This window comes from Vanellus vanellus (assembly GCF_965231255.1).
Source record: "Vanellus vanellus genome assembly, contig: HAP1_SCAFFOLD_908, whole genome shotgun sequence".
In the NCBI taxonomy this organism is placed as follows: Eukaryota; Metazoa; Chordata; class Aves; order Charadriiformes; family Charadriidae; genus Vanellus; species Vanellus vanellus.
The window spans coordinates 1-61898 of NW_028127712.1; the positions used below are offsets into that span (position 1 = coordinate 1).

General features: G+C 66.6%; 12 protein-coding genes and 1 long non-coding RNA gene across 21 annotated transcripts; 9 read left to right on the forward strand and 4 right to left on the reverse strand.

The window, feature by feature from the left end:
- The first annotated feature begins 6 nt into the window (after positions 1-6).
- Positions 7-5122, forward strand: CCDC106 (coiled-coil domain containing 106). The gene is given in 7 exon segments (XM_082500890.1): positions 7-160; positions 799-874; positions 1158-1238; positions 1241-1264; positions 2207-2349; positions 2780-2981; positions 3802-5122. Coding segments are annotated over 7 exon segments (855 nt in total). The 5' UTR covers positions 7-148; the 3' UTR covers positions 4119-5122.
- A 686-nt stretch (positions 5123-5808) lies between these two features.
- U2AF2 (U2 small nuclear RNA auxiliary factor 2) lies at positions 5809-12714 on the forward strand. 3 transcript variants are annotated; one of them, XM_082500896.1, is made up of 13 exons: positions 5809-5984; positions 6568-6703; positions 6835-6864; positions 6955-7058; positions 7144-7295; positions 7918-8034; positions 8115-8253; positions 8704-8783; positions 9072-9194; positions 9644-9730; positions 11018-11146; positions 12398-12532; positions 12572-12714. In XM_082500896.1, exons 1-12 carry the CDS (start codon positions 5936-5938, stop codon positions 12530-12532), a joined length of 1281 nt encoding a protein of 426 aa, XP_082357022.1. In that variant the 5' UTR covers positions 5809-5935; the 3' UTR covers positions 12572-12714. The 3 variants fall into 3 exon arrangements, with proteins under 3 accessions (XP_082357022.1, XP_082357020.1, XP_082357021.1); XM_082500894.1 differs by having other exon boundaries at positions 10898-11146; positions 12572-12711; XM_082500895.1 differs by having other exon boundaries at positions 10931-11146; positions 12572-12711.
- Positions 12715-12921: 207 nt separating this feature from the next.
- On the reverse strand, positions 12922-15784 carry LOC309685097 (platelet glycoprotein VI-like). Of its 3 annotated transcripts, none has more exons than XM_082500907.1 (5): positions 15539-15784; positions 15403-15435; positions 14881-15150; positions 13780-13874; positions 12922-13222 (listed from the first exon to the last, which is right to left on the reverse strand). In XM_082500907.1, exons 1-5 carry the CDS (start codon positions 15744-15746, stop codon positions 13055-13057), a joined length of 774 nt encoding a protein of 257 aa, XP_082357033.1. In that variant the 5' UTR covers positions 15747-15784; the 3' UTR covers positions 12922-13054. The 3 variants fall into 3 exon arrangements, with proteins under 3 accessions (XP_082357033.1, XP_082357034.1, XP_082357032.1); XM_082500908.1 differs by having other exon boundaries at positions 13780-13835; positions 15539-15763; XM_082500906.1 differs by having other exon boundaries at positions 13151-13222; positions 13780-14067; positions 15539-15737.
- A 582-nt stretch (positions 15785-16366) lies between these two features.
- Positions 16367-25201, forward strand: LOC309685095 (leukocyte receptor cluster member 8-like). Of its 3 annotated transcripts, none has more exons than XM_082500902.1 (15): positions 16367-16510; positions 16613-16778; positions 17427-17528; positions 17633-17749; positions 17990-18278; positions 18903-19059; positions 19697-19873; positions 19955-20275; positions 20828-20986; positions 21114-21402; positions 21498-21599; positions 21926-21994; positions 22086-22215; positions 22963-23170; positions 24337-25201. In XM_082500902.1, exons 1-15 carry the CDS (start codon positions 16473-16475, stop codon positions 24497-24499), a joined length of 2487 nt encoding a protein of 828 aa, XP_082357028.1. In that variant the 5' UTR covers positions 16367-16472; the 3' UTR covers positions 24500-25201. The 3 variants fall into 3 exon arrangements, with proteins under 3 accessions (XP_082357028.1, XP_082357029.1, XP_082357030.1); XM_082500903.1 differs by having other exon boundaries at positions 20852-20986; XM_082500904.1 differs by having other exon boundaries at positions 19697-19747; positions 20243-20275; positions 20852-20986.
- A 710-nt stretch (positions 25202-25911) lies between these two features.
- On the reverse strand, positions 25912-27024 carry LOC309685085 (uncharacterized protein). The gene is made up of 3 exons (XM_082500891.1): positions 26898-27024; positions 26293-26648; positions 25912-26115 (listed from the first exon to the last, which is right to left on the reverse strand). The coding sequence occupies exon 2, from the start codon at positions 26643-26645 to the stop codon at positions 26328-26330; it is 318 nt and encodes a 105-aa protein (XP_082357017.1). The 5' UTR covers positions 26646-26648; positions 26898-27024; the 3' UTR covers positions 25912-26115; positions 26293-26327.
- A 137-nt stretch (positions 27025-27161) lies between these two features.
- Positions 27162-33530, forward strand: LOC309685090 (aldehyde dehydrogenase family 16 member A1-like; the record flags this gene model as incomplete). The annotated part of the gene is made up of 15 exons (XM_082500897.1): positions 27162-27248; positions 28147-28273; positions 29177-29254; positions 29457-29644; positions 29837-29992; positions 30081-30272; positions 30731-30829; positions 30947-31083; positions 31166-31259; positions 31681-31754; positions 31845-31934; positions 32042-32231; positions 32487-32669; positions 33004-33126; positions 33300-33530. The coding sequence occupies 15 exons, from the start codon at positions 27162-27164 to the stop codon at positions 33456-33458; spliced, it is 1977 nt and encodes a 658-aa protein (XP_082357023.1). The 3' UTR covers positions 33459-33530.
- Positions 33531-33985: 455 nt separating this feature from the next.
- Positions 33986-36292, forward strand: LOC309685091 (fms-related tyrosine kinase 3 ligand-like; the record flags this gene model as incomplete). Its single annotated transcript, XM_082500898.1, is given in 9 exon segments — positions 33986-34015; positions 34256-34283; positions 34286-34356; positions 34667-34720; positions 34874-35017; positions 35303-35435; positions 35656-35822; positions 35992-36065; positions 36160-36292. Coding segments are annotated over 8 exon segments (666 nt in total). The 3' UTR covers positions 36031-36065; positions 36160-36292.
- A 218-nt stretch (positions 36293-36510) lies between these two features.
- On the reverse strand, positions 36511-38686 carry LOC309685096 (uncharacterized protein). The gene is made up of 9 exons (XM_082500905.1): positions 38657-38686; positions 38512-38562; positions 38341-38418; positions 38068-38124; positions 37877-37936; positions 37644-37708; positions 37029-37104; positions 36842-36954; positions 36511-36729 (listed from the first exon to the last, which is right to left on the reverse strand). The coding sequence occupies exons 3-9, from the start codon at positions 38386-38388 to the stop codon at positions 36537-36539; spliced, it is 612 nt and encodes a 203-aa protein (XP_082357031.1). The 5' UTR covers positions 38389-38418; positions 38512-38562; positions 38657-38686; the 3' UTR covers positions 36511-36536.
- A 2010-nt stretch (positions 38687-40696) lies between these two features.
- LOC309685092 (leukocyte antigen CD37-like) lies at positions 40697-43641 on the reverse strand (the record flags this gene model as incomplete). Its single annotated transcript, XM_082500899.1, has 9 exons — positions 40697-40806; positions 41559-41642; positions 41793-41984; positions 42079-42183; positions 42308-42382; positions 42652-42776; positions 42869-43058; positions 43298-43365; positions 43485-43641. 9 exons carry the CDS (start codon positions 43639-43641, stop codon positions 40729-40731), a joined length of 1074 nt encoding a protein of 357 aa, XP_082357025.1. The 3' UTR covers positions 40697-40728.
- Positions 43642-45769: 2128 nt separating this feature from the next.
- Positions 45770-48297, forward strand: LOC309685093 (apoptosis regulator BAX-like; the record flags this gene model as incomplete). Its single annotated transcript, XM_082500900.1, is given in 8 exon segments — positions 45770-45855; positions 45988-46316; positions 46455-46503; positions 46830-46891; positions 46894-46990; positions 47078-47213; positions 47292-47396; positions 47761-48297. Coding segments are annotated over 8 exon segments (966 nt in total). The 3' UTR covers positions 47863-48297.
- Positions 48298-48864: 567 nt separating this feature from the next.
- Positions 48865-50387, forward strand: LOC309685087 (uncharacterized protein). 2 transcript variants are annotated; one of them, XM_082500893.1, is made up of 6 exons: positions 48865-49051; positions 49248-49299; positions 49383-49541; positions 49632-49763; positions 49889-49987; positions 50071-50387. In XM_082500893.1, exons 1-6 carry the CDS (start codon positions 48940-48942, stop codon positions 50141-50143), a joined length of 627 nt encoding a protein of 208 aa, XP_082357019.1. In that variant the 5' UTR covers positions 48865-48939; the 3' UTR covers positions 50144-50387. The 2 variants fall into 2 exon arrangements, with proteins under 2 accessions (XP_082357019.1, XP_082357018.1); XM_082500892.1 differs by having other exon boundaries at positions 48865-49299.
- A 552-nt stretch (positions 50388-50939) lies between these two features.
- LOC309685094 (ferritin, higher subunit-like) lies at positions 50940-52581 on the forward strand. The gene is made up of 4 exons (XM_082500901.1): positions 50940-51183; positions 51377-51523; positions 51832-51957; positions 52255-52581. Exons 1-4 carry the CDS (start codon positions 51082-51084, stop codon positions 52429-52431), a joined length of 552 nt encoding a protein of 183 aa, XP_082357027.1. The 5' UTR covers positions 50940-51081; the 3' UTR covers positions 52432-52581.
- Positions 52582-54372: 1791 nt separating this feature from the next.
- LOC309685086 lies at positions 54373-58736 on the forward strand. 2 transcript variants are annotated; one of them, XR_014270401.1, is made up of 6 exons: positions 54373-54497; positions 56575-56669; positions 57034-57172; positions 57278-57444; positions 58078-58116; positions 58544-58736. It is a non-coding gene; the product is annotated as an uncharacterized lncRNA (long non-coding RNA). The 2 variants fall into 2 exon arrangements; XR_014270402.1 differs by lacking the exon at positions 58078-58116.
- The last annotated feature ends 3162 nt before the right edge of the window (positions 58737-61898 follow it).

Genomic DNA, 61898 nt, shown 5'->3' on the forward strand with positions numbered 1-61898 from the left:
GGGGAGGAGCGGGTTGGGGGGGGGGGACGACGGAGGACCGGGCCCCCCACCCCCCTGTAGTCGTCCCCGTCCCCCGCGTCGCCCTTCGTCGCCGCTCCCCGGCGGCTCTTTGCAGACGGTCCCTGCCCGGGCGGCGGCAGCCGGGCGGATGCGGAGCGGGGTGAGCGCGGGGGCTCGGCCGGGACACCCCCCCCCCCGCCGGGACCACCCCTCCCGCCGGGACCCCCCCACAGGGACCCCCGACCCGCCCCCGGCACGGCTCCCCCGCCCCCGGTTTGGGGGGGACCCCCCGTGTAGGGGTCCCTGTTTTTGGGGGGAGGAGGGCGCCGGTTTTTGGGGGGGGGGGGGTGTCTTGTTTTTTGGGGGGCGGGAGTCCCGGTTTGGGGGGGGGCGGTGCAGGAGGTCGCGGTCTGGGGGGGGTGTCTCGGTCTGGGGGTCGGGGGGGGGTGCTGGGTTTTGGGGGTCCCCGGAGCGGAGGGGTCCTGGGGGTGGTGTCCAGATGGGGGGGGGGGGGGGTGTCCCCGTTTGGGGGTTCCCGTGGGGGAGGGTCTCGGTTTGGGGGGTTCTGAAGGGGGTGTCCCGGTTTGGGGGGGTCCCGGGAGGGTGTCCAGATTGGGGGGGGCTCAGAGGGGGTGTCCCGGGGTGTCCTGAGGGGGTGTCATGGTGTGTGTGGGGGTCCCACTGGGGAGGGTCCCTTCGTGGGGGGGAACCCTGCGGGGGTCCCAGGGGTCTGGGGGGTGCTGGGGGGGGGTCCCGGTGACACTGCACCCCGGTGACACCCCTCCCCCTCCCCCGCAGCGTCCCGCCGAGGTGCCCGGAGGCAGCGGGGGGGCCGGGGGGGTCCCCGCCATGGCCGAGCGCCGACGACGACCCGGTACTGGGGGGCTGGGGGGGGGCTTTGAGGGGGCCCGGGGCGGGGGGGGGGGTGTCAGGGAACTGGGGACACGAGGAGGGATTTGGGGGGGGGGGGCAGGAGCCTGTTGGGGGGGGTCAGGGCACCCCCTGGGGGGGCAGAAGCCTCATTTGGAGGATGTCAGTGCCCCCGGGGGGGGACACGACCCCCTTGGGGTGTGCTGGGGGGGTCAGGGTGCCCTGGGGGACGGGGGGGCGATGGTGACTCCCTCTATCTTCCACCCCCCACCCCCCACCCCCCCCAGTGAAGAAGGACGAAGAGGCCTTTGAGATCTCCATCCCCTTTGAGGAGCCCCCCCACGTTGAGCCCCCCATCTTCTACAGCCTCAGCCCCCCCAGAGCAGCTTCGAAGGTGGGGGGGGGGGGTCGCCCGGACACCTGCATCCCTTTGGGGGGGGTCCCCAGGGGGTTGGGTCTGGGGCGGGGGGGAGGGGGGAGTCCCCAGAGCCCCCTGAGGTGGGGGGGGTCCCTACAGGGTGTGGGGTTGGGGGTCCCCAAGCTGGGGGGTGCCCTGGATGTAGGGCTGGGGGGGACAGCAACCCCAGAGCCCCCCCATGCCCTGGGGACACCCCCCCAGACCCATGACCCCCAGGACCCCCCAACTTGGGGACTCCTGGTGCCTTTAGGGGGAAGGGGGGGTGTCTTTAGGGGTGGTCTTGGGGGGGGCATATCTTTAGGGTAAAGAGAAGCTCTGTAGGGGAAGGGGGGGGGGTCTTTGGGGGGGTCTTTAGGGTAAAAGGGGGTCCTTAGAGGGAAGGGGGAGGCTTTTGGGGGTGTCTTTAGAGGAAAGGGGGGGTCTTTAGGGGAAGGGGGATCTTTTGGGGAAATGGGGGTCTCTGTGGGGGCGTCTCTAGGGGAAGGGGGTCCTTTGGTGGGGTCTTTAGAGGGTAAGAGGGGGTGTGAGGAAAGGGGGTGTCTTGGGGGGGCTTTAGGGGGAATGAGGGGATCTTTAGGGGAAGATGGGGGGTCTTTGGGGGAGTCTTTAGGGCATATCGAGGGTCAAGGGGGGGCTTCGGGGGACAGATCTTTGGGGGGTCTTTAGGGGAAGGGGGGGGGCGAAGCGGGAGGCCTTTGGGGGGGTCTTTAGAGGGAAGAGGGGTCTTTAAGGAGAGGGGGGTCCCCCACAGGGACATGGGGATCCCCAGAGCTTCCTGGGGCGCTGGGGGGGGGGTCTCTATGGATGTGGGGCTGGGGGTGCCCCAGTCGGGGGGGTCCCTGGGGATGTGGGTCCCCGAGGGAAGGAGGGGTCTCCAGGGACGCGGGCCTGAGGGTGGGGGTCCCCGGGGGTCCCCAGAGCCCCCCGGGGCGCGGGCGCAGCTGCACTTGGCCCTGGAGCGCAACGCGTGGCTGCAGAAGCGCATCGAGGACCTGGAGGAGGAGAGGGACTTCCTGCGCTGCCAACTCGACAAGTTCATCTCGGGGGCCCGCGGGGGGACGGTGAGGGGGACGCGTCGGGGGGACGTGGGGGGGACACGGGGGATGCTCCGGGCGGGGGGCATGGGGGGGCAGGGGGATGTGGGGGGGCTCAGGGCGGGGGGATGTGGGGTCTGGGGGGGACGTGGGGACACAGGGACGGGGTTTGGGGGGCACACGGTGTCTGGGGGGGATGGGGGGGACGGGACATGGGGTCTGGGGGGGTGTGGGGACACAGGGACAGGGTTTGGGGGACACGGCTCCTGGGGGGATTTGGGGACAAGGGGATGTGGGGTTATGGGGATCTGGGGGGACAAGGGGACACAGGGATGTGGGGACAGGGGGTCTTGGGGGGGACGCAGGGGCACATGGGGGGGGGACATGGGGACGTTGCGGGGGGGGGTGTGGGGCACGGACGCCTGTGTCCCTCTGGCGCTGAGCGCTGCCCGCAGAGGAGCACGGCCGCGGGAAGGCGGCGCCGCGGCGGGGGGACGCGGGGGACCCCCGCAACGGGGAGGTGACAGACAACGACAGCGTCGCCTCCTCCCTCGGCCCCTCGGAGGACGGCGGCACCGGTGACCGGCGGCGGCAGAAACCCAAAAGCGGTGTCACCCGGCGCCGCGTCGGCAAAGCCCGGACCCGCGAGCGGCAGCGGGGTGAGACCCTGGGGACACTGGGGACCCTCTGGGGACACTGGGACCCCTCCGAGCCTCCCTTGACCTGTGGGGACACCCTGGGGACACCTGTCCCCCTCCCCCAACCCTGCAGGGTGACCCGCTCCCCTCCAGGACCCCACAGGCCACCACGTCCCCGAGGTCCCCCCATGCTGGTGGCTGTGGCTGGAGGTGACAGTGTCTCTTCTCTGCCCTGTCCCCCACCGGTGCTGGCCCATGTCCCCCCATCTGTCCCTGTTGTCCCCATGTGCCTCCATCTCTGTGTCCCTGTCCCCCCATCCTTGTCCCTCGCACGTCCCTCTCCCCATCCTCATGTTCTTGTCCCCCTGTTCCCATGTCTGCCACCCCCGTGTCCCCATCCCTGTGTCCCTGTCCCTCCCATCCCTGTGTCCCTTGTCCCCATCCCATCCCCATGTCCCCATCCCTCCCATCCCCATGTCCCTGTGTCCCTTGTCCCCATTCCGTCCCCGTGTCCCTGTGTCCCTTGTCCCCATCCCATTCCTGCATCCCTGTCCCTGTGTCATTTGTCCCCATCCTGTCACCATGTCCCCATCCTTCCCATCCCTGTGTCCCTTGTCCCCGTATTGTTCCCATGTCCCCATCCCTCCCATCCCCGTGTCCCTGTGTCCCTTGTCCCCATCCCATCCCTGTGTCCCCATCCCATCCCTGTGTCCCCATCCCATCCCCTTGTCCCCATCCCATCCCCATGTCCCCATCCCACCCCGTGTCCCCATCCCATCCCCGTGTCCCCATCCCACCCCGTGTCCCCATCCCATCCTTGTGTCCCCCCGTCCCCCCGCAGTGAAGGACGCCGATGGGGTCCTCTCCCGCTACAAGAAGATCCTGACCACCTTCCAGAAGCTGAAGAGCATGAGCCGCGCCTTCGAGCACCACCGGGTGGACCGCAACACGGTGGCGCTGACCACCCCCATCGCCGAGCTGCTGCTGGTGGCCCCCGAGAAGCTGGCGGAGGTGGGGGAGTTCGACCCCTCCAAGGAGCGGCTGCTGGAGTACTCGCGGCGCTGCTTCCTCGCCCTCGACCCCGACACCCTCCAGAAGGTCCAGGCCCTCAAGAAGAGCAAACTCCTCCTGCCCATCACCTACCGCTTCAAGCGGTGAGGGGGGGGGGGCACCCCCACGCGGGAGCACCACCACCCACCCCGCCACGGACCCCCCCCACGCGCTCCCCCAGCAAGGTGGGACCCCCACTCGCTCCCGCACTGGGATGGACACCCCCCCCCCCCACTCGCCCAGGGGGCTGGGACCCCCCCCCATCGGACCCCCAAACCCTCCAGTGGGTTGGGACACCCCCAGACCCTCCCAAGCCCCCCCAAATCCTCCACTCCATCCTGTACCAGGATGGGACCCCCCCCCCAACCAGCCTGACCCCCCCACGCACTACTCCAGCAAGGTGGGACGCCCCCCACTCACGCCTGCACCGGGATGGGACCCCCCCCACGCCCCCAGTGGGCTGGGACACCCCCCGAACCCCCCCCCCCCAACACCCCACTCGCTCCTGCATCGGGATGGGACCACCCCCCGAACCAGCCTGACCCCCCCGTTTTCCCCCAGGGGCTGGGACCCCCGCAGACCCCCCCACTACCCCCAGTGGGACAAGACACCCCCCCCAAGACCCCCACACACTCCCCCAGTGGGCTGGGACCCCCCCGGACCCCCCCAAATCCCCCACTCGCTGCTGTACTGGGATGGGGACCCCCCCAAGAACCAGCCTGACACCCCCCCCCCGCATCCCCCCTCCCCCTGCAGTGGGCTGGGACACCCCAGGTGCCCACGGGACCCCCCCCAGGCACCCCCCAACAGGACGGGGCCCCCACAAAATCAGCCTGGGACCCCCCCGTGCCCCCCCAGGGGGGTGAGGCCCCCCAGCTCCCCCTCCGCGCCCCTCCCCCACCCCAGGGCTCGGGCTGGGGGGGGGGGGGGGCTGGTGGGTGTGTGTGTCCCCTGCTATGTATGTTCCCCCCCCCAGCCAGGGAAAAAACAGGAAAAGAAGAGAAAAAATGGAAAAATGGGGAAAAAAACCCACCAAAAAAAAAAAAAAAAGAAGGCAACTGGGCAGGAAATAGTGAATAAATGGGGAAAAACGGTCAAGATTTGGGCAAAGTGGTCTGGCTCCTCGGGGGGGAGGTCGGGGGGTCATGGGGTTGGGGGTCTGGGGGGGTCGGGAGGGCATTGGGGTCATGGAGGGGTCAGGGGCGGGGTCAGGGGGTCGCAGGGACCAATCAGGGCGTCGGGTTGGGGGTCGCAGGGGTCAGGGGTTGGGGTCAGTTATGGGGTCAGGGGCAGAGTCAGGAGGTCGCGGATGGGGGGGGGGGTGGGGGTTGTTCCTCGCGGCGCACGTGCGGCCCCCGCTTCCTCGTGACGACACTTCCGCTCCCTTCCCGGCGGGAAGCGGGAAGGAGCCACACGGCGGGGGAGGAGACGGCCAGCCGGAAGTCGCCCCCGACCGGAAGCGGAAGCGTTGGCCGAGGCGGCGGCCGGGCGGTACCGAGCCGCGGACCGGGGCTCTCCCAGCGCAGAGGGGCAGCACCCCACCGGGGGAGAGTGGCCGAGCGCAGCTCTTCCGGTCCAGGCCGGAAGTCGGTGAGGCCTGCGACCGGAAGTGGCGTAACAGCGCGGCGGAAGAAGCCTGGGGAGCGCCGAGCTCTTCCGGAAAGGGCCGAACAGTGCCGGAAAGGGCCGAGCTGTGACGGAAAGGGCCGAGCAGTGACGGAAAGGGCCGAACGTGCGCCGAGGAGCGCCGAGCGGCGGCCGGAAGTTGCCGAGCGCGGGGCCGGAAGCGGCCGAGCGTTGCCGAGCGGGGGGACGGTGCCGCCGCGGCCTGCGCGGGGTCGGAGCCGGGGCCGAGGCCGAAGCTGGTGAGCGGGGCCGGGGCCGGAGCCGAGGCCGCCGCCGCCGCCATCGCCGTCGCCATCATCATGTCGGACTTCGACGAGTTCGAGCGGCAGCTCAACGAGAACAAACAAGGTACCGGCGGGGGCGGCGCCCCGCCCCCACCGCGCCGCCGCCGCCGCCGCCCCTCCCCCAACCGCCACCGGGACCGCCCCGCCCCCACCCGGGTGCCTGCCCGCCCCCGTGGGGTGCTCCCGGGGGGAGGCTGCCCCGATCCCCTGCACACCCCCTCGCCCCCGTTGGGGGGCTCTGCTTCCCCCACCACGTTCCCCCTTTGAGGGGGGGCCTTCCCCTCCCCACAAAAGTGGGGGGTCCCTGCTCCCTCCCCCACGTTGTGTTCAATTTGAGAGGGCCTTACCCCCACTTGAACACCCCCTGTGCTTCACCCCACCCCCAGATTATGCCCCCCCTTAATTTGGGGCGTTCTGGGAGGGAGCAGCATCCCCGGAGGGGGTAGCCCCCACAGCCCCTCCGCCATGTGTTGCCCCCCCCCCGCGCCACGTTCTGCCCCCACGAGGGCCCCGTACTCCTCCATGAAAGGATGGAGACCCCCCCCTTCTGGGGTTATGGGGGATCTCAGGGCTGCGGGGGGTGGGGTGCTGTCCCCAGGGGGTGTTGGGGGGATGCTGACACCCCCCGTAACGCCCCCCCCCGGCAGAGCGTGACAAGGAGAACCGGCACCGGAAGCGCAGCCACAGCCGCTCACGCAGCCGGGATCGGAAACGTCGGAGCCGCAGCCGGGACCGGAGGAACCGGGATCAACGCAGCGTCTCCCGCGACCGCCGGCGGCGCCGGTAATGCCCAGACACCTGGGTCACCTTTTGGGTGGGGGGACGATGTCAGCGGGTCTGGGACCCCCCCCCCCTAATTAAAAAGAAGAGCCAGCTCCGGCACTCATTGTAATGGAGTCTCTTTTCTGTTGCAGGTCGCCCCTGAGCCTTTCGGGACCCCTGAGGTGAGTCTGGGGGGGTCTGTTAATGGTGGGAGGGGGGCGCAGGGGGTGCTCAGCCCCCCCCCCCCCTCACTCTGCTGTGCCCCCCACCAGCCGTTCCCCCCGCCACGAGAAGAAGAAGAAGATTCGCAAGTACTGGGATGTGCCCCCCCCGGGCTTCGAGCACATCACCCCCATGCAGTACAAAGCCATGCAAGGTGGGTGCCCCAACCCAGGGACCCCCCAGGCTCCCCCTGAGTCCCCCCAGCCTCTGACGGTGCCCCCTCCCTCCCCGTTTTCCAGCTGCCGGGCAGATCCCGGCCACAGCGCTGCTGCCCACCATGACCCCCGACGGTTTGGCCGTCACCCCCACGCCGGTGCCGGTGGTGGGCAGCCAGATGACGCGGCAGGCCCGGCGCCTCTACGTCGGCAACATCCCCTTCGGCATCACTGAGGTACTTTTGGGGGGAAGGGACAAGGGGTGGGGGGGTACAGGGTTCGGGGAGGGCAGGATTCGGAATACGGCACCGCTTTGGGTCTGGGGGTTTGGGAACGCTGAGGGAAGAGCCTCCTGCCTCAAGCGAGGCCTTGAGGACGGACCTGTCCACCCTTCCTCCCCAAAACCCCTTCCTGGTCTTTCACCACCCCTCATCCCCCCAAACCCTCTCCTGTATTCCAAATGCCCCCCATTTCCCCTACTCCACACAACCCCCCTGTTTCCCCCCCAAAAAACACCTGTTCGCCAAAAGAACGCTTTATTTTTGCACCTCAAACCCTTCTTATTTTCTCATTGGGGGGGCTCAGTCTCTGCCCCCCACCACTTCCAGACCTCCTGGACATTCCCAGTGGGCATGGCGCTGAGCCCCCCCCCCTCCAAACCACCCCCCTTTCCCCCCAAACCCCCCATTTTCCCCAATACAAGGGGCTCAGTCCCACTTTCCCCCCTGCTTTTTCTCGCAGATGCAGCCCCTCTCCCCAATCGATCCCGCCCCCCAGGAGATGGGAACAATTCAGCCTCACTATTTTCTCTGCTCCCCTTTTCATTGCTTTTTTGTGCCCCCCCCCCCCCCATTTTAGGAAGCCATGATGGATTTCTTCAACGCCCAGATGCGGCTGGGGGGGCTGACCCAGGCGCCCGGGAACCCCGTCCTGGCTGTGCAGATCAACCAGGACAAGAATTTCGCCTTTTTGGAGGTGAAAAGGGGGTGGGGGAGGGAGGAGGGGGTTGTGGTGCCTGTGGGGGGGTCGCTAATGTGTCTGTCCCCCCCCCGCAGTTTCGCTCGGTGGATGAGACCACGCAGGCGATGGCCTTCGACGGGATCATCTTCCAAGGGCAGTCGCTGAAGATCCGTCGCCCCCATGACTACCAGCCGCTGCCCGGCATGTCGGAGAACCCCTCTGTCTACGTGCCGGGTGAGTGGGGGGGATCCAAACCCCCCCCCAGGCCCCCCCTACAGCCTCACAGGGCAGCTGGGGGGGGGGGGGGGGCAGGGGTGCACGCAGCACTGGAAACGCTGCATGGGGGTCTCGTCCTTATTGCAGTGGGTCCTTTTTCCTCTCGGGGGGGACAAAATGGCCGTGGCCCCCCCACTGGGTCTTCTCCGTTTTCGGGTGAGCTGTGCCCCCCCAAAAGGGGATTTGGAAGCGGGGGGGGGGGGGCACTCCAGGGTGCTCTTTGCTTTCTTTGGGGTGCATTATTCTCCCTTTGAAAGGGATTTGGAGGGGAGGAGGCAGTTCTGGGGTGCTCTTTTTCCACCCCCCAGAGATCTCGGCCATTTTGGAGCTCCCCCTGGTGCCAGTTTGGTCCTGGGGGCCCCCGCCGTGCCCCCCCCCAGCTCATAGCCATGTTTCCCTCCCCTCCAGGTGTTGTTTCCACGGTGGTGCCCGACTCCGCTCACAAACTCTTCATCGGGGGTCTCCCCAACTACCTGAATGATGACCAGGTGAGGGGGGGGACACCCCCAGAGCCCCCCCAAACCTTGAGGGGGTGGAAATCCCAGCGTGGGGAGACAGCAGCCAAACTTTCAGCCCCCCCCCCCCAAGGCTGAGACCTCCATCAACGGGGACAAGAATTGGGAGGAGGGAAGCGGCTGGGACCCCTGGGGTGTTTGGGGGTGGGGGTCCCAGTTCTGGGGAGGGGTTCCTGGTGCCGTGGAGGGGTCCCAGAACCACCATTCCCCCCCCCTTCCTCCCCCAATTTTGCTTGTCATCCACCCCCACCCTCCCCCCAGGTGAAGGAGCTGCTGACGTCTTTCGGGCCCCTGAAAGCCTTCAACCTGGTGAAGGACAGCGCCACCGGCCTCTCCAAGGGCTACGCCTTCTGCGAGTATGTCGACATCAACGTCACTGACCAGGTACCCCCAACCCCCCCCCCGCCCCTCCCCCACCCCCCCTGGGCACTTGCAGGACTTTTTGTGCCCCAAATCCACCCCAAAATGCCTCAAAACGTGCCCCAAAACTCATTGGGGAGAGGTTGCTGGGCTCTGAAGACACCCCTGAACGGACCCGGGGACTCCCCTGGATGGGTTTGGGAACCCCCCAGCCCCTCGGGGTGCCCCGGGGGGGTGCAGGTATCGCCCCCCTCCCCAAATCACGCTGCTTTTGAGGGGAGGATCAGAACCAAACCCTCCCAAATTCCCCTCTGGGAGGAGAGAGGGGAACGCCTCACTTCGAGCCCCCCACCTGCTGCTGCGGGTTTGGGATCTCTGAGTGCCCTAAATTTGGGTGAGGGTCACCCAAACCCCTCGGTGACCCCCTTAAACCCCTGGTGACACCCCCTCCCCATCTCCCCCCCGGTCTTCAGGCCATCGCTGGGCTGAACGGGATGCAGTTGGGTGACAAGAAGCTGCTGGTGCAGAGGGCCAGCGTGGGGGCCAAGAACGCCACCCTGGTGAGTGGGCGCCGGACATCAGGGTCCCCCCGGGGTGGGGGAGGGATGGACGGACACTGGGGTGTCCCCCCCACTTTGGGGGAGGGGCCTGGGTCCTCTGAGGGTGTTTGGGGGGGGGGGCTCCAGGGTGCCTGCCATCTTTTAGGGGAGTATGGGGGCGTCAGGACGCCTTGTCCCCATCCCCAGCGAGGCGGGGGGGGTTGTGGGACTGTCAGGATGTCTGGGTCCTCTTTTGGGGGGCGGGTGCCAGAAGTCCTCAGTCTTTTGGGGGGGGCAGGGGGTCCCAGATGCTTCGGTCTTTTCCTGGGGGAAGGGGGGTTTAGGGGCACCGGAATACCTGGGTCATCTCCTGGGGACGCTATTGGGGTGGCAGATCCTCTTTTTGAGGGGGGTTGGGGGCACCAGGGCCCCTTGTCCCTGTCCCCAGGGAGCTGGGGGGGTGTCCCTGGGGGAACTAGGGGACAGTTAGGACGCCTGGGTTCTGTGTTGGGGGTATGGGGGCACCAGGACCCCTAGTCTGTGTCCCCAGGGAACTGGGGGGGTCCGTGGGGGTGGGGCAGACAGGATGCTTGGGTTCTCTCCTGGGGGGGGTGTCAGCCGGGACCCCTGGGTTTTCTTTTGGGGTGTCTGGAGGGTACCAGGACACCTTTTCTTCATCTGTAGGGAGCTCAGGGGGGTCGCTGGGGGTGACGTAGGGGTACCAGGACCCCCTTGTCTGTATTCCCAGGGATCTGCCGGGTACCCAGGGGGGTCTGCGGGGTGCCAGGATGCCTGGCTTCCCTCCTGGGGGGCTGGGGGGCAGCCAGGACCCCTCGTTATTGTCCCCAGGGAGCTGGGGGGGGGCCTGGGGGGGTGGGGGGTGCCAGGACATCTGAGTTCCCTCTTGTGCCGGGGGCGGGGGGGGGGTAGCCAGGACCCCTCGTTGCTGTCCCCGGGCAGCTGGGGGGGGTCTGTGCCAGGGGGTGGGGGGGTGCCAGGACCCCCAGGTCTTTTCCTGGGGACGGGGAGGGGGGGGGACGGGGACGATGTGGGGAGGAGCTGGGGTTCCCCATGGCGGGGGGGGTCTGGGGGACACCCCCACCCCCGCGTCGGGGCGGGCACAGCGGGGTCCCGTCACCCCCCCTAACCCCCCCGCTGTCGCCCCCCCCCTCCACCCCCCCCCACCAGAGCACGATAAACCAGACCCCGGTGACGCTGCAGGTGCCCGGGCTGATGAGCTCGCAGGTGCAGATGGGCGGCCACCCCACCGAGGTGCTGTGCCTGATGAACATGGTGCTGCCCGAGGAGCTGCTGGACGACGAGGAGTACGAGGAGATCGTGGAGGACGTCCGGGACGAGTGCGGCAAGTACGGCCTCGTCAAATCCATCGAGATCCCCCGGCCCGTCGACGGCGTCGAGGTGCCCGGCTGCGGAAAGGTGGGAGAGGAGGAGAGGGGGACGGGGGGGACGGCGTTTGGGGTGGGGGACGGGGACGGGGCAGGGGGACGGGGATGGTACCCAGACACCCCAGTACTCGTGAGGACGGGGACGGGGGAGAGGGATGGCAACTGGACACCCCAGTACTTGTGGGGACACAGCGGGGGCACAGGGACGGCACCCAGACATGTCAGTTCTCGTGGGGACAGGGACAGTGCCCCTGCACCCCATGAGGATGTGGTAATGGGGACAAGGACAGTGACTGGGCACCTCAGTACGCCGTGGGGACGCAACAGTGGGACAAGGACAGCGCCCAGACGCCCCAGTACCCTGTGGGGACAGGGCAGGGGGACGAGGGTGGCCCCCAGACACCCCAATACCCTGTGGGGATGTGGGAATGGGGACAGGGACAGCGTCTGGACTGGGGGACACCCCGTGGGGACAGACACAGCGCCCGGCCACTGGGTTCCCCTGTGGGGTGGGATGTGGGGGCAGCTGGACACGTGGGTCCCCCCATCCTCCTGTGACATGTCCCCGTGACGCGTGTCCCCTTGTCATGCCTGCCCCGTGTCACGTCCCCCCCATGATGTGTGTCCCCGTGATGTGTGTCCCCACGTGTCCTGTGTCATATCCCCTGTGACTTGTGTCCCCCATCCTGTGTTGTGTGTCCCCCTGGGACATGTCCTTCCTGACGTGTGTCCCCCATCGTGTCCCCCCACGACGTGTGTCCCCCGTCGTGTCCCCCCACGACGTGTGTCCCTGTGATGCGTTTCCCTGCGTCATGTCCCCTATAACGTGTCCCCCTGTCCCCCATGTTGCATGTCCTGTGTCGTGCCCCATGATGTGTGTCACCCTGTCCCCCGTGTTGCTGTGATGTGTCCCCTCGTGTCCCCCCCACGTTGTGTCACCTGCGATGTGTCCTGTCGTGTGTGTCCCCATGTCGCATCCTGCCATGTTGTATGTCCCCGTGTTGTCTCCCCCGTGATGTGTCCTCTGTGACATGTGCTTCCCTGTCCCGTGTTGTGTCTCCCGTGTTGTGTGTCACTGTGTCCCTGTGCCATCCCCCCATGACACGTCCCCCCTGTGCCGTGTCCCGTGACATGTGCCTCCTGTCCTGTGTTGTGTCCCACGTTGTGTGTCACTGTGTCCCCCGTGACGTCCCCCATCCCGTGTCGTGTCTCCCCGTGCTGTGCGTCCCCCCGCGTCGCGCCACGTGTGTCCCCCTCCCCGTGACGTGTCGCGTGTCCCCAGATCTTCGTGGAGTTCACCTCCGTCTTCGACTGCCAGAAGGCCATGCAGGGCCTGACCGGCCGCAAGTTCGCCAACAGAGTGGTGGTCACCAAATACTGCGACCCCGACTCCTACCACCGCCGCGACTTCTGGTAGCCCCCGGCGGGGGGGGGGGGGGCCGGCCGGGAGGGCCCCCCCCCCCCACCCCCACCGCCCTCCACCCCCCCACCCCCCTCCCCCCTTTATTTTCGGAGGGGTTTTGTTTATTTTTTGTTGGTTTTCTTTTTTTTTTTTTTTTTTTTTTTTTTTCTTTTTGGGGTTTTTCTCCCCTCTCCCCCAGTGCTGGTTTCTCGTCGTAGCGCTCCTCCCCCCCCCCCCTTCCCCCTCCTCAATGTGGCGTTTCGTATTGGCAAAAATTGGGGGGGGGGGCCTCCCCCTGGCCCCCCCCCCCGTGTCAAACAGAGTCGGGGGACCCCCCCCCTCCCCCTGCCAGACCCCCTCCTTCCCCCCTCCCCCTCTAATTAAACGATTTTTCCAATTCTCCGGGGTCTGTGTCTCACTGGTGGGAGCGGGGAGAGGACCCCCCCCCCCCCCATTATGGGGGTTTGCCCCCCCCCCTTTTGCGTTTGGGGGTTGGGGGGGCACTGACATGGATGCAGGCGTGCGGCTAATGCTGCTTTATTGTGCTGAAGCGGGGGGGGGGGGGCGTCTGGGGGGGGGCAGCTGGGAGGGGGACCCCAATGTCTGGGGGCAGCGGTGGGTTTGGGGGGGGGGGTGGAGGTCAGTTCCACCCCCTCCAATGTTCGCAGCCAGGCCAGTCGGGGCTCCTGGGGGTGGCATCCCGCCCTGTGGGGAGAGGGGGTTTTAGGTGGCCCCCCCCCTCAAATCCATGGGAGCACCCCAAAAACCTGCCCCCCCCTCCCCTTATCCTGCCCTGGGGGGGTCCACAGCTGCCCCCAGGGGGGGTTTGAGGGATCCCCAGGATGGGTTTGGTGACCCCCCCCCCCCCTCCAGCTCCCCCCTTTTGGGACCCCCCCTTCTCTGGGGATGCAGCCTCAGCCCCCCTCAAACCCGCCCTCCCTCAAACCCGCCCCCCCTCAGGTTTGGGGGTTCCCACCCAACTCCCCTGGATTTAGGGGCTACTCTGACCCCCCCTTATTTTGCGGGGGGGGGGGTACCAAAAAGTCCCCCTGGATTCGGGGGTTGTCCCCGGGACAAACTCTCCCCCCAAATCCCTCCCCATCTTCAGGACACCCCCCCCCAAACCCCTGACTTTGGGGACACCCCCTGAATTTTGAGACTCTCCCCATCCCTTTAATAGCGCCCCCTTCCCCCCCCAGCCTCCCTTGATTTGGGACTCCCCCCGCCTTTGCCCCCCAAATTTGGGGGTGCCCCCCCCTCACCTTCCACCAGGAGCAGCAGGGGGGAGCTGGGCTGTGAGAAGCCCCCACTTTTGGGGCTGTAGGCGCAGAAATAGGTGTTGCTGCTGTCCAGGGGACTGAGGGTGAAGGTGACGTTGCCCCCCGCCACCACCCACTGCTCCCCCACACGCTCCCCGGGCCCCCCCCGGTAGAGGCGGAAGGTTCCGGGCTGGGGGGGCCCTTTACAGACCACTGAGACTTTTTTCCCCACTGGCACTGGCAGTGGCTGCATCGGCCCCAGCCACAGTGTGGGGGCGTCCAGATGTGGGTCTGGGGGGGTCGGGAGGGTCATGGGGGGGTTCCCAGCCCCCCAGTTTCCCTGCTCAATGGTGCCCACTGCCTCCACGGGGTTGCTCTCATCCCGAAATGCCCCCCAAACCCCAAATTCTCCCCAACCCCCCCAATTTCCCACCCCCAAATCACACTACGCATACCCCTCCTCACACCAAAACCCCAAATTGCCCCCTAAAGCGCACCCCCTTACCCCAAACCCCTAAGATGCCCCCCCAAATCAGTCTACACACCCCTCCTCACCCCAAAATTCCCCCCCAAAACCCACCCTGTGCCCCCCTGCTTGAGAACTCTCCCTCGAATAACCCCCAAAAGACACCCCCCCCAAAAACTAAGATCCCCCCCCAAAATCACACTCTACACACGTAACCCCTCACTCCAAATTTCCCAAAACCTCCCTAAATTCCCCCAAGACCCCAAATTCCCCCCCAACCCCCATGTTTTCGCCCCAAATCACACTACACTCATTCCTCTTCACCCTGAAATCCGTCCAAGCCGCCCCAAACCCCAAATTCCCTCCAAAAACACCCCCCTCACCCCAAGATCCCCCCCCCCCCCCGAATCAGGCTATACATCCCCCCCTCCTCACTCCCAAATTCTCCCCAAACCCCTTATACCCCCCAAAACACACCCTCTCACCCCAAAATTCCCCCAAGCTCCTGCAAAACCCCAATTCTCCCCCCCCCCCCCCCGGTTCCCCCCAAAATCAAACACTACACGACCTGTCCTCACCCCGCAATTCCCCCAAAACCCCCCAAATTCCCCCCCAACTGCCCAGTGTCCCCCGCTCACCGAAGACGACCACCTCCACGGTGTTGCTGGGGGGTCCGGGGGGGTTGGGGGGGTCCTGGCAGCGGCAGGTGTAGGTCCCAGAGTGGGCGCTGCTGATGTTGGTGAGGTTGTTGCTCCCAAAGGTGACGAAGTGTCGGGAGGTGATGGTCTCCAGCGGCCCCGGTCCAGGTCCCATCAGCAGGAAACGGGGTCCCGGACCCTCGCACTTGAGGCGCAGCGTGGTACCGGCCGGCAGCCACTGCCCCATCGCGGGGGACAGCTTGGGCTTGGCTGGGGACAGGGACACAGTGGGGACCCCCGAGATGGGGACAGGGGGACATTGGGGACACCCAAGATGGGGATGGGGACAGCGGGGATATTGGGGACCACAGGGATGGGGGCAGATTAGGGACACCCAAGATGGGGATTGGGGGACACGGGGGTGTCAGAGGGGTTGATGGTGGCCTTCATCCCCCCCAGCCCCACAGCATCCCCCAGCCCCATGGCGTGTCCCCCCAGTCCCCGTGACCCCGGGGTACTCACAGTTTGAGGCCCCATTCTCCAGCACGCAGCACCCTGTGGGAGACAGACCCAGGGGGACGCGGTGACACCCACATCCCCCCAATGTCCCCCCGCAGTGTGTGTCCCCCCGCAGTGTGTGTCCCCCCGCTGCACCCACCGAGGAGGAGGAGGAACAGGGGCAGGGGACCAGGGCTCCCCATGACGCCGCCGCCCCAAAGGCAGAAGTTGGGCCCAGCAGGAAGGGAGCGGTTCAGCCCCCCCAAAACCGCGGCCCCCCCCCGCATCCGCTGCCTCACAGCGCCACCTTCCACTCCGCCCCACAGCACCCCATAACTGCCCCCACCCCTGCCCCATGGCCCCCCCATATCCACCTACCAAACCCTGCCCCATGGACCCCCCTATCTGCACCATTAACCACCATATCTGCCCCCCTCGCCCCATGGCAACCCATACCTCCCCCCCGCCCCATGGGACCCCCATAATCACCCCTCACTGTCTCATAGCCCCCCCATAACTGCCCTAGTCCTGCCCCATGCCTCCCTCCCCCTATGTCCCACCCATATCTGCCCCCCAACCCTGCCCCATGGCCCCCCATAGCCACCCCTAGTTCTGCTCCTTAGAGCCCCATATCCCCCCCCCCGCCCCATAGGCCCCCATAACAACCCTCCCCTGTCCTATAGATCCCCCCCCCCCCGACCACCCTCCCACAGTCCCCGTTGCGCTTCTGGCGGGGATTGTCCCTTCCCGGCCGCCGTCCCCCCCCCCTTCGCCTTCTCATTGGCTAACACCTGTGGCGTTCCTCGCTGCCATTGGCCACCGCTGCTCGGCGCCCCGCCTTCCCGCTCTCCTGCCCCGCGCCTACGCCCTGCCCCTTCGCCTGTTTAGCCCCGCCTCTTCCTCCTTCCCCGCGCTCCTATTGGTCCTGTGCGCGACGTCATAGGAAATGGCGACCGGAAGTGGATGCGACGAAGGGGGGGAGGTTCGGTGCGGGCGGCGCCGCCATTTTGGGAGCGCGGAAGCGCCGGTACCGATCGCTCCGGCCCGGCCCGGCGGGCGGCGGCGCCCGCGGGGCGGCGGCGGAAGTCCCCGCCATGGCCGCCAACATCGGGGACCAGCGAGCGCCGGAGTGGTGAGCGCCGGGGCGGGGGGGGGACACGGACACACACACACCGGGGCTGGTTCCCGGGGCGCGGCTGCACTGACCGACCAACTCCCCCCCGTCTCCCCTCAGGGCCCCCCAGTACGGGCTGTCGGCCGGCGGGGCGCGGGAGGGCGGCCTGGAGGCTCCGGCTCACGAGAACCCTGAGTGGGAGAAGGCCCGGCAGGCGTTGGCGAGCATCAGCAAAGCGGCTGCCGCCGGCGGGAAGAGCGGGGGGAGCAGCTCCGGGGGGGCGCAGGTGAGGGGATGTCGGGGTGGGGGGGGAATCCTGAGGGGATGAGGGGGGGTCGGGGGGGGGGCTGGGAGTGGAGGGGGGGGCGTGCAGGAGGGTCCTGGGGGTGTGAGAAGGGTCTGGGGGAGCTGATGAGGGGCCCGGAAAGTTCGGGGGGGCTGTGGAGGCTCCTGGGGGGTAGAGAAGGGGGGCTGGGGGGTGCAGGAGGCTTCTGGGGGGGGAGCTGGTGGGGGTTTTGCAAGGTCCTGGGGGGCTGAACAGGATCCTGGAGGTACAGGAGGGTCATGAGGTATGGGGGAGGGGGGGGGTGTTCCAAAGGGTCTGGGGGGGCTTGGGGGGGATCCTGGGTGGCTGATGGGGGTCTCAGAGGGGTCTGGAGAGCAGAGGGGGAGGGCAGAGGGGTGAGGGGTTACAGGAGGGTCCCTGAGGAGGGCTGGGAGGGGGATTTTTGGGGGACCAGGAGGGTCCTTGGGTGAGTGGAGGGGGGCTGAGAGTGCTGGAGGGGGCTAAAGGCTGTTTGGTGGGGGCAGAGGGGTTGGGGATGGTGCAGGAGGGTCCTGGGGTGTCTGTGGGAGATGGAGGGGGGCAGGGGAGGGTTCTGGGGGGTGAGGGTTCTCTCCCCTCCTCTGCTGAGCCTTCTTTCCCCCCCCGCAGTACTCCTCGCCGCAGGGGGACCCCAACCTGCAGCAGCCCCCCTACTACCAGTGGTATCAGCCCTACGGCAGCTACTACCCCTACGGCTACTACTACCCCATGGTGAGCTGGGGGTGCGCGGGGGAAGCCGAGGGGGTGCCCCCGGCTTTGGGGGGGTGGAGGGGGAGCGATGTGGGGCGCAGGCGCTGACGGGAGTCTCATCGTAGGGCGTCTACTCAGGGTATGGGGCAACAACGACGGCGGCACCGTATGGGGCGGGGGGGGCCTACGCTGCTGCCCCGCAGCAGCCCCCCACTCCCGGGCAGCAGAGCGGCCTCGGCCAGGTGAGGGGGGGGGTGTCCTGGATGCCTGGGACCCCTGTGGGGTGGGACGTGGGGTGGGTTGGGGTCTTCTGTGGAGTAGGACATGGAGGGCCCAGATGCCTGGGTCCCCTGGGGAGGGGGGTATGTCACATCTGGGGGATGTGGGGGTCCGGATGCCTGTGTTCCTGGGGAGAGGGGGATGTGGGGGGCCTGTATGCCTGGGTCGTGTCCCCCCCCATCATCTTCCCCCCCCCCCCACAGCAGCCGCCGGTGCCAGGCCTGGACGAAGCATCCCCCTACGGCAGCCCGCAGCCCCAGCTGCCCCCCGCCGCCCCCCCACAACCCCCCCCACCCCATGGCGCCCACCCCCTGAGTGGTGGAGGGGGGTCCACGGCGGCAGGAGGGGGTGGGGGGGGTGGAGGAGGTGGGGGGACACCCCCCAGCACTGCTGCCCCGTACCCCCCACACAGCTACAGTGAGGGGCCCGGCCCCAGTCCCGGCCCCGGCCCCAAGGGCAAGAAGGGGCAGCAGCTCTGGAGCCGCATGAAGCGTAAGAGCACACCGGGGGGGGGGGTTGGGGGTGTGCGGGGGGGGAAAGGGCTGTTGGGAAGGGAGATGGGCTGATATTGGGGTGGGGGTGGCCTCAGGAATCCCCTGAAAAACAGCAGGAGGTGTGATCCCCTCTCTTCCCCATTACCCCTTGTACAAATTCCCCCACCTCACCCCCAAAACTCTCCCAAATTTCACTTAAATACACCTTTCTCAGCCCCAAACTCCCTTAAAATCCCAAATTCTCTCTGTCGCTTCAAAATTTCAAGTTCTGCTTTCAAAACACGCTCTCTGGCCCCAAAAATTTACTAAAACCCCAAATTCCCCTCCAAACAACACTTCCTCACCATGAAACTCCTGAAACCCTATATTCCTTCTTAAAGCATCCCCTCCCCTTAAACCTCCCCAATTCTACCCCAAAACCCAAACTTCCCCCTCTAAACCAAACTATACACACTTCTTCTCACCTCAAATCTCCCCGCAAACCCTATTCTCCTAAAACTCCCAGAAAAGCCCCAATTCCCACCCCAAACACACTGCACACCCCCACTTTCATCCCCAGATCCCCTCAAACCCCCAAGTTCTCCCCAGCCCCTCCTCACCTCCTTTTTTTCTCCCCCCGCAGAAGCCCCCGGTGCCGGCGGCCTCAAGTTCAACCTCCCCAAACGCCCCTTCGTCCTCACCAGCCCTGGCTTTGGGAATGCAGAGACACGTGGGGGCGGCGGCAGTGCCGGTGCCGGTTTCGGGGGGCAGACGGGCCCTGAGAAACACCACGGACACGGGTGAGCCCGGACGGACGGACGGACAGAAGGGGGGGGTCCGCAATAGGCGGAGAAGGGGGGACACCCCAAAATCACATCAGCTTTGCCGTGGGGCAGCACACGGCGGGTTTTGCTGCAATATGTCACTTTAGAGGGGCTGAGCCCTGCTGGGTGATGGATGCTTGCCCTCCCGACACCCCCAGCACACCCTCACCCTACCGACCCTCCCAGCAGCCCCGCGACACCCCCTGTGCCCCCCCCAGCACCCTGCCGAGCACCTCTATGCCTTTCCTGATGCCCCCAGCACCCTCCAACCCTTTCCTATGCCCTCCTGTGCCCCCCCAGCACCTTGCTGACCCCCCCAGCAGCTCCGCAACCCCCTCTGTGTCCCTCCAGCACCCTGCCGAGCACCTCTATGCCCTCCCTGATGCCCCCCAGCACCTTGCTGACCCTCCCAGCAACTCCCTGACCCCCCCAGCAGCTCCGCAACCCCCTCTGTCCCCCCCCAGCACCCTGCCAACCGCCCCCGTGCCCTTCCTGAGGCCCCCATCACCCCTCAACCCCTCCCTGTGTCCCCCCAGCACCCCCCTGATGCCCCCAGCACCCCCCTAGCACCCTGCCGACCCCTCCCCTAATCCCCCCCTTGCGGCCCCCCCAGGGGGAAGCCGGAGGACTGGCCGCAGGACATGAAGGAGTACGTGCAGCGCTGCTTCACCGCCTGCGAGTCGGAGGAGGACAAGGACCGGACGGAGAAGCTGCTGAAGGAGGTGCTGCAGGCCCGGCTGCAGGACGGCACGGCCTACACCATCGACTGGAGCCGCGAGCCACTGCCGGGGTGAGCCAGCACCCCTTCTGGGACCCCCAAAATTGAGGACAGACACAGAAGGGTGAGCTCACCCCCCCCTTCTCCTTGCAGGCTGAGCCGGGATGGCGTCGCTGAGAGCCCCAAGAAGAAGCGGTGGGAGGTGTCAGCTCTGCACCCTCCACGGCCGGTGACGGGCTCGGGGCTGCCGCAGCCCCCTCCCCAGCGCGGCGCTGGAGCCGGGGGGGGCACCCTGGGTCCCCCAAACCAACGAGGTGGCGGTACCGGCGCTGGCCGGGCTCGCGGTAACGGCTTCCCCACCAAATTCGGTAACCGGAATGTCTTCATGAAGGAGAACAGCTCCTCCTCCAGCGCCGGGTCCCGGTCCCGATCCCGCTCCTCCTCCCGCTCACCCGGGCGGCACTTCCGACGCAGGTGGGGGGCAGAGGTGACTCCCCCGGCACCCCTAACCTCCCCCCAGCACCCCCAACCCATCCCGGCACCCTCCTAACCCCCCTGGCACAATAACCTGCCCCTCAGCACCCTCAAATCCCACCAGCACCCTACAAAGCCCCCTGATAGCTCCCCCAAACCCCCTGTGGGACCCCCTAACCTCTCCCCAGCTCCCCCAACCCATCCCAGCACCCCCCTAACCCCCCCCAGTACTCGTAACCTCCCTCTGGGATCCCCAAACCCCCCCTTAATCCTGCCAGCCCCCCAAGCTTCACCTGGCACCCCTAACCTCCCCCTGTCACACTAACCTGCCCCTCAGCACCCCCAAACCCACCCACCGGCACCCCATAAATCCCCCTGCCGGCACCCCCAACCCCCCCGAGACCCCTTAACCAGCACCCCCAACCCATCCTGGCATCACCAAATCCCCCCCCGGCACCCCCTCACTGTGGTCCCAGGAGGTGCCAGGTGGCTCGGCTGGGGGTCTGGGGGGGATATTGGAGGGTCTATTTTGGGGTCCCGTCCCCCCCCCAGCTCCCTGTTCCACTCTCCTCACAGTGATTCCCACTCGGATTCGGACAGTTCCCTCTCTGGCCCTGAGAGCCGTCCGGGCGCCCGCCGGGCACCCCCCAAAACCCGTGGCCGGGGGGGGCACGTGGAGCGCGGACGGATGCGGATGCAGCGGGGAAAAAGGTACTGGGGGGAAGCCAGACTGTGACCAGTTTGTCCTAGGATGGGTTTTGGGCTCTCCAGACTTTATCCCTGACTGAAATCTATGTGGTTTTGCCCCAAAAATCACCCCACCCCCCCCCCCCCCCAGGCATGACCAGGGTCCCTCCAAGCGCAACCGCAAGCGCCCAGCAATGGACTACGAGGACCCGGAGAAAGAATTCAAAAAACAGCGGCGAGCGGCTCGTTTCCAACCCGGACACCCCAAAAAGCTGCGGCCAGAGCCCCTCGTCCTCCCGCTGGGGGGGTCGGACCCCCCCGGCTCCTCCGAGGGTCTGGACTGGAACGAGCTGAAGATTTTGGGGACCTGCCAGGACGTCACCAAACACTACCTGCGCCTCACCTGCGCCCCTGACCCCTCCACCGTCCGCCCCGTCTCAGTCAGTGGCTTTCTGTCCCCCCCCCCCAAAGGGACCCTGGGATGGGGAGGGGGTCACCCTGATTCCCCCCAATTTATCGCCCCCCCCCCCCGTAGGTGCTGAAGAAGTCGCTGAGTCTGGTGAAGTCCCACTGGAAGGAGAAGCAGGATTACGCCTTTGCCTGCGAGCAGATGAAATCCATCCGGCAGGATCTGACGGTGAGACACCCCCCCGATGCCTGGAGCTGGGGCAGGGGGGCCCTGGGTGTTCTGGGGGGGTGTCTTCCAGACATTCGGGGATCTCCTGAGCCTTTTGGGGGGGGGGGGGGCTCTTCTGGGCTTTTTGGTGGGTCCCCTGGATTTTTCGGGGGGGGGGGGTTCTCCTGGACTTTTTAGGAGTTCTCTGGACCTTCTGAAGATCCCCTGGATTTTTGGGAGGCTCTTCTTGGGTCTTTTGTGGGGTATCCTGGATATTTTTGGGGGGGGGGGTGCCTCCCAGGACAGAGGGTCCCCCCCTCAACCCCTCTCCTCAACCCCCCTCGCAGGTCCAGGGCGTCCGCACCGAGTTCACGGTGGAGGTGTACGAGACGCACGCCCGCATCGCCCTGGAGAAGGTGAGTCTCGGGGGACCCTCGAGGACCCCCCTCCCCCCCGTGCTGGATCTCTCCCTGAGTGTCGCCCCCCCCCCCCCCCCCATCCTGACAGGGCGACCATGAGGAATTCAACCAGTGCCAGACGCAGCTCAAGTCTCTCTATGCCGAGAACCTGCCGGGCAACGTGGGGGAGTTCACTGCTTACCGAATCCTCTACTACATGTTCACCAGGAACTCGGGGGGTGAGCGGGGACGGGGATGGGGGACAGGCAATCCCGGGGACCCCCTCCGGCTTGTGGAAGGCTTTAGACCAGCTCCAAGGCCCCCCCGGTCACATTGAGGGGTTTCAGGGGTGTCCCAAGAGCCCCATGTTGACAGGGGATTTAGGGGTGCTCCAACCCACCCACATTCATGATGGGGGGCTTTAGGGTCCCCCTATGACCCCCACATTCATGGGGGGCTTTAGGGTCCCCCTATGACCCCCACATTCATGGGGGGCTTTAGGGGCCACCCAGGATCCCCGTGTTCATGGTGACGAGCTTTAGGGGAGCTCCAAAAGCCCCATCCTCATCCTCAGGGGCTTTAGGTGATGTCCAACCCTCCCCCCAGTTCACAGTGAGGGGCTTTGGGAGCACCCCAAGACCCCCATGTTCATGGGGGAGGTTTAGGGGTGCCCCAAGACCCCCCCCAATTCACCGTCAGTTGCTTTTGGTGCCCCTCAAGATCCCCCTCTTTGCCATCAGAGGCTGTAGGAGCACCCCAAGACCTCCATGTTCATTGGGGGAGGTTTCGGGCACCCCAAGCTCCCCCCCCCCCCTTTGCTTTTGGGTGCTTTAGGGCCCCCGCAAGACCCCCACGTTGACAGTGAGGGTATTTAAGGCCACCCCAAGCCCCCCACGTTGTTCTTAGACACTCCAGCCCCCCTCCAAACCCCACGTTTGCCCCGAGGGGCTCCAGCCTGTGTGTCTTCCCCCCCGCCCCCCCCCCAGACCTGACGACGGAGCTGGCCTACCTGACGCCGGCGCTGCGGGGAGACGCCTGCGTGGCGCACGCCCTGGCGCTGCGCGCCGCCTGGGCCCTGGCCAACTACCACCGCTTCTTCCGTCTCTACCGCGCCGCACCCCCCATGGCCGCCCGCCTCATCGACAAGTTCGCCGAGCGGGAGCGACGGGCGGCCCTCAAGGCCATGATCAAAACGTATGTGGGGCCGTCGGGGGGGTCCCGCACCTCCCCGGCTGGGGGGTGGCGGGGATTTGGAGGGGGAGGAAGGCGGTGGGGGGGGCTATGGGGGGGTGATGTGGGGAGGTGGGAAGCAGGAGCCGGACCCCCGTGGCGGTGGCACAGGTGAGTCGTGCGGTTCGGCTGGAGAGGGGGGGTGAGTCCCCCCTCTCTGCCCCACAGCAGGGCTGGGGAGACTGTGAAACCCCCAATTCTGCCCCACAGCAGGGTTTGGGGGGGGGGGGTAAGCCCCCCAGTTCTGCCCCACAGTCTTGCTGGGGTGGGTGAGCCCCCAGATCTGTCCCACACCCAGGTTGGGTGTGTCCAAACTCCCCCACCCACTCCAGCTCTGCCCTACAACCCCCAAGTTCTGCCCCACACAGGGGGTGGTTGACCCCCCCCTCCCGCCCCACACTGGGCTGGGGAGTGTCCAAACCCCCCATCGCTGCCCAATAGCAAAGTTCGGGGGGGGTCTCCAACCTTCCTTTCCCCCCTCCCCCCCCCAGTTCTGCCCCACACTGGGGCTGGGGGGTCCCTCAAACCACCTCACAGTGGGACAGGTCCCCCTCCCCACCCCACACAGTGTCACCCCACCTCATTCCCATGGGGACACGACCCCCAACTAGGGCTGTGTGTCTCCCCCCCCCCCCAATGGGGCTGTGCCACCCCCTGCCCCCATGGGTCTGTGCCTCCAATTATGGAGCTACTTCCTGCCCCAGTGGGGCCATGTCCATCCCTTCCCTCGCCCCCATGGGGCTGGTTCCCCTCATTGCCCCCATGGGGCCATATACCCGTGTGTCCCTCCCCTCTGCAATGGGGCCATGTCCCTCTGTGGGTCTGCATCCCCTGTGACAGGGCAGTGTTCCCACCCCACAGGGCCGTTTCCCCCCGCTTTGTGGGGCCGTGTCTGTCTGTAGGGCTACATCCCGTGTCATGGGCCCACGTCCCCCCCACCATGGGCCCACGTCCCTCTGTGGGGCCACATCCCCTGTCATAGGACCACGTCCCCCTCTGTGGGGCCGTGTGCCCTCCATGGGGCCACGTCCTTCCCTGGGGCTATGCTCCCCCCTCCATGGGGCCGCGTCCCCCCCCGCGCCCCCCTCCCCGTTGCTGTGCCTCTGTTCTTGATCTCCTTCTCTCCTCAGCTTTCGCCCGGCGCTGCCCACTGCCATGGTCGGGGCCGCGCTGGCCCTGGACTCCCCCGAGAGCTGCCGGCTCTTCCTGGCCGCGCTGCCCCTCTCCTTCACCGGCCCCGACGCCACCGCCATCGACTGCAAGCAGAGCTTGGCGGTCCTGTCCCTCTTCTGACCCCCCCCCGTGGTGGTGGGGGGGGTGGGGGCGACGCCAACGACGAACGACAGTTGTTTTTTGGGGGGGGGTGGGGGTGGATGGAGGACTGTAACCTTCTCTCCCTGCAGGAGGGAACCGCCAGCGATGGAGGGGGTTGGGGAATGGGGGAGGGGGGGGAAAATTGGGGGAGGGGGGGGGCTTTCCCAGCCCCCGGGGAGGGGGGGGCCCACCGCTGCCCCCCCTCCCGCCCCGCACTAACCCTGTCTCAGTTTCTCTCTCTTCTTCCTGCTGCCGAGGTGGTCTCGTCTGCTCTTCCCCCCCCAACGACGCCGCGGCGGAGCTCTCCCCAACCCACGGAGGCCCCCCCACAGACCCACGGAGCCTCGACCCACGGAGCCCCCCCCAACACCACCACCAAAACAACCAACCGCCTGGGGGGGGCCCCCCCCGACCCATGGAGCCCCCCCGACCCACGGAGCCCCCCCCGGGGGGCTCAGGGACTCACCAAGCCGGGACTGTGTCAGAGCCGCCGCCGCCTTTTCTCTCTCTCTCTCTCTTTGTTTTTTGACGCTCAAATTTTCCTTTTTTTGGTTCGTATTTAATTTATTTCCCCACCCCCCCAACCCTCCCCCCTTTCGCCCCCTCCACCCACATCTCTTTGCAGGTAAAACATGCCCCTCCCCCCCGCCACCCCCCCTCCCCACCCCCTTTTCGTTTCTTTTCTGGCCCCCGGGGCCACGCTGTCTCCCCGGGCTGGCCCCAATCCCTTCCCCCCCCCCCCCCCCCTTTTTAACTGATTCCCTTTTTTTGGACAGAATAAAGAGGAAAAGGAGAGAAGGGCTCAAATTGGCTGGGGGGGCAGGGGGGTGTCCTGTCTCTCCCTATGGCAAAGGGGACTGGGAGCCCCCCTCATCTGTTCCTGCCAGGGCTCAGCTCCGTCCTGGCTCCAGGCGGGGGGGGCAGCACGGTGGGATCCGGCTCCATTGGGAAAAGTGGGACAAAATTGGAAGGAAAATGACAGCCTGGAGAAGAGAAGGCTCTGGGGAGACCTCAGAGCTCCTTTCCCGTCCCTAAAGGGGGGAAAAGCTGAGGTGGGGACTCTTGATCAGGGAGGGGAGCGATGGGACGAGGGGGAGCGGTTTTACACTGAAAGAGGGGAGATTTCGGTGAGATATTGTGCGGGCGCTGAGCCCCTGGCGCAGGGTGCCCCGAGAAGCTGTGGCTGCCCCATCCCTGGAGGTGTTCAAGGCTGGGTTGGACAGGGCTTGGAGCAACCTGGGCTGGGGGGAGGTTTCCCTGCCCGGGGCAGGGGGTGGCACCGGGGGGGGCTTTGAGGTCTCTTCCCACCCAAACTAGTCTGATTCTAACTGGGAGGGAACTGAGGGACTGGGATGGACTGGGGAAACCACAGTTGACAGGAGCCATTGTGCCCAACAGGTGTTTATTAAGATGATGGGGGGGGGGGGTCCCCCAGTATCGCAGCTGGGAGTGGGGCAAGCAGTGGGGGAGGGGGAAAAGCAGCGCCTGCAGCACCCCCGGCCCTTCCCATCATCTCTCCTGGCTCGGACGTACGTGGCCCCGGCGTCCTGCACCCGGCGCAGCTCCTTGCAGAGCTGTGTCTTCGGCCGGAGCTCCTGGGGGGAGGAGAGGGCTCAGGCACCGCAGGATGCTCTCCCGCCATGGCAGGGGGCTGCAGACCACCAGAGCGGGTGGCCACCTCAGGGCTCTGCCTATGGCCCAGGGGGCTTTGGCCGCAGGGTTCCCTGTGGCCAGGAAAGGTCAGGGGTACGATGGGGCTGGGGACGCCATACCTGCACCACTCTGTTGTACTCCTCCAGAGTTGCCGTCAGCTCCTCCACGCGCTGCCATGCCTGCGGCAGGGGGGTGGCGGTGAGGGGACATGGGGCCTGGGGGGCTCGTTCAGCCCCTCTGCCGCGGCCCTCAGCTCCTTCAGCTCCTTCACCACGGCCTTCAGGTCCTTCAGCCCCTTCACCACAGCCCTCAGGTCCTTCAGCTCGTTCACCACAGCCCTCAGGTCCTTCAGCCCCTTCACCACGGCCTTCAGGTCCTCCAGCTCCTTCACCACAGCCTTCAGGTTCTCCAACTCCTCGGTGGCAGCTCTGCACTGCCCCGGCAGCGGTGACGGGGCCAGGGGGGCCGCCATGGACTGCGGAGTAAGGGGGAACGTGGGGAACTGGAGCCCAGTGGGGCCCTACGACCCCGGGCCCTGCCGCATCCCAGACCCACCTGGGCTTCCCTGGCCCCAGGGACCCCCTCGGCCACCTGAGAACCCCCCATGTCTCCCCCTGTGACCCTCCACGACCCCTCCACAGCCCCTCCAGACCCCTTCCCGTGTCCCTCCACGGGTCCCTCGTGCCCCCCCCCGGGCCCAAAGTCCCCTCCAGTGCCCCCTCACCTCCCCCGATGCGCCCCCCCGGGACTCGGCCCCTCCTCTACGGTGCTGCAGATCCCCGGGACCGGGGGGGACCCCCGCCGCTCCCCAATCCCCCAAGGGCTCCCCCCGGGGCCGCCCCGCGCATCCCTCACCGACCGCCGCCGACCGCCGCGCGGCGCTTCCGCTTCCGGTGGGGGCGGGCTGGGCCCGTCTCTATGGTTCCCCCGGCGACGGCGGGGCTGCTCCCTCCGCCCGGGCGCCCGTCTCGCTGGTGCGGCGGCGGCGATGGCGGCGATGGGTCCTCCCCCGGTACCGGCGATATTCAGCACCATGGAGGAGGGGCCGAGACCCGGGGGGGCCGCACCGGGGGAGGTGAGGGGGCCCTGGGGGGGCACTGGAGGGTCTCATGGGGGGCTGGGGGGGTCTTGGTGGGGGTTCTGGGGGGGGAATTTGGGCCGGGGAGGGCACGGGAGCCCGTGGAGGGACACTGGAAGGGGCCGGGGGGGGGAGCCTGAGGGGTCGTGGGGGCTCCTGGGGAATTCAGGGGTCGCTTGAGGGGGTTGTGGGGGGCTGGGGGGGCTCTTGGGGGTGTCCTTTGTGGCGGGGGGACATCCTCAGGGAGCAAATGGGGCTGTGGGAGGGCTGTGGGGGACACTGGGGGGGGTCTTGCGGGGGCCGTGGCACCGGGGGGTCACAGGGCGAGCCCTGGGGGGGTCTTTGGGGGACACTGGGGGTTCCTGGGGGGCAGCATGGGGGACACTGAGCGGGTGGGAGGGTTGCTTGGGTCCTCACGGGGGGGTGAGGGTTCCCAGGACGGCTGGGACCCCCTCGGGGGGGCGGGGGGGGGGGGGGGGGGGTGCCTGGCTGCCTGGATCCCCTAGGGAGGGTCAGGGTCCATGGGGCGGGGGGGTGGGGTGCGCTGGGGGCAAAGTCGAGGGCAGGGCAGTGCCTGGATGTGCGGGTGTCCCCCCCCGGGCTGCCTGTGACCCCCCCTTTGCCGGCCGAAGGTCGTTGTGGGGGGGTGAGGGAGGGGCTGGCGCAGGCGGTGCCGCGGCTTGGAGGGAACGCCGGTGTCCGGATCCCCCCCAGGCATGGCTGGACGCCCACGGCCGGGCCCTGGGGCACTTCGTGGCCGGGAAATGGCTGAAACCGCCGGGACGGGGGACGCTGGAGTGCCAGGAGGCCGCCACAGGTACCGGGGGTCGGGGGTGGTCAGGGGTCGGGGATGGTCTGGGGTCAGAGGTCATGCCCACCCTCTCCCCCCTCCCAGGGCGGCTGCTGGCAACGGTGCTGCGGGGGGAAGAGGCCGATCTGGCAGCGGCTGTGGAGGCGGCGGCAGTGGCGGCGGCAAAATGGGGGCGCCTGGGGGGGGCCCAGCGGGCGCAGCACCTGCAGCAGTGAGTCCCCGCGACCTCTGACCTTCCCGCAACCCCCTGTGCCCCCCACAACCTTTCATTTTTGACCCCTCCTCCAGCGGCGTGACCCCATGTGAGGTTGTGACCTCCTGTGACCTTAGCCCTGTCCCCTGCTTCCTGTGACCCCGAGTGACCCCGGGACCACCTCCTGCTTCTCTTTGCCCCCAAGCTCGCCCCCAACCCCCCCTGCACCCCCCCTATGTCCCCCCGTGTCACCACATCATGTTCTCATCCCCCCCCCATGCCCTCACCCCCCCCGTGCCTCCTTGTCCCCCCCGCTCTCATGTCCCCCCCGTGCTCTTGTGCCCCTCCATTCCTCCTGTCCCCCCCCATGACCTCACCCCCCATCCCCCCATGTCCCCACTGTGCCCCCCCATCTCCCCCCCTGGTCTCACCCCCTGTCCCCCTCTGTGGTCTCAATGCCCTCTTCATGCACCCCCCCCTCCCCCTCTATGCCCTCACCCCCCATTCTTTCATGTCCCCCCTGTGCTCTCATCCCCCACCATGCCCCCCCGTCCCCACTTGTGCCCTCACACCCCCTCCCCCCATGCCCCCCCCGTGCTCTTGTGGCCCCCCATTCCTCCTGAGCCCCCCCCTGTGCCCTCACCCCCCGTCCCCGCTGTCTCCGCAGGCTGGCAGCGGTGCTGGAGCGGGGGGCCGCGGGGGTGGGGGCGGTGGCTGCTCTCGCGGGGGGGCGACCACTGGCCCAGGCCCTGGGGGCTGACCTGGAGCTGGGGCTGCGGCTGCTGCGGGTGCCAGCAGGGGGTGCCCAGCTCGGCCCCCCCGGCCTGGGTGGCTGGGCCCCCCTCGGTGAGTGTCCCCCGGGAGCCCCAGGGACCCCAGACCCCCCGGGACCCTGCTGAGCCCGCCCTGTGCTGTCCCCAGGGGTGGTGGCTGTCCTTATGTCAGGTCCCTGCTCCCTGGCAGCGCTGCTCTGGAAGTTGGGACCCCTCCTGGCCATGGGTGAGTGGGGGGACCCCACTGTGCAGGGGGAGAACATGCAGGCGTTTGGGGGGCCCAGGGGTTTGGGGGGGGACAGGGACCCCCGGTGTCCAGGTGGGGGGGCCCAGGTGTAAAGGGGAGGGGACCCAGGGGTTTGGGGGGTGGGGGGCGCTGTCTGGGTGGGGGTCCCCAGGCCCCCGGGACACCCTGGTGTCCTTTGCAGGCAACGCGGCGCTGGTGCTGCCGGGGGCTGAGGCGGCGCTGGTGCCACTGCTGGTGGCGGAGCTGAGCGGGGAGGGGGGCGCGCTGCTCCCCGGGCTGCTCAACGTGGTGACGGGGACCCCCGACCTGCGCCACGCCCTCCGTGCCCACCCCCACATCGCTGCCGTCACCTTCCTCGGCGCCCACCAGGTACGGGGGAACGGCTCTGCCCCATGGCGGGGGGGGGGGGGTGGGTCGAAGCCTGGGGACAGGCCCATGTCCCCATACGGGGGGCCAGGACATGGCTGTGGGGGTCCCCATGTTCCCCATGTCCCCATACGAGGGTGCAGGACATGGCTGGTGGGGGTCCCCATGTTCCTACCTGTGTCCCCCCCCATGCAGGAGGTGGTGCGGGATGTGGCCTGGGGGTCTCTGTTTCGGGGACCGCAGCTGGGGGCGGCCCAGGGGGGCCGCATCGTCGTCATTGTCCTTGACTCAGCCGACCTGGACAGCGCGGCCGCCGCCATCGTGAGGAGCGTGGGAACCCCCCCGGCGCTGGTGAGTAGGGGGCGCAGATTTCTGGAGATTTTGGGGGGTCTGGGAGCATCCTGGGGGCTCCCTGACATCCCTCTCTTTCTGTCTTCAGTTCCCATGGGGGGGCTGTGTGGTGCTGGCGCAGGAGGGGGTGGTGGCACCGCTGGGACGGCGGCTCCGGGCCCGGCTGGGGGGGCTGCGGGTCGGGGACCCCCTGGACCCCGGCACCGACGTGGGGCCGCTGCCCCCCATGGCCACCCCCCCCGAGGGGCTGGTGCAGGCAGCGCATGAGGAGGGGGCTGAGGTGAGGGGGCACAGGGGGGGCCTGGGAGAACATGGGGGCGCAGGGGTGCTGGGTGGGACACAGGGGGGCACACGGGGTGGCACAGGGGGTAGTGGGGGGCAGGGGGGACACTGGGGGGCAGAGGGGACACAGGGGACATTGGGGAGCATGTGGGTATGTGGAGGAAGCTTGGGGTGGAAGGGGGGCACAGGGAGTGGGGAGGGGTCACAGGGGGACACGGGGGGACACAGGGGGGCTTGGGGTGTGTGAGGGGACACGGGGGGCACTGAGGGGCTTGGGGCTGAAGTGGGGCCATGAGAATGGGGGGGACCACGGGGACATCGGGGGTGACACAGGGAGACTTTGGGGGGACACGGGGATGGAGGGGAGGGGCAGGGGTGTCTCTTGGGGGGGTACCCAGATGCCGGGGTCCCCTGTGGGGGGGGTTGAGGGGTACCCGGACACCTTTGTTCCCGTAGGTTTTCCAGCCACCGGTCACGCTGCCGCCGGGGGGGCGCTTCTACCCCCCAACCCTGATCACGGGGGTGGCCCCCACCTCACGCTGCCTCCGGGAGCCGGTGGGTGCCCGGGGTGGGGTGGGGGGACAGAGGGAGAGCTCGGGGGGTGGGGGGTGCCGGGCAGAGGGTGTTGGGGGGCCGCTGACGTTGTGTGTGTGTGTGTGTGTGTGTGTCCAGACACCGGGGCCGGTGCTGGTGCTGCTGCCCGTGCGCTCCCCGGGGGAGGCCGTCACCATGGCCTCGGGGCTGCCCCACGTCGCCGCCGGCGCCGTCTGGGCCCAGGATGTGACCCTCGCCCTTGACACGGCTGACAGGTGACCTTGACCCTGTGCCCCCAACATTCCCCTGTCGTCATCATCATCGTTGTCATCATCCCCCTGACCTCTGACCCCACAGGCTGCCCCTGGGGCTGGTGTGGCTCAACGCACTCAACCTGCTGGACCCCATGGGGGGCTGCGCCGGGGGGGCCGGGGACGTCACCGGCCTGGAGGTGGGGGGCCAGGATGGGGCTGATGGGGGGTCCTGGGGGCAGGCATGGAGGGACCTGGGGAGCTCTGGGTACCCTGGGGGGTTCCTGGGTGGTTTGGGGGAATCCCAGGGGGTGCTGGGGGTCTGGGGGGGGAACTGGGTTGGGACAGATGGGGGTCCAGGAAGTGGGCCTGGAGGGGTCTGGGGGGGCTCTGGGCTCCCTGGGGGTGTTCTGGGTGGTTTTGGGGACATGAAGGGGTGCCAGGGGAGTCCCAGGGGGTGCTGGGGGTCCTGGGGGGTCTAGGGGGTGGGTCTGGGGGGGCTCTGGGCTCCCTGGGAGGGTTCCTGGGTGGTTTAGGGGGGCTGGTGGGAGCCGGGGGGGGGGGAGGCAGGGGGGCTGGGGGGGCTGTCACGGTGCAGACGGGCTGTTCCATTCCCCCCAGGCGCTGCGAGAGTTTGGGCGTCCCCCCTGGGAGACGGGGAATTCCCCCAAGACCCTCCTGGACCAGAAGCTCAGGTAATGCCCCCCCCTCCCTCCAAGTGCAGCTCAGGGACCCCCCTGCAGCCGAAAACTCTGACCTCTGACCCTGCCACCCCCCCCCCCCAGCCCAGAGCCGAGCCCGGGGGGGCCCGGGGAGGCCCCAAATTCTACTGATGTCGCTGCAGCTGTGGAGGCCGCCCGCCGCGTCGCCCTGGGGTGAGAGGGGGGCTGGGAGCCTCGGGTCCCTTTTTTGGGGGGGGTCGGGTCCCCAGGTCCCTTTCAGGGGTTGTCAGGTCCCCGGTGCTCCCGCAGCCCCTCTGCAGGTGGGGGCGGCTGCCGGTGTCGGCGCGTGCTGCGGTGCTGCGGGGGGCAGCAGCGGCGCTGGCTGGGGCCACAGGGCCCCCCCCGAGGAACCGCGACGGTGACAGTGATGGTGACGACGGTGACGGGCGGCTGCGGACGGCTCTGCTGCGGTGGGCAGCACGTGTGGAGCTGATGGGCGGGGTCGTGCAGGTGGGCGGGGCCTGTGGACCGGTGGGAGGGGCCAGGAGGTGGGTGGGCAGGGGGCGTGAAGGGGCGGGGCTGGTTGGGAGGGGTGGAGCTTGAGAGCAGAGCGCTGGGGTTGGGTGAGGGGGTGAGGCAGGGGCGGGGCTGGGAAGTGTGGGGGTGGGGCGGTGGGCCTGGCAGGGGGTGGGAGGGGGCGTGGTCAATACCCGTGCCGGGGGGGGGTGGAGCCCGCGGAGGGGCGTGACTAATGTCATCTCGCAGGAGGTGCCCGGGGGGCGGGCCCTAGTGACGCGGAAGCCGCTGGGGGTGGTGGGCGTGGCCTGGAGCGGGCCCCGCCCCCTGCAGCGCGCGCTGGAGCTCCTCCCCCCTGCCCTGGCGGTCGGCAACTCCCTCGTGGTGGTGGCGCCCCCCAGCGGAGCCGGACCCGCCCTGCGCCTGCGGCAGGTGGGGACCACCCAGGAACGCCCCCCGGGACCCCTCATGGACCCCTTATGGCCCCCCGGGACCCCCCCAGGGACCCCTCTGGGACCCCCCTGTGACCCCCGGGACTCCGCCTGTGAGCTCCCCCCACCTCAGAACCCCCACACGGACATCTCCCCGGGACCCCCCCCCCCCCCCGACCCTCCCGTGGATCCTCCATTCCCCCCTACCCCGGACCCCCCTGTGACACTCCTGCCCCCTCCCCGTGCATCCCCCATGTCCCCATTCACTCTGGGACCCCCCCATCGCCCCCCCCCCCCCCCCCCGGTGACGCCCCTCCCCGTCCCTCTGTCCGCAGGCGCTGGTGGCCGCGGGGCTCCCGGGGGGGGCCCTGACGGTGCTGTCGGGGGGCTCCGGGGGTGACGGGATGACGCTGGCACGACACCGCCCCGACGGGCTGTGGCTCTGCGGGGGGGGCACGGTGAGTAATGGGGTGGGGGCGGACGGGGGGGGACACAGAGGGGGCTGGGGAGGGCAGTGACCTCCACTACGAGGGGGTCCCCACCAATGGGGGGGGATGTCCCCAGCACGGGGGTGTCCCTGTCCCACCCCCTCCCCAACATTCCTCCCCCCCTCTCTCTCCCCCCCCCCCAGGACCCTGACTGGGCCTCAGCCGGGAGCGTCGCCCACGTGTGGGTCCCGGGGGGGGTCCTGGGGGGTCCGGGGCAGGATCCCCCCCCCGGCGCTGAGCAGGAGCTGGAACTGCGCTGCACCCGCCCCCACTGCCTCTGGCTGCCCGGGGGGGGGGCGTGACCCCCACCCCCCCATGTCTGACCTCTGACCTGCGGCCCCCAAACCGTGACCCCCCCCGACCCCAATAAACACCCCCCCAACCCCCCCTCCGCCTGTGTCGTGTCTCTGTCGTGTCGGGGGCGGGGCGGGGTGTGTCGTGGGTGTCCCCCCACTGTTTGGGCCCCCCCCCCTCCCCCCCCCCCGCCGGTAGGGGGCGTCCCGCACCTCCACGTGCCCGGACGGCCGTGTCCCCTCGGGAGGGGGGGGGGGGGGGGCGGAGGTCGCGGGGGTGGGCAAAGGGGGCGCCTGTGTCGCGGGGGGGGGGGGGGTGTTGGGGTTTGCGGGGGGGGGAGAGGCTCCCGGACGCCCGCGTCCCCCACCGGACGTGTCCCTGCTCAGCTCCGGCGCCGCTTTCGCTTTCGGCGGCGGCTCCGCCGCAGCCCCTGGGGGGGGGGGATCCCGGAGGGGTGTCTCCCGGGGCGGGGGGGGTCCCGGGTCCCCGTTCCCCCCCCTCCCCTCGGCCGATCCCGCCCCAGCTCGGCCCCGACATGGACCCGCAGCCCCCCGGCTGCGCTGTGGTAAGTGGGGACCCCCCCGGCCGCCCCCCCCGCCCTCCCTCCTGTGGCCCCTCCAGACCCCTCGCCCCCCCACCACCACTCGCCCTCCCCCCCCCAACTCACCCTCCCCCACCTCCGACCCCGCTTTTCCCCCCCGGGGCCCCCCCATAGCCCCCTCCCTCGGCCCTGGCCCCCCCCCCGAGACCCCCGTGAGACCCCCCTGCCCCCCCAGGTCCCCCCACCCCCCCGGTGCCCCCCCAGGTCCCCCTCCTGCTCCTCCTGGCCGTGCCCCCCCCGGCGGCTGCTGCTCCTTCGACTTCAACCCCGTCAGCAGCACCTTCAGCACTCACGTCGACGCCCTGGTGAGACCCCCCCCACAACCTCCGCCCACCCCCCCCCCCCCGGCGGATCCCCCCAACCCCTTGAACCCCCCCCCCCCCACATAGACGCCCTCGTGAGATACCCCCCGTACCCAACTTCCCTGGGACCCCCCCAAAATCCCCGAGAGGGCCCCACCCCCCCCTCCAAACCCCTACAGTTCCCGGGGAAAGCCCCACCCCGGGTCCCCCCTGACACCTCCCCACTCCCCCCCTCAGATCCTCTGGGGTCCCTGAGCCCTCCGACCCCCCCGGATCCCTTTGGGGACCCCCTAACCCTGCCCCGGTCCCGCAGACCCCGTGGCTGATGTTGGACTACCCCGTGGCGATGCCCAGCAACCTGGAGCCGGTGAGCAAGACCCCCCCTGGCCCCCCCCATCCCCCTGACCCCCAACTCTCACCCCCCCATGTGTCCCCCCCACCCTCCTGACCCCAAACTCCCCCCTGCACCCCAACACTACCGTGACCCCTCAAACTCCTGACCCATCTCCCCCCCCCCCAGGACAGCCACTGTTACGATCTCTGGGGGCTGCACTTCGGGGCAGTGGCACTGGGGCGCATGGTGGGGGTGGCGGGGGGGGCGCTGGCCCCCCGGCTCCGGGATGTGGCCGCCCACATCGCCTTCGTGGCCGAGTGCCATATCCACGTGAGTGGGGGTCCCGGGGAGTGTGGGGGGTGTCTCTTTGGGGATGAGGAGGAGCTGGGGGGGCTCTGGGGTTCTGAGAGCAGATTGGGAGGTGCTGGGGGGTCCGGGGGGGGGGTGTCTGGGGACCCTGCAGGGCTCGGGGGGGTCTTGGGGTGGGCTCTAGGGATCCTGCAGGGTTCTGGGGGCTCTTGGGAGGATCCAGCATAACTCGGGGGGGTCTCTGTGTGGGGCCCTGGGGTGTCCCAGGGTGGTTTGGGGGCTCCTGTGACACCACACCCCCCACAGGACCCCCAGGACTGTGTCCAGCTGGAGACGGTGAATGTGTCGCGGCTGTTGGGGGCCCTCGTGCAGCACCTGGGGGGGCTCCAGGGGCGACCCCCCCACTTCCCTGGCTGCGCCCAACTGCGCTGCCGCCCAGGTATCACCCCTGGATCCCCCCGGGGACTCCCTGTCCCTCAGGGACCCCCCAAAACCCTCCAGGGCCTTGTGCTCTGTGGGGGTCTTCCCAGGACCCCCAGCTCGTGTAGCCCCCCCCAAGCAAGGGGGTATGTCCCTGCGGCCCCTCCCTGGACCCTCCGACCCCTGGGGACCACCCCAGAGCCCCCCCAGGACTGCTCCGATCCCCGTCTCCCCCCCAGGTTCCCTCCTGACCGCCCTCCCGGTGCAGCATGGGGAGACCCCGGCCTCCAGGCTGGACCCCCTGGACCCCCCCAGCGTCCACGGGCTGGTGCTGCTGGGGGGGCTCGGGGGGGGCCTGGGCCTGGCAGTCGCGGTCTGGCTCCTCTGGAAGCGGTGCTGTGCCCAGGTGGGGGTTACTGGGAGCACTGGGGGGCATGGGGGGGGCACTGGGAGCAGTGGTGTGGGGCACAGTGGGCACTGGGGGGCATGGGGGGGTACTGGGAGCGCTGGGGAGGAGGGGAGGGGGCACTGGGAGCACTGGGGGGTGCTGAGCGCCCCCTCTTACCCTCCCCCAGCCCCTGTGGGGGACACCGGTGTCCGAGAGTGGGACCTGAGCGGCCGAGCGGGAGACACCGATAGATGGATGCAGGTATGGGGGGGGGGGGTCCCGGGAGGGGTGGGGGGGTGGGATCGAGGGGCTCCCAGAAACACGGGTCCTCACCACCACCATTTCCCCCGTGCAGGCTGACCGGTGTCACAGGATTGGGGCAGCGGGAGAGATGGAGACCCCCCGGACCCCTCCTGGAAGCATGGGGGGACACTGTGGGGGGGGATCGGACCCCTCAAGCCACAGAACTGTCCTGCTGCCACCCCCGCCCCCCCTCGGGGCCATAAAGTTGATGTTGAGACAGTGACTCTGAGCCTCGTTTGGGGGGGGGAGGAGGGGGCGGGGGGGGAAACCTGAAGCACCCCAAAACCCCCTGGACCTGCTGTGGGGACTGGGATGGATGGGTGAGAGGCGGAGGGGGCCTGGAAGGAACTGGAGGGACTGGGATGGACTGGGAAAGCCACAGCAGACAGAAGCCATTGTGCGCAACAGACCTTTATTGAGTTGGGGGTCTCACAGGGGTGGGGGTCCCCGGTACCGCAGCTGGAGCTGTGGCCAGGCAGCTCTGCCGTGGGGCGGCCCCAGCCAGCGGCGGGGCAGGAGGCAGAGCAGGGCCACCAGTGCCACCAGCAGCACCAGTGCCACCAGCAGCAGCAGGGCCACCAGTGCCCGCGGCCATGGCGGTGTCACCAGTGCTCGCGGCAGCCTGCCAGGAGGGAGAGGGGGGGATCTGTCAGCCGCAGGGCTGCGAGCTGGTGGCCAGGGAGTGGGGACGTGCTCCGCGCCAAGCATGTGCCGAGGATGGCTCCCGGCCCTACCTCTCGCTGGCACCCAGGTGCTGCCGTGGCTCAGCCAGCTCCTCACCATCCTCCACCGAGGCTCCGGGTGCCACCGTCGCTGCGTCCTCCTCCTTCTCTGCTTCCACCATCTCCTGGGCAGAGCCGTGGGACGTGGGTCAGTAGCCAGTGTGCGCAGCCCCAGAGCCCCCTTGCCCCCCACCCTTACCTGGCACGTCGCCTCGATCTCGGCGCTGAGTGGCTGCGCTGTGGCGTCGGTCTCGCCGAGGGGGCACCACAGCCACCTGTGTGAGGAAGAGGAGGTGTGAGATGCTGCCGGGCAGTTCCCAGGGAGGGGCGCCAGGCCCCGCAGTGGGCTATGGTGACAGGGAGAAGCCACAGACGGGCAGGAACCGGCCCCACAGGAGCCCTGGGAGAAGCCACAGCTGGTGGCACCGTGCGCTTCCAAACAAGGCTGTGGCACCCAAAGGTCCATGCCACAGCTGGGTGCCCACGTCCTGCCCCCCACTCCCCGTCTGACCAGCAGAGCCAGTTCTGGCCAAGGGGCAGAGGCCACGGTGCCCCGGCTCCCACTGCCCCCCAGCACCTCCTGCCGCGGTGTGCCATGGCATGCTGCCGGCAGCAGTGCGACTAAGGGTCGCCCCACTTTCTGCCAGTCCCAGTTTTCACTGGTTTTCCCCTTTTTCTTGCACTTAAGGCTTTTGGTGCTGGGCCAGCAGGATGCCGTGCAACATAGCTGGTGCTTCCTATCACCGAGGAGCTGGAACCGGGCTACGTGTGCCAGCGGTGTCCCACCCACATGTCCCTCCTGGCTCGGACATACGTGGCCCTGGCGTCCTGCACCCGGTGCAGCTCCTCGCGGAGCTGTGTCTTCTCCAGCCGCAGCTCCTGGGGGGAGGAGAGGGCTCAGGGTGCTCTCCCACCATGGTGGGGGTCTGTGGGTCCCCAGAGAGGGCGGCCACCTCGGGGCTCTGCCTGTGGTCTGGGGGGCCTTGGCCGCAGGGCTGCTGTGGCCAAGAGGGGTCGGGGGGCACGATGGGGCTGGGGACGCCATACCTGCACCACCCTGTCGTACTCCTCCAGCGTCGCCGTCAGCTCCTCCACGCGCTGCTCTGCCTGTGGCACAGGGAGAGCGCTGAGGGGTCTTGGGGGGCTCTGGCAGTGGGAGGGGGCTGCAGGGTGGCCCCAGAGCTGGTGACGTGGTGGTGGTGGTGGCCAGAGCTATGCCAGCCCTGGTCAACGCTCACCTGGGCCAGGGTGGCATCACGGGAGGAGAGGAGTAAGGTGCAGTGGCAGAGCTGGGCCTGGGCAGAGGGAAGTGGCTACATTAGCCGGGACATGTGCCAGTGGCCGTGTGGTGGCACAGTGCCGGCGAGGATGGGGCCGCCCCATTACGGGCAGTGCCTGACCCTCTGGTGTCCCCTGGGTGCTTGCTGCCGGCATGGGGGACAGACACCCGCCTTGTTAATGCCTAATGAAGCTCTCGGCATTGCCCGGGTGTCGTGGCTGCTGCCGCTTACCTCGAGGTCTGCCGTCTCGGCTGCCAGCACCTGGATCCGCTCCCTCATCCCGCTGCCCTCGGTGCGCAGCCGCTGGTTCTGTGTGGGGTAAAAGGGGATGGCGGTCAGAAGGACCCCTGGCACCGCCAGGGCAAAATCCCCCTTCCCCACAGACTCCGGCATTGTCCTCACCTCCTCCTGGAGGCCATCGGCTCGTGAGCTCAGGCACCGCTGCTCCTTTTCCTGTGGAGGGAAGGTGTGGGGATACGCGACGTGTGCTGGCGTGCCGGCTTGGCACATGGGCAGCAGTTGGGAGTGAGGAGATGGGGCATCTCACCAGCTGGTGTGCCTGCCGACGCAGCTCGCCGTTCTGCTCCTGCAGCTCCTCCACCATGGCCTTCATGTCCTCCAGCTCCTCAGCGGCACCTCTGGCTTGCTCCAGTGCCTGCTGGGTGCTACCGGGCACAGCCAGACGCAGGTGCTCCAGCAGCCCCAATCGTCCCCATCCCTGGGGGTGAGCACCCACCCCGGCACCCGCCGCCTGCCCCCGCACCCCGGGATGCTCAGGGAAGCTCCCAGCCCAGCGCTGGTGCCGCACCTCCGGAGCTGAGCCTTGAGCTGCGCCATCTCTTCGGCCAGGCGGGCGTTGAGCTCCTCAGCTGCCTCGGCGTCCCGCTGCAGCTTGGCATTCCGGGCGGCCAGCTGCTCGGCACGGCTGCGCAGGCCGGCGGCTTCGGTGCTGCGAGGGATGGGATGTGCTGCCGGGTTGGGGCCATCACCGGGACCCCCGGTACAGAGCACGGCTGGTACTGGGCACAACGTCCCCAGCCACTGACCCCTCCTGCTGTCGCGCCGCCATCCACTCCCTGGCGACAGCGCGGAACGTGGGCAAATCCAGTGCTGCGCCTGCTGCTGCGGGGTCCAGCATGCGGTGCAGCGCCTGCAGCCTTCCCTGCTCGCCGCTCTGCCCAGCCAGCTCCTGCAGGTACTCAACGACCACCCGCGCCGACACCATCCCTGCAGCACAGGGTGGGCAGCGGGTCTGGGGGGTGTGTGTGAGGGGTCTGCGCTGTCACCCGTGGCTGGTGACTGGCTCCACGTGCAGTCAGAACGGTTTGGGTTGGGAGGGACCACGAAGACCACCCAGTCTGACCCCCCGCCATGGACGGGGCTGGGAGTGACCTGGTCTGGTGGGAGGTGTCCCAGTCCATGGCAGGGGGTGGAACTGGGTGAGCTTTGGGGTCCAACCCAAACCAATCTGTGACTCCACGATGCTCCAAGCCCTGGTAAACCTGGCTGTGAACACCTCCAGGGATGGGGCAGCCACAGCTTCTCGGGGCACCCTGCGCCAGGGGCTCACCGCCCTCACGGGGAAGAATTTCTCCCCGACATCTCCCCTAAATTCCCCGTCAGCGTAAAACCATTCCCCCTCGTCCCATCGCTCCCCTCCCTGATCAAGAGGCCCTCCCCAGCTCTCCTGCAGCCCCTTTGGGGACTGGAAGGGGTTCTGAGGTCTCTGTGGAGCCTTCTCTTCTCCCCAGAGCGGTACAGAGGGGCAGAACCCTCGCCCCGCTGGCCGCGCTGTGGGGGGCGCAGCCCGGGTTGCCAGTGGCTTTCCATGCCACCAGCGCCCATGAGAACTGTGGAACGTGCCGTGTCCAAAGGGACCCCGAACCCCATGGGGTTCCAATGCCCCCTGGGGGAAGGGACACCCCCACCAGACCGGTTTCCCCTCCGGTGTGGGGGACGCTGTGGGTCAGGGGGGCTGCAGTCCCTCCGCTACCTGTGTGCTCGGCGTCGCAGGTGGCAAAGGCGCGTTGAAGGACAAACTCCTCTGCAGCCACACTGCCCTGTGCTGGGGGGGGGCAGTGGGAGAGGTTATGGGGAAGTCGCCGTCTGTGTGTGTGTGTGTGTCCGTCTGTCCCCCCCCCGGCGTCACCTGCCATCCGGGACCCACTTTGCAGCGATTCCTGCGGGGTCTCTGCCGGAGCGGCCTCCTCGGGGGCGCGGGGTGGGGGGGCTGCAGGGCCCTGGGCAGCCATGATGGGGGGGTGGGGGGGTGATGGGGGTTCCCCTCAGCCCTGGGGCACCGGGGCGAGGGGGGATGGGGGCGGGAGGGGGGACGAGGCCACGGGTGTCACCCAGGGCCGGGCCGGGGGGACGAGGGGGGCAATGGGGGGGACAGGGAGGGACACCAGAGGCCGTGGGGGGACCGCGGGGGCCGCTCTCTCCTCACAGGCCCCGGGAGGGGGTGTGGGGGGGGGCGCGAAGGGGCGGGGTGCGGCGCGAGACGTTGCTGCCACAGAAAAGGGGCGGGGCGAGCGCGTGCGGCACGAGGGGGCCGCGCCCCCCACCCCCCCGGGGGGAGGTTTATTGAGCGACAGTGCGATGACACCCCCCGACCCCCCCTCAGAGCCCGCGCAGCAGCTTCTCGTAGTCGGGGTCCATATTCCGGACCAGGAACATCGACAGCATCAGCAGACAGAGCTGCGGGAGAGGGTGAGACATGGCCCCCCCGCCCCACAGCGCCCCCCCCCCCGCTTCCCTACACCACCCCATGCCCCCCCCTGCTGCCCCATAGCCCCCCATGCCCCCCCCATAGCCCCCATGCCCCCCCCCGCTTCCCTACACCACCCCATGCCCCCCCCGCTGCCCCATAGCCCCCCATGCCCCCTCCCATAGCCCCCATGCCCCCCCCAGCCCCCACACCATCCCAGGCCCCCCCCCCGCTGCCCCGTAGCCCCCATGCCCCCCCCAGCCCCCACACCATCCCAGGTCCCCCCCCGGCTGCCCCGCAGCCCCCGAACCACCCCATGCCCCCCCCAGCCCCCCCAGCACCCCATGCCCCCCCCAGCCCCCACACCATCCCAGGCCCCCCCCCCGGCTGCCCCGCAGCCCCCAAACCACCCCATGCCCCCCCCAGCCCCCCAGCCCCCCATGCCCCCCCCCAACCCCCACACCATCCCAGGCCCCCCCCCCGGCTGCCCCGCAGCCCCCAAACCACCCCATGCCCCCCCAGCCCCTCCCAACTGACCTCCATCACCCCACGGCTCCACCACACCACCCCACAGGCCCCCCCCTCAGCTGCCCCACAGACCCCCCACTACCCCGTGCCCCCCACACTGCCCCATGCCCCGTGAACTCCACCCCCTCCCCAACCCGCCCCATGGCCCCGCAGCCCCCGGGCTGCCCCCCAGCTCTCTTCCCCCCCCCCCCCAGCCCCACGGCAGCCCCCCCACCTCCATCAGGCCGATGCCCAGGCAGACCCCCACGATGGTGACCAGGTTCTCGGCCAGCCACACCTGCACGCCCTCGGCGCAGCCCTGCGGGGAGGAGGGTGGCAACCGGGGGGGGGCCGCTGGGAGCCCCCAGGCCACGAGCTGCCCCCCATTGTCACTCTGCCCTCCCCCAGAGGACCAGATCCCCCCTGATTCCCCCCCCCCCCCCCCCGTGCTGAGAACCCTGTGCCTCACCCTGGGGAAGATGTCCTGGGGGGCAGCCATGGGGCAGCGGCCGTGGGGCAAAGCCCGGGGGGGGCCGTGGGTGCTGTTGGGCGCCGGTGCCGGGAGGCAGGAGCAGGCGATGGCCCTGTCCCTGTCCCCATCCCTGGGGGGGCCGTCTGGGTGCTCCCAGTCCTGGGGTCCGTTCCAGCCACAGCAGCCGAGCTGGGTGCAGGGCGTCAGTGGGGCAGCTGTGGGGCAGAGCGGTGGGGCAGCCATGGGGCTGGGGAGGCCCCCCCCGTGCCCTGTGGGGCCTCACCTGCTGCTGGATGGCGTCCCAGCTCTCGTGGGGGTCCCCGTGTGGCCCCTGGGCCGGGTACCCCCGGATCAGCTCCTGCACGTCGGTGGCCACTTTGGTGGCCAGCTGTGGGGGGGGTGGGGGTGTGTGGGGGGGTGAGCGCAGCACCCCATGGTGCCAGCGTCACCCCATGTGTCCCCCCCCGGCGCCAGCATCATGTCCCCCCCCCTGGTGCCAGCGGCGCACTCACAGTGACACGCTGCGTGTAGACGATGACCCCCACCGTGATCTGGGCAGTGAAGAGCAGCAGCAGGATCCCAAAATACTGGGGGTGGGGGGATGGGGGGGTGTTCAGCCAGACCCCCACACACCCTCCCCCAGCCCCATGACACCAGGGGGGTGCAGAGGGGCCAACACCGTCCCCCTGTCGTGTCCCCCCCCCCCCCATCCCCCCCCTCTGCCCAACACACAGAGGATGTGGTGGGGCCACGTGGCCCCGCGGTCGCCCCAGGATGTTGCAACAGAGCCCCCCCCTCTCTCTGCACCCCTCCACCCCCCCCCCAGGCCCCCCCATCCCCCCCCCACCCCCCTCACCAGCAGCAGCATGGCCTTGATCTCCTTGAGGGCGCCCAGGCACCCCAGGAAGCCCACCAGCATCGTCAGCGTGCCGACCCCCGAGAAGGTGTAGGACCAGATCCGCAGGCTGTACAGCGGTGACCCTGGGGGGGGGAGCGGGGGTCAGGGCACCCCACGGCTCGGGGGGGGGGGCACCCCACAGCTCGGGGGTCCCCGCGGCTGGGGGGTCCCTTACCCAGCACGGCGGCGAAGCTCTGCCGGTCGAAGAGGACCCAGAGGCCGAAGGCGAGGAGGAGGCTGCCCAGGGCCTGGGGGGGGCCGGGGGGGGTCCCGGCCCAGGTCAGAGAGTGGGGGTACCCCGAGGGGGGGCTCTGGGGTCTGCCTGGCCCCACGGCTCCCACAGGTGCCAGGAGATCGTTGGCCCCCAACCAGTGCCCACCACAAAGCAGGGATGGGGCCCCAAGTCCCCCCCGCACCCATGGCCCCCCCCCAGCCCTGTGTCCCCCCCGTACCCCATGTCCCCCCTGTACTCTGTGTCCCCACATCCCCCCTGTACCCCCTTGTCCCCCCATACCCCATGTCCCCACATGTCCCCGCTATACCCCCATGTGTCCCCCGTCCCCCCCATGCCCCCATGTCCCCCCCAGCCCCCCGCCCCACTCACGAAGAAGAAGAGGTTGAAGAGGAAGAGGAAGCACTTGGCGAAGCCGAGGCAGTTTTTGGGGTTCATGTCTGCGCCCAGGGGGGGGAACATGGGGTCAGCGCCCACCCGTGGCCCGATGCGGCCCTTTCGGGGGGGCGAAGCGCCCCCGTCCCCCCCCGTCCCCAGCTCCCCCCGTCCCCCCGCGTACCTGCGTCGTCGTCTCCCGGGGACGGCCCCGTCCCCGGCTCCGTGTCGGGGCGGCGGAAGCTCCGCGGGGCGCGTCCCGCGTGGGGCGGCACCGGGGACGGGCGGCTCTGCGCCCCCCCTTGGCCGGGCACCCCCCCTCCTGCCGACGGGACCCCCATCGCCCGCCCTGGGAAGGTTTAACGACAGCCCCCCCTCCCCGCGCATCGTCCCGGCGGATGGTTGGGACGATGCACCGGGGAGACCCTGTCCCGGGTGTTGGGGGCCCCCCCGGGCGTGGCGGCGGGGAGGGAGGGGGGGTCTGGGGGCGATGCCTCTGGGCGGTGGCACACGGTGGACCCCGGAGGGGGGGCTGCGGGGGGGGGGGGCTGTGAGGGATGGGGGGGCTGCATTCTGGGGGGGCTGCAGGCCAGGGGTTGCAGAGCTGGGGGGGCTGTGGGACTGGGGGGAGTGTCCTGGTTTGAGCGACGACACAGGGTTAGTTTCAGTAACTTTATTTTTTCAGTTAAGGTCTCTTCTAACGCTTGGGAAAACTGCACTTTTAGAAGGCTGAATTTGTGAAAATATTTTCTCCGCCGGTGGCTCTGGGCGCGGGTTTCGAGGTGTCGGTGTTTTCGAGCTCACCCGGTGTGGGGGACGAGGGGGAGGCAGACGCGGGCGCTGCAGCCCAGTTGGACGATGGGGCGATTTCGTACTGTGATCGTCACACTCAATATAAATTAGAAAGTTTGCTGAGGAGTTTTTCTCGGATGTGACGCGCTGTGATCCTGCGAACTTCTCGCCCCGGCACCAGACCCCGAGTATAATGCTCGCGTATTTTATATCCGTATCAGGATCGGTATTGGTTCTTTAGTGTTATTAATGTTAATTATTTAGTCTTATTCTATTTAATGCCAATTATTTAGTCTTATTCTATTTAATGCCAATTATTTAGTCTTATTCTATTTAATGCCAATTATTTAGTCTTACTCTATTTAATGCCAATTATTTAGTCTTATTCCATGAAATCTTTTCTATTTCAGCCCTTGGGTTTCCATGTGTTTCCCGATTCCCCTTCCCACGTGCGGAGGGGTCATCGGGTGACAGAATAATTGTCTAAATGACAATAAATTGTAGGGGTTCTTCAAACCGTTCTTCTTCCGGGGGCAGCGCCGGCATCCAGCGGAGCATCGGTCCCCACCCTGCGTCGGGCTGGCCAGCTGCCTGGGGTTGAGCAACGGTAGTTGTTTGTCTTAAATGAGTAAGATTTAATTAGAATAAATTACTCCGGGTTGTAATACGGTGTGATTTATGCTGTCTCAGCTGTACTTAGCGTGAGTGGGTAGATTTGCTGAAGCCTTTAGGCCACGTTAATTTTCTTCGTAATTTCCCCAGCTGCGTTTGGGGTTTGAGTGTTCAGAAAAGAGTTGGTAGCACACAGATGTTTTGACAGTGTTTTCCCTCAGTCCGGGCGTTTTCAGTTCCGCCAGCGCAAGAAGCCCAAAGCAGAAGATACAGAGGTGACAACCTCCTCCTGGGAGGTGGCAAATCAACGAGGTCGGAGCGGTCAAAGGCCTCCGCAGCTCTCCCGGAGCCCCTTTAGGCACTGGAAGGGGCTCTGAGGTCTCCCCGGAGCCTTCTCCTCTCCAGGCTGACCCCCCCCCACCTCTCCCAGCAGAGGGGCTCCAGCCCTCCCAGCATCTCCGGGGCCCCCTCCGGCCCCGCTCCAACAGCTCCAGGGCCTTCTGCTGTGGGGACCCCCCGAGCTGGAGGCAGCACTGCGGGGGGGTCTCCCCAGAGCAGAGAGGCGCAGAGGGGCAGAACCCCCCCTCGCCCCGCTGGCCACGCTGCGGGGGACGCAGCCCGGGGTGCCGGGGGCTTTCAGGGCAGTGCTGGGGGGGGGCTCAGCGCACCCTCAGGGACTCACTCTGCCGCCGTGGGAGAGGTGGCATCGGGGGGACACTTGTGGGGGGGTGGGGGGTGGGTGGTCCCACGCGTCCCCCGGTCTGATGTGTCCCTCTCCAGGTTTGTGGCACTGCACTGCGTCACTGCCTGGAGCCCCCTCCACCTCTCCCGCTCCCTCCAGCACCCCCCCCCCCCCCCCCCGGCAGAGCTGCCCCGACCCCCCCGGGGAGCCCGGCGGAGGGGTCTCGGGGCGCCCCAGCCCTGCCATGATCTGCTGTGCGCCCACCCCCCAGCCCGAGTGCACCCCGATGGGGGGGGGGGGTCCCGGTGGGTCAGGCAGAGTTTGGGGGGGGTCCCGGTGGGTCGGGCAGAGCGGGGCGCCGGGGGGGTCCCCTCCTCTTCCTCATGCTGCTGGGGCTGGGCGCCCTGTCAGGCACCCCCCGGGCCGTCCTCACACCTCCGCTCGAAGCCTCGCCCGCCCTGCGCCGCCGGTACGGCGGGTGGGGGGAGTCACAACGGGCGGGAGGGGGTTAGGGATGGGGGCGATCCCCCCCCAAACCGCCCTCTCGGCCCCTCCTCCAGCGCCGGGGGCTTCGTGCTGCCGCCGCCCTTCGCCCCGGCAGCTGCTCGGTGGCCACCTCCGACGGCTACACGGCCACTCTGCCGCCTCCGGACCCCCCCCGAAACCCCCCGAATCTCCCTCCGGCCCCTTCGTGGCCCCACGTGACCGGGGCGCGGTCGGTCAGCCGCTCCTTCCCGCCGCGGGTGTCACGTGACGCCGGCGCCCCGGACCACGTGGTGCGGGCGGCGATGGCGGCGGCGGCGGCGGCCCAGCGGGGCGGCGGCGGTGGTGGCGGCAGCGGCGGCGGCGGTGGCGGGGAAGCGGGGGGGGGCGGCGGCGGCGGCGGCGGCTCCGGCGGCCGAGAGCCCGACCCGCCCCCGGGGGGCGGCGGTGAGTTGGGGGACGAGCGGGCGGGTGGGACCCCCGGGGGCCTACGGGGGGGGGGGCGCGGCCTGTGCGTGCCCGGGCCCGATCCCCGCTTCCTCCTGTTCAGCGCCCCCCCCCTCCACCCCCGCTCCTTCTCCGCAGGGGCCTCGTCGGACCAGATCATGCGGACGGGGGCGATCCTGCTGCGGGGGTGAGTGGGGGGGGGGTCGGGGGTTGGGGGGGGGGCCCGCCGGGAGAACGGGCGGGGGGTGCGGGGGCCTGGGGTATCCCCCCGACTGGCAGGGGAGTGTGCGTGGGGGGTTACCGGGAGAACGGGGGGGGGGCCTGTGGGAGCCCCCTTTGCTAGCAGGGTCCTTGGGGGGGTGTGTGGGGGTTTGTGGCTTGGGGGATCCCCTCGGCTGGCAGGGGGTCTGGTGGGGGTCTGGGGGAGCCCCCCGAGTGGCAGGGGCTTTGGGCGGGGGGGGGGGCCCTCAGGCGGCTCTCCAGAACTCCGGGGGTCCCTCCTGCCCCCCCCAGGTTCATCCGGGACCGCGTGGAGCGCTGCGGGGACGCGCAGGCAGTGGCCCTGAGCCAGGCGGAGCTGGGGGGCCGCAGCCCAGCAGCCCTGACACCAAGCGCCTGAGCGAGTGCCTGCGCCGCATCGGGGACGAGCTCGACAGCAACACGGAGCTGCAGAGGTGGGTGGGGGGTGCCGGGAGGGGAGGGGGGTGTCCCCCCCTGCTGCTGCCCTCCCCGTGCTAACCAGCCCCACCGACGCCCCCCAGGATGATCGAGCAGGTGGGGTGCCATGCCCCCAAGGAGCTCTTCTTCCGCGTGGCTGCAGAGATGTTTGCTGACGGCACCTTCAACTGGGGCCGCGTTGTTGCCCTCTTCTACTTCGCCTGCAAACTGGTGCTGAAGGTGGGCCCTGTGCACCTCTCCTGAGCACCCCCCGAGCCCCCCCCAAGCCCCCTCTGACCTCCTTCCCTGTCTCTGCAGGCACTCTGCACCAAAGTCCCCGAGCTGGTCCGGACCATCCTGGGATGGACCATGGAGTACATGCGGGAGCACGTCCTGGCTTGGATCCAGGCCCAGGGAGGATGGGTGAGTCCTGGGGGGCACGGGGGGACGGGTGGGCTGAGCCCCATTTCGGATCCCCCCATGTGCCGCATGGGAGGCCTGTGCTGATTTTCTCTCCCAAAGACTTTTGACCCGAAGGTTTTAATTGCGTTTGTGCTGCTTGGCTGGGGGGGGGGGGGGGGGGGGGGGGGGGGGGGGGGGGGGGGGGGGGGGAAGGAAGACCTCCTCACCCCACCTCCTGGCTGCCGCCTCCCCCGTAGCCCCTGTTCTGCTTCTCACCAACGCATTTTCTGCCGCGGGGAGGGGTGCAGGGGTCTGGTTCTGCCTGCGGTGGGGGACCCTGACATATGGCTATGCCCCCTCCTTCCCCCCCCTACCTCCCCCCCAGGAAGGGCTCCTCTCCTACTTCGGCACCCCGACTTGGCAGACCATCACCATCTTCGCCGCCGGCGTCCTCACGGCCTCGCTTACCATCTGGAAGATGTCGTAGACTTTTTTGGGGGAGGGGGGGGCACAGCCTAAACCAACCCCCCCACCCACCCCCCAGGACTGGCCCCTGCCAGCACGGATGGTGCCGACCCCTCCGTCCGGCCCCTTGGGCGCTGTGCCTTCCGGGGGGGGGCACTTTTTAACAAACAGGACTTTGTTAGGGCTCGACGTGAACTTCAGGGGGGGGCTGAGCTGGGGGGACCCTCCCTCCCCCAGGGCAGCTGTGCCCCCCCCTCCCCAGACCTTCCTGTGACAGTGGTGGGCAAACGTGCCCAGGGGCCACGGCTGGGATCCCTCTGGATTTGGGGGAGGGCACACAGCTTCACACACCCCACACCCCCCCAGTCCCGGTGCTGGGGTCCCCCCCCCAGTGCAGCCCTGGCCTTGGAGCGGTTTGACCCCAGGACTTGTGGGTGCTTTGGGTGGGGTCCTGAGGTCCCAGCCCCGCCTCCCCGATATGGGGGGGAGGCGTGTGTGTCTCTGTGACCCCCAAAAGTGGGGCTGGGGGGGGAGGGCGGGGGGAGGGTTGCAGCCATGGCTGCAGGTCGGGTATTTATTGGGGGCTCCCTGCCCTGAGAAAGGCCCCCCCAGGTGCAATACCCCCCTCCCCGGGGTGAAGGCCCCTCCCTGGTGGTGGCTTTCAGGGTGGGGGGGGCCGTACCCCCCCACCCCGTTTACACCCCCCTCCCCTCACCCCCGGTTTCGGAGGTCCCCACTTCGCAATCAGTGTCCCCAAGGATCTGCCCCAGGGTGGGGGCAGAATGACCACCCCTCCCTCCCCCCAGTCGGTGCTCTGGGGGTGATGTCATGAAATGATGTCGTGGGGGGTGCCCCCCCCCCCCCCCCCTCTGGTTTTCCTTTTTTTTTTTTTCCTCCTTTTTGTACCTTGTTTTTGTATCGGGTATTTTGATGTCTGGAAATAAAGGGGAAACGGAGCTGACGTGATGCTTCGTGTCGGGGCGTGTCCCCCCCCCTCCCACGCTGTACTCTGGCTGTTGTCACCCACCCCGGTCCCCCCCGAAACCCCCTTGGGGATCCCCAAAGGAGTGTCACTGTGTCACCCTGTCTCGCTCCGCCCATGGCGGGGGGGGGACGGGGACACCCAGGTGTTGGGGAGTCCTGTGGGTCCCGGGGTTGCGGGATGGAGGGGCAGGAGGGTGGGGGGCTCCTGGATGCCGCACAGGAGGCAGGTACAGGGAGTGGGGGGGCAGGAGGGGGGTGGGGGGGCAGGGCAGGGCCACTTTTACTTTCATTTCACTTTAGCCACGTGGCTGGTGGGGGGGAGGGGGGGGACTGGATGCCTGGGCCCCGTCTGGGGGGGGGGGCATCTGTGGGGCTGGGTGAGGATGGTGGACCCCCCTCGTTCTCTCCACTGTGTCCCCCCAGGCGCCAAGAGCATCTCCTGCATCGTGCGGATCGGGGGTGCCCTGCTCCGGGGGTGAGTTGAGGGGTTCTCCCTGCCGGGGGGCTGTGGGGGCCTGCCTGCGCCCCTTCCTAACTGCCCCCCCCCCTCCATCCCAGGTTTGTCCTCACCCTGCTGGAGCAGGAGAGGGGGCTGCCCCGGCAGGTGCCCCCCGAGGAGCTGGGGGGCGAGGCAGGGGAAGAGACCGCTGTGGCCACACTGCAGGGAGCCACCCTGCGCGTCTGGGGCCGCCTGAGCCAGGACCCCGAGATGGACAGGTGAGACCCCCGAGGTGCCCCACAGCCCCCCCCAACCAACCCACCCCCCCAAGCCTCACCCCCGCCCCTGTGTCTCCCCCCCCCCCCCAGCCTGGTGAAGGCCCTGGCCGGCTGTGACCCCCTGCCCGCCTGGCGGAGGTCTCCAACCAGCTCTTCCAGGATGGCATCAACTGGGGCCGCGTCGTCGTCTTCTTCTACTTCACCTACCGGGTGGTCAAGCAGGTGGGTCGGGGGGGGGGTGTCCGGGTGCCTGTGTCCCCTGGAGGGGGCCCGGATGGCAGGGTCCTGTGGGCAGCCGTGGGTGGGGAGGGGGAGGCTGAGGCTGATGGACACCGGGGTCCCCACAGGCACTGTGGGGCAACAACCCCCTCCGGACCATCCTGGACTGGGCTGTGTCCTTCCTGCAGCGCCGGATCGCCGCCTGGATCCAGCAGCAGGGTGGCTGGGTGAGCGGGGGCTTAGCCCCATGGCGGGGGTGTGTGTTTGTTTCTGGGGCTACCCTGCTGACCCCCCCCTTCTCTCCTTGCAGGGCTCCATCCTCAGCTACACCCCCACTGCAGCCGAGTTGGGACCCCCATGCCGTGGGGAGCCCTGAGAAGTAAAGGCTGAAGGGAGGAGCTGGTCCCTGTGGGGTGGGGGCTACGCCGCCCCAGCCCAACCCCCCAGCCCTTCCGAGCCCCCCCTGTTCCTGGAGCAGTGGATGTGCTGAGTCAGCACCTCCTTGGGGCCGAGTTCCTCTTTTATGCCCCACCCCTTTTATTTTAGGCTGAATCAGCTCCTTTGCCCCTTATACCACCCTGACACCCCCCCCCCCATCATAACCCCCGTTCATTAAACTCCAATTAACAAGCGATTGCAGCCTCACCAACTGGGTCAGGACCAGGACTGACCCCCCCCCCCCCCTCCAAACAAGTCCCCTCCTCTCCTCCTCCCCCCAGTCCAGCCCAGGCTCCTTGTGCCCCAGAGCCGGGGGGCGGGGGGGGGGGGCGGGGGAAATATGTACCCTTGAGCCGCTACCCCCTCCCCGGGCAGCCCTCATCTCTTCCCGGGGTGGGGGGAACAGGGGTTGGACCCCCCCCCTCCCGCTCCTGCCCAGTCATGCTGACTCGGACCGTGTGACAAACGGGGACAAGGGCCAAGGCCGCCCCGCCCCCCCCCCCTCCCCCCGCATAGCCCTGGGTCTTTCCGGGGGGGGTGTGGGGGGTTGATGAGGTCCCTTCCCGAAGTTTTGGGGGGGGCATACTGGGTTCCTGGTGTGGGGCAGGCAGGGGTGACCCCCTCCCCCTCCATCCTCTCCCCCCCCCCCCCCCCATCCCTGGGTCCCCATCCCGGGGGGTGGGGGAGGTGCAGCCCCGCAGCCTGGTCCCCTCTCCCCGCCCACTGGTGGCACCATATAAACCTCCCGCCGGGCTTTGTGCGGGCAGAGCCGCGTTCTCGCTTCAACAGTGCTTGAACGGAACCGGCCTGCTCCCGCCCCGCCGTCCGTCCGTCCGTCCGCCTGTCCATCCCGCCACTGCATCCACCCGTCCAACCGCCCGCCATGGACTCCCAGATCCGCCAGAACTACCACCGCGACTGCGAGGCCGCCGTCAACCGTATGGCCAACATGGAGCTCCATGCCTCCTATGTCTACCTCTCCATGGTAAGGGCTGGGGGCCGTGGGACCCCCCTGCGCCCCGTCTCCCTTGGGGCCATCCTCCCTGGAACTGGTTGGCGGTGCCGCCTGCGAGGGCGAGATAAGGGGAGGGTGGCGGGAGGGGTCGGGGGTTGTCTTGGGTGGAGCTGGGGCTGGGGGGGTACCCGCGGTGCCCCCCCCCTGACCTCCCGTCCTGCAGGCATTCTACTTCGAGCGGGATGATGTGGCACTGCCCCGGTTGGGACATTTCTTCCTGGAGCAGTCCAAGGAGGAACGGGAACATGCCGAGGGGCTGCTGCGTCTCCAGACGCGCCGCGGTGGCCGCGTGCTGCTGAACGACGTCAAGGTGGGGGTCTGCGCCGCGTTCTGGGCGGGTCACAGCCGTGTTGGGGGGCCCGGGCTGCATAGCAGTGCCCAGGGTGTGCTGGGGGAGTCGCACGTGTTTGGGGGGCACAACTATGGGGGTTGCCTGGGCTGCGTTGGGGTGCCCGGGCTGCGGGGCGGGGGGGGGGGGGGCACACGTGCTTGGGGGTGCCTGCGCTGAACAGGGGGGCATGGCTATGGGGGGTGGGTTGCCTGGGCTGCGTTGGGGTGCCTTGGCTGCACGGGGGATGTCCCCCTCCCCGGGTTGACTGTCCTTGTCCCCCTCCCCAGAAGCCGGAGCGTGACACCTGGGGCTCGGCACTGGAGGCGCTGGAGGCGGCGCTGCAGCTGGAGAAGTCGGTGAACCAGGCGCTGCTGGACCTGCACCGCCTGGCCTCTGAGAAGGGGGACCCCCATGTGAGTCACACCCCCACTCCCCTACAGGGTCTTCCTCTCGAGACACTGCTGGGGGCAGCCCCCTTCCTTTTCCCGTGTGCATCCCTTGGGGTCTTGTCCCCGTCCCCGAGTGTCCCCGTCCCCGGTCCCCTGCCCGTCCAGCGTCTCTGCCTGGACTTGCGGGCCTTACCCTTGTACCTCCCTTGGGTCTCCAGTGGCCCCTGGGGGTCCCTGCCCCCCCCGAGGTCCCCTCCCCAGCCCTCTGTCCCCGTCCTGCGGCCCCTCCCCAGCCCTGGCTGATGCCCTTTTCCCTCTTAGCTCTGCGACTTCCTTGAGTCCCACTACCTGGACGAGCAGGTTAAGGCCATCAAATTGCTGGGAGACCACATCACCAACCTGCGGCGCCTGGCTAGGGGGGCCGGGGAGCCGGGGGGTGCCCCCAGCGGCCTCGGCGAGTACCTCTTTGACCGCCTCAGTCTGGAGGAGCGCAGCTGAACAACCCCCACGGGCGGCCCCCTGGGACCCCCCTCCCAGGGCTCCCCCCCTCCCCCAGACCCTGTAACCCCTCCTGCCCCATCCAAGGGGGCTCACCTGCTGGGGGTCTTCCCCCCAGCATGACTCCAATAAAGGGTCTGTTGTTGCCTCCCTGTCTGTCGCCTTTGAATGCCAACCCCGGGGGTCCTGCTTCCCCCCGCCTGGTGCTCTGAGGGCTGGCTCGGGGGTCGTGCCCATCCTGGGGGGAACGGGGTGCCTGCCCCCTGGCCACGGGGGTGACCCCCAGGGTGACACGGGAGGATGTGCAGATGGATGGACGGACATGGCTCAGCACTGGTGGGGGGCACCCCCCTGCAACCAGCACCCCCGGGAGAATACTACGGGGTGGGGGGGTGTGTGGTGTGCAGCCCCCAGGTCCCAGGCAGTGGGGACACATGGTGGGCTAGGGGGTGCCGGTCGCTGCCATGGCCTGCGGGCAGCCGTGTCGCTCTGCGCTGCGTGCTGTGCATCGTGGTTCCATCGGCCATGCTGTGTCCCCGGGGACAGTGGGGGGGTGTCCCCCCCCTTTGTCTCTTTGGGACCACTCCTGCATCTCTGGTCACATTGCAGGACTTCCTTGAACTCCATCGTTCCTTCAAGGCCACCCCTGCAGCCCCCCTCGCACCATGCTTTCCCCTGTTGGGCCATGCACCCAGAGTGGAAGCTGCTGGTTTGGGGGAGAAAAAAAAAAAAAATCATAATTTGGGAGGGGGGGGTAACAAAATCTGCCTGGATTGGTGCAGTTGGAAAGCAAACCTTGCCCCTGTTTTCATGCGAAAAAAACCCCAAAAGTTAAAGTCACATTTTTATGTTGTGGAAAAGCGCTGAAAAGCCGCGAAACTGAATGTTATGGGAAAGCAAGAAAAAAAAAAAAACAACAAACAATTCGGGGAAAACATGCGCCATTCCTCGGGCCTGCTTCCTATCCCATTTCGCCCCGCCCCTTCGGCCCCGCCTCCTTACCCGGCCCCGCCTCCTTGCCCCTCCCTGCCCCGCCTCGTTCTCGCCGCCGCTGCTGCTGTACTCTCGTGGCCGAGGCGCGGTGGTGCAGCGCCGCCCCCGCACGGGCGGTTACCGGGCGCCGTCCCCGGCGGCAGCGGGGAGCCAGAAGCACCGGGGAGACGAACGAAACCCTTCGCCGGGGGCGGGGGTGTCTCCTGCCCGCTGGCGGCCCGGGGGTTGGCGGGGCGTCAAGCTTCAAACTGCCCGCTGCGGCAGCCTGCCGGTGCGCTGGAGGCGAGCCGGCTCCGGGCAGCCCCCGGGGCTTACCCGAGCGCGGACGGAAGGCGAGAGGGGAAGCAGGCGGGCGCCCCCGGCAGGCGCAGACGTCGGGCGCCTCGCCAGCGCTGCCCCGGAGTCTCCCCCGTCACCCCTAGGGCCGTGCCTGCCGCCCCCCCCCGCAATTGCTGGCTGGTGCCCCCCGAGCTGCGGGAGCCGCGTCCCCCTTCGAAGTGCCTGGCCCCAGGGAGCGCTGCGGGGGGGGGCGGGCTGCGCAACCGGTTTATTTAGTGCTGTGGCACACAAATGTCTAAAGTTTTTAAGAAGCAAACGCCGGGTTTTGGTGAATCCTCCCCCTTTTCGTCAGGCCCGGCCGCACCTCCCCGTCGCCCCGGCAACGGCCCCGCGCCGCCTCAGGTGCCTCTTCCCCATGGCAACCGCTCCGGGGCCGATGGGCGGGAGGGCGGACCAATCACAGTGCGGGAGCCGTGCTTCGATTCGTCGGATCGCGTCGTCGGGGTGGGGCGAGAGGGAGATTGACGCGACCCCAGACCAATGGAACGGGGCTCCAAGGCGGGGTTACGGGAGACGGCCAATGGTCGCGAGGAGTGGGCGGGCCGTCGGGAGCGCTCCGGAAGCGGAGGGGGCCGGGGTAAAATGGCGCCCAGCTCGAAGTCGCAGCGGAGCGGCGCGGCGCGGGGGACAAAGTGGGGTCCAGCGAACGGGTCCCGGGCCGGGCCCGGCCCGGCCCGCGGTGCCGCCGCGAGCACGTCGTGAGCACGTATTGAGACAGTTGGCAGCGCGTTAAGGTGAGGGGGGACCTGAGGGGGTCTGGGCGAACAGGGGGCCTGAGGGGGGGGTACTGCAGGCTCGAAACGGGGGTGTCTGGGCCGGGCTCCCTGCGGAGCCTTTCGGCCTGGGGTGCGGAGCTGGTGGTGCCGGAGAAATAAAGCGCGAAAGGGCGATAGTGAAGCGGTTCCCCGGGCCGTGCCGGTGCTTCCCCGCAGCGCGGTGGGGTCGGGCCCTCCGCACTTGCCCAGCGCTCCCCAAAAGTGTCTGTGGGCCCTGGGGGTGGCGGGCTGTGGGGTGGCTGCGCCGCCCCCGGCCCTCAGCATGGCCCGCGGGGGCTGCGGAGGGGTTGAGGAAGCAGAGGGGGTGAGCTGTTTGGGAGCCTGAATTCGAAAGCAGGTGTTCTGCCCTTGGGGCTGGAAAGCAGGCTCCCGGGGCTGGTTTGGGGGCTGAGAAACAGACGGAGTTGTGTGGCTCTGGGCTGAGGAGCGGGGGTCCAGTCCTGCGTTTTTGGGGCTTGAGAAGAGGCCCAGGAACTGGGGTTTGGGGCTCGGAAACGGTGGTAAGTGAACTGGTTTGGGTGGCCGAGAGCAGACTCCCATTTGGCTGGTTTTGTAGTGGGGTGGGAGGCAGAGAGGGGTGGGAGGGCATTGGAGGCTGCGGGGTAAAGCAGGGGGTGGGCAGGGTGTGTGGAGCCTCCCCCGAGGTGGGGGTCTGGTTCTGTGGGACCCCCGAGTTCAGGAGGCAGGCGTGCAGCAGACTGAACTCTGTGTCTGAGGGGGTCTTTGCGGAGAACTGAGTCGGGGGTATATGATAGAGACAATAACACACTGTGTACTGATTGATTAGTAGTGATTCATAACCTAAAGGGCGGGCCTGATTAAAAAAAAAAAAAAAAATGGATAAAGCAAGAAGTCTTGAGACATTGCCAAGGACAGCTCCTGATAACGAATAAGAGAAGGCCTTGAAAAGCGGCTGAAACCAACCCTGCGGTCTGGACAAAGACCAAAGAACTGAGTCTGCGCAGGGACAAAAGGTTACTTGTGGTGATGAAGAAGAATCAGCAGCCTTCATCCTCACGACCCTCAGTGACCACTACCAGGAGACGCTGCGCAAGCGCAGTTGGGAAGAGTTTATGAAAATGACTTCTTAGAGCTAATTTTAATACTAAGCGGGGACAGGTTATGCATATGTATAGGTGTATTGGGAAATCTTATGATTATGTAATTAAGTACATTGGGTGTGCACGATTGTGGTGGGGCGGCCCCCTGTGCTGCCCGGCGCCGAATAAACATACCTACTTTACAGCCTTCTCAGTTGTGGAGTCTCTGGAGTCTCATTTCCACACATCAGAACCCTCTCCTTTTTGAGTCCAGCTCTTTTTTTGTATGCTGTTTAATTATTAAGTAATTAGTCACACAAACTAATTGATATTTATACCGTGTCAGCTGTGGTGTTTAATCACAATACTCAAGTTATGACAGTGATTGAAGGACACCCTTGTGAAAAGCCCAGACAGTTGCAAGTAACTGGAGCTTGTAAGGAGAAGGAGCGGCTGCGTGCAGGCTGGACTGTCCCCAGCGAGGAGCCATGAGCAGCGGGGAGGCGAGTGGTCCTTCTGCTGGCGAGGAGCCTGGCCTCTTCCCTGGGGGGTTAAATCCACGCCAGGCACCTCTCTGGTGGTTTTAAAAGCTCTTGACCGTCTGGAGAAAGGGCCTGGCAAAAATCATTGCTTTTCTGGAAGGAGGCGGTTCAGCGGGCCGGTGGGTTGCTGTACCCTGTAACAAAAATGCTCACCTCGGGCCGTCTAGGGTGAGGAAACCTTGGCTGTACGTAGGCTTGAGAAGACGTACCTGTCCGTGTCTGTCACCTGTGTGCAGCCGGGAAGGTGGCTCTAGTGCAACTGAAGAGTCAACAAAAGGCAGGGTTGTCTGAAAAATGCAAGAGCTCTCGTGGCCTGCCCCAAGAACCGTCCCAAAGATGATGCCAAGTACTTTTTCCTCCGCTCAGCTGTCTTCTTGGCAAACCTTCAGGGAATAAGGCAGCTTGAGACTCCTACCCAGCTTTATGCTAAAGGGTTTTTTCCTCTCTCGGCAGATTGTCAACGGCCAGCCTTTCTCCGCGGTCGCCCTTTCTTCTGCCTGACGGTACGGGACAGATGGAAAGGATCCAGAGTGGTCTGCGAGGACGAGGTACGTCTCTGATGTGTGTCTGTGTTTTTCCTAAGGTCCTTGTTGTGCGGATTCTGAAGTTAACAGGAAGGATGTGCTGAATCTCGTTTTTTGATGAAATATTTGAATGTATTAAAAATAAGGTGTGTTCTGGAGCATGTTGTGCCAATGTAAAGCTTCCTTCCCTCTGCTTCTTTTGTCCTCCCGAAAGCATAATCTTCTCTTTCTGTGCGCTTACCGTTAACTGGCACTGTGAAAATAGTGTTGTACTAAAAGAGGGAAGAAAGTGTTGGTAAGGGTTCAGATGTTCCAAAGAAACAGACTTTGCTTTCGTGATAAAACCTTTATGCTTTTTCGGTCAACAAGTTTTTAAAATACCTTCTAGCGGTACTGGAAAACCTTTCGGAGATACTAGCCTGTGTACGAAAAGCAGTCGAGGTCAGGGAAGAGATATGGACGAAGCGGGACAAATCAGCGTGGCTTCTGCGTGTGTTCCGGGCTTTGCCGAGAAGCATTACAGCCTTGTAAGTGGTGACAGCGAGTCCCGATGTGGTTTTGGTGAGTTATTGCTTCCGTAACATCCTTGTTCGGCACCAAGATTTTGCACTCTCTTTTTAAAAAAAAAACAGGAAAAAGTCAATTTCCTTCCAAAGGCCCAAGCACAGCCCGTCTTCTGAATTTGATGGCATCGCCAGTCTTTGGGTTCTCAGTTGTAACAGGCGAGATGTCATAACAACGTGTTCCTCTGCACATGCAGCACAGCCAAAAGCATCAGACCATCTGTCGGTCCTTTTTGGTAGGTACCCTTATGGATTGCAGCACTGGGGATTTGATCCCCCCCTCCCCAGTAAAATCATGTGGGGGATTTTTTATCTTGCTGATTTTTCTATCCTAAATTGAACTTTAAAAAAGGTTAAAATCGTATAACTTACAAACTGATTTGCGTTGTTTTAATTGCAACTGCCAAATGGCTGTAGCATACAATTTATTAGGTGTACTTAGGCAGTTAGGTATTTTGTTTTAAAGCTTTAAAAACAGGGACGTCTTAAAAAAATGTATAAAAAGTAAATGTTTAAAAAGAGGCAACCAAATATTAGCGGGGTTTCTGTCTGGCTGTCAGCGGTGCATTTGCTGCGGTAGTTCAGTAGCATCTCTCCTGGGCAGGGCAGCTGGCCACGTGTCCCCGCTAATTGTGCAGCACACACAAACCCCCGGGTCGAATTATAGCTGTGTATTTTGGAGATGGACAGTTTAATGGTATCGACTGACAGTTGGGCAAGTTCAATTAGTGCCAAAGGCAAGTCAAATATCTTTGTGGTGTAAGTGTTTTTATTGCAGATAGATCTATCTATCTATAAGCATACGTGCACCTTTTCAGCATAAAGTGAACGACTGAGCTTTGTTCTTTCTTGTTCATTACACTCTTCAGAGTTTTACCCTTCCCTTCCGGCTCCATCGACCCAGCAAGGTGTGCAGCAGTGGCGCCGGTGGTGCAAAGGCTGTAGCTGTTTGAGGGGGTCCGTCGCGTCGATTCTGGTCACGGCCCAGCCCTGTGCGGCAGCCTGGCAGGGGGAGGTCCCCGCGGCAGCGCCGTGAGGAAGGCAGGAGGGGTTTCCCAGAGCCAGCCCGAGGGTTTACTGCCTGCTCAGAATGGCAGCAGGCGGCACTTAGTCTTAATACTGACCGGAAGAGTTCCAGTCGCTCTGGCTTTGAAAGGCCACGCTGTATTTGGCGCTGAGCTGTTTCCCTACAGGAGTCCTCCTGTGGCTGCGCTGCCGCCCCGTGCCTCGGTGTGAGGGAATTCCTCTGCTTTCTTCTGTGCTCTTTGTTAGGTTAACAAATATAATACGAACAAAAATAAAAATGAAATATAATTGGGGCTTTTTGTGTTTCAGGTGTCGCCGTACAGGTCTGGTGACGCTCAATAGACGTCCCCCCCCGCCCAGGTTTGCCTGCGGGTGGTTGAGCGCCCCGAGGGGACGGGACCAGCCCTGGGTGCGGTGGCTTTGTGCCTTTTGGGGGAGGGGGATAAAAAGTGGTATGTGTATCTGTGTGGGTGATGATGTCATTTGGGGCAGACCAAGGTCCCCAGGGGAGGGCGATGATGCAGTGGAGGAGCAGGTGAGTGGGGGATGGGTGGGTGTGTGTGTCATGTGGGCATTGCCCCAAAGGAGGTGGGTCACAGCCCCAAAACATCTGACAATTCATTTGGGGATTAAAAAACACGAACACCTGTAACTATATGCATGAGACATTGAAAAAGAGTAAAATCTCTATTTTTTTCAATATATTGATAAAAAATATTTATGTATATAAAAAGAGTTCAAAATAAAAACCTGTATCTCCAACTATTATGCGATTGTCTTACATAAAGGATTGTAGAATATAAAAAGATTTTTTTAAAGTTATATTTTTTAAAATATATGATAGTGTTGAAATATGTTTAAACAGGTAGTTAATTAGATGTTCTATATAATAAGTAAGCGTTAATATATAATTTGGAATAGATATGTCCATACAGATATTCTATATATGTGTAAACAGATAATATATATGCCCTAAATATTTATGTATAAATAGATACAGAATTGTAAACGTCTACGCTATATAATGTTTTTAAAATGCAAAGAACGCCTCTTTATAGAAAGGATTTAAAATCTTGCCCTCCCTCTAATCTCTATTGGAAGGTGCCATGCACTGCACACAGAGCGGGAGCCGCTGCCGCAGCCCCAAAATACCCCAACCCCCCCCGACTCTGGTTCTGCATGGAATAAACCGGGCTGAGACCGGTCGGCGCTCATCACGCTGATGAGCGCTCAGGGACAGACAACGAGCGGGGCGCTGCCGTCCGCCCGGGAGCCGCGCGTGCGCAGTGGTACCCCCCCGGTGGCAGTTTGCCGTGTTCGCTGCTGCCGCCCGGCCACCGAGCAGCTCGGGCGCATGCACGGCCTCCCTGAGGTCGGGGCGGCACCGAGACAGCGGCGACCGAAGACGAAGCGGCAGCGGCGGAGCTCTAGCGGCCTCCCCGCCACCTGGAGCGGCCTCTGTGCCCCCCGCCCGGCCCCGAGAGTGGCCATCAGCGCTCCGCTGCCAGCTCTAACTGCGCTCCGGAGCCGCACGGAAGTGCCCGTCAGTCCTCCAGAAATCGATCTCTACTGTCCGTCAGTCCTCCAGCACACCGGAAGTCCCGTCAGTCTTCCGGAAGTCTATCTCTATGGTCCCGCAGTCCTCCAGGACACCGGAAGTACCGGTCAGTCCACCGGAAGTCAATCTCTATTGTCCCGCGGACCTCCAGCATAGCGGAAGTGCCTATCAGTCCTCCGACGTTGATCTCTAAGGCCCCACGGTCCTCCAGGATACCGGAAGTGCCCGTCAGTCATGGCTGTCCCACTGCCCGCCCCTCTCCTGTTTGTAGCGTCCTGTTTTCTGCTTCCCTGTCTCACACCTCTTCTCTATGTCCCTCTGTCCTTCTTCCTGCTTTTCTCTTGCCTTTTCTCCCTCTGTTGTGTTGTGTTTGGGTACTGAGCCTTACAGCCAACTCACTGCTGGGATTTCTTGCGTGCATTAATGAACAAACTTTTTCAGCCCCTTCTGTGCCCCAAATGTGTTTGCATCCCCTGCGTGCAGAGGTCGTGGCTGGGGAAAGGGGCAGGGGAGGGGGCAATGTGCTGTGGAGCTCTGGCAATGGCCCCCGGACCTGATGGGCTCCAGCTGTGGGCTGGGGCAGCCCAGGTAGGACCAGTGAGGTGATGGTGGGACGGGGCCAAGGGTTTAAAAAAACTGCCGAGAGTGAAAAACTATGGTTTTGAGGATGGAGTCCATAGGAAAGCAGAGAGGGCCGAAGTGTGTGGGGCATTTGAAGGGGTTCCCGGAGGCAGTGAGGACCAGCATGACTTTTCCCCCCTGGCTCCTTTGCTGTGGGAGCAGCGGCTGGACGTTTGCGTTTTTTGCTCCGGAGTCTGACGAAAGTGAAAAAATGACGGTTTTGAGGTTATAGTCCACAGGAAAGCAGAGAGGTCCAAAAGGTGTGGGGCATTTGAAGGGGTTCCCGGAGGCAGTGAGGACCAGCATGACTTTTCCCCCCGGCTCCTTTGCTGTGGGAGCAGCGGCTGGGCGTTTGCGTTTTTTGCTGCGGAGTGTGCCGAGAGTGAAAAATGGCGGTTTTGAGGTTCTAGTCCACAGGAAAGCAGAGAGGTCCAAAAGGTGTGGGGCATTTGAAGGGGTTCCCGGAGGCAGTGAGGACCAGCATGACTTTTCCCCCCTGGCTCCTTTGCTGTGGGAGCAGCGGCTGGACGTTTGCGTTTTTTGCTGCGGAGTGTGCCGAGAGTGAAAAATGGCGGTTTTGAGGTTCTAGTCCACAGGAAAGCACAGAGGTCCAAAAGGTGTGGGGCATTTGAAGGGGTTCCCGGAGGCAGTGAGGACCAGCATGACTTTTCCCCCCTGGCTCCTTTGCTGTGGGAGCAGCGGCTGGACGTTTGCGTTTTTTGCTGCGGAGTGTGCCGAGAGTGAAAAATGGCGGTTTTGAGGTTCTAGTCCACAGGAAAGCAGAGAGGTCCAAAAGGTGTGGGGCATTTGAAGGGGTTCCCGGAGGCAGTGAGGACCAGCATGACTTTTCCCCCCTGGCTCCTTTGCTGTGGGAGCAGCGGCTGGACGTTTGCGTTTTTTGCTCCAGAGTGTGCCGAGAGTGAAAAATGGCGGTTTTGAGGTTCTAGTCCACAGGAAAGCAGAGAGGTCCAAAAGGTGTGGGGCATTTGAAGGGGTTCCCGGAGGCAGTGAGGACCAGCATGACTTTTCCCCCCTGGCTCCTTTGCTGTGGGAGCAGCGGCTGGACGTTTGCGTTTTTTGCTGCGGAGTGTGCCGAGAGTGAAAAATGGCGGTTTTGAGGTTCTAGTCCACAGGAAAGCAGAGAGGTCCAAAAGGTGTGGGGCATTTGAAGGGGTTCCCGGAGGCAGTGAGGACCAGCATGACTTTTCCCCCCTGGCTCCTTTGCTGTGGGAGCAGCGGCCGGACGTTTGCGTTTTTTGCTCCGGAGTCTGACGAAAGTGAAAAATGGTGCTTTTGAGGTTATAGTCCACGGGAAAGCAGAGAGGTCCAAAAGGTGTGGGGCATTTGAAGGGGTTCCCGGAGGCAGTGAGGACCAGCATGACTTTTCCCCCCTGGCTCCTTTGCTGTGGGAGCAGCGGCTGGACGTTTGCGTTTTTTGCTCCGGAGTGTGCCGAGAGTGAAAAATGGCGGTTTTGAGGTTCTAGT

Excerpts from the sequence above, each read along its gene's own strand:
- LOC309685094 (XM_082500901.1), top strand. The coding sequence starts at position 51,082 with ATGGACTCCCAGATCCGCCAGAACTACCACCGCGACTGCGAGGCCGCC. Across the intron at positions 51,184-51,376 it reads CCTATGTCTACCTCTCCATG|GCATTCTACTTCGAGCGGGA; the intron begins GTAAGGGCTGGG and ends CCCGTCCTGCAG. Across the intron at positions 51,958-52,254 it reads CTGAGAAGGGGGACCCCCAT|CTCTGCGACTTCCTTGAGTC; the intron begins GTGAGTCACACC and ends TTTCCCTCTTAG.
- LOC309685096 (XM_082500905.1), bottom strand. The coding sequence starts at position 38,388 with ATGAGGGAGCGGATCCAGGTGCTGGCAGCCGAGACGGCAGACCTCGAG. Across the intron at positions 38,125-38,340 it reads CCGAGACGGCAGACCTCGAG|GCCCAGCTCTGCCACTGCAC; the intron begins GTAAGCGGCAGC and ends CCCTCTGCCCAG. Across the intron at positions 37,105-37,643 it reads GTGCAGGACGCCAGGGCCAC|GTGGCTGTGGTGCCCCCTCG; the intron begins GTATGTCCGAGC and ends TTCCTCACACAG.
- U2AF2 (XM_082500894.1), top strand. The coding sequence starts at position 5,936 with ATGTCGGACTTCGACGAGTTCGAGCGGCAGCTCAACGAGAACAAACAA. Across the intron at positions 7,296-7,917 it reads TCCCCTTCGGCATCACTGAG|GAAGCCATGATGGATTTCTT; the intron begins GTACTTTTGGGG and ends CCCCCATTTTAG. Across the intron at positions 8,784-9,071 it reads ACTACCTGAATGATGACCAG|GTGAAGGAGCTGCTGACGTC; the intron begins GTGAGGGGGGGG and ends CCCTCCCCCCAG.
- LOC309685097 (XM_082500906.1), bottom strand. The coding sequence starts at position 15,665 with ATGCGGGGGGGGGCCGCGGTTTTGGGGGGGCTGAACCGCTCCCTTCCT. Across the intron at positions 15,436-15,538 it reads CCTGTTCCTCCTCCTCCTCG|GGTGCTGCGTGCTGGAGAAT; the intron begins GTGGGTGCAGCG and ends TGTCTCCCACAG. Across the intron at positions 15,151-15,402 it reads GGAGAATGGGGCCTCAAACT|CCAAGCCCAAGCTGTCCCCC; the intron begins GTGAGTACCCCG and ends CCCTGTCCCCAG.
- LOC309685087 (XM_082500892.1), top strand. The coding sequence starts at position 49,034 with ATGCCGCACAGGAGGCAGGTACAGGGAGTGGGGGGGCAGGAGGGGGGT. Across the intron at positions 49,764-49,888 it reads CCTACCGGGTGGTCAAGCAG|GCACTGTGGGGCAACAACCC; the intron begins GTGGGTCGGGGG and ends GGGTCCCCACAG. Across the intron at positions 49,988-50,070 it reads TCCAGCAGCAGGGTGGCTGG|GGCTCCATCCTCAGCTACAC; the intron begins GTGAGCGGGGGC and ends CTCTCCTTGCAG.
- LOC309685085 (XM_082500891.1), bottom strand. The coding sequence starts at position 26,645 with ATGGCGGCCCCCCTGGCCCCGTCACCGCTGCCGGGGCAGTGCAGAGCT.
- LOC309685095 (XM_082500902.1), top strand. The coding sequence starts at position 16,473 with ATGGCCGCCAACATCGGGGACCAGCGAGCGCCGGAGTG. Across the intron at positions 17,529-17,632 it reads ACGGCTACTACTACCCCATG|GGCGTCTACTCAGGGTATGG; the intron begins GTGAGCTGGGGG and ends GTCTCATCGTAG. Across the intron at positions 23,171-24,336 it reads CTCAAGGCCATGATCAAAAC|CTTTCGCCCGGCGCTGCCCA; the intron begins GTATGTGGGGCC and ends TTCTCTCCTCAG.